This window comes from Ranitomeya variabilis, chromosome 8 (genome assembly GCF_051348905.1).
Source record: "Ranitomeya variabilis isolate aRanVar5 chromosome 8, aRanVar5.hap1, whole genome shotgun sequence".
In the NCBI taxonomy this organism is placed as follows: domain Eukaryota; kingdom Metazoa; phylum Chordata; class Amphibia; order Anura; family Dendrobatidae; genus Ranitomeya; species Ranitomeya variabilis.
In genome coordinates this window covers 166,644,006-166,716,094 of record NC_135239.1, presented here as the reverse complement: position 1 = coordinate 166,716,094, position 72,089 = coordinate 166,644,006, and the positions used below count along the sequence as shown (strand labels likewise).

The following is a 72,089-nucleotide window of genomic DNA, read 5'->3' as shown; positions in this document are numbered from 1 at the left end:
GGACATCCATTCTGTGATCTGTATCCTTCCTCCTGGCTGCTGCTCGCTGTCCTCCTGCCTTAATTGACGTGGATAATGCCTACTGCTTCATTTACATTGCCATGCAAAATCTTGCGCCTGAGAAATCAAGGCGCTTACCTGCGCACTATGCTTTGCCCTACTGTGGACAGATCAAAAACAAAAGTACACATGAGTGCAGTAGGGCAAAAAATAGTGTGCAAGTTGACTTTTTATTTCAGCAGTGTTTAAACTGTATTAGTGTATACTTTAAAACACAATTTAGTGTGATACTGCCTCCTAATCAGTGTCACCATTTTTTAAGGAAATATCTTTCTTATGCCTTAAGAAGCCATTCTTAAATAATCATTTTAGTCAGGCCGAGTAGTGACATATAGCTCCGTAGCTTTGGGACAACAAAGCATTTGCCCCAGGTGCTGAGTGCAAGGGATGGTGCTAACAAAGCTACTTTGCCTGAGCCATGGTATTGTTATACAGCGTAAAAACAGCCGATTGAACCTTTTGCCCTTGATGAAGGAACGCCTTGCTGTATAGCTCCATGTCTTTTTACAAGGATATGCTGTTATTTACTGATCTGTTCAGGCCTCATCTTTTAGACCCCATACCACCACTGATTGCTAGAATGAAAGAATTATTGCGCTTCGCGCACCAACACTTCTTCAAAACTTTTCCCTTCTCTTTTGGGCACTATAACTCAATGTGAGCTAAAATGCAAAAAAAAAGTGCTGGAGGGACCACAGTCTGGCCCTACTGTTCTTGCTAGCATTAGGGGACTCCAAATTTGGATCCCCAAATGCTCTTACTGAAATATCCCTTTGTTAATTCTAGATTGTCTAATCACATTCAGAATCATTCTTGCAGTTTAAGGTTTTTCATCTTGATCGTGAAAGTTTCAGGTCATTGAAAGTATCTAGTGCTTCTAAGGTTTCTCCTTTTGACCTTGAATGTTCTGGATCATTGAAAGTATCTAGTGCTTCTAAGGTTTCTCCTTTTGACCCTGAATGTTCTGGATCATTGAAAGTATCTAGTGCTTCTAAGGTTTCTCCTTTTCACCCTGAATGTTCTGGATCATTGAAAGTATCTAGTGCTTCTAAGGTTTCTCCTTTTCACCCTGAATGTTCTGGATCATTGAAAGTATCTAGTGCTCCTAAGGTTTCTCTTTTTGACCCTGAATGTTCTGGATCATTGAAAGTATCTAGTGCTTCTAAGGTTTCTCCTTTTCACCCTGAATGTTCTGGATCATTGAAAGTATCTAGTGCTCCTAAGGTTTCTCTTTTTGACCCTGGATGTTGTGGATCATTGAAAGTATCTTGTGCTTTTAAGGTTTTGCTCTTGACCCTGAATGTTATGGGTTATTGAAAGTGTCAAGATGAAATTATTTCTGAGGGTGTTTTTATGGATGTAAGATGATGAGAAGGTATTCTAGGCCATGTCCTGAATTTTACTTATCATATGGTCCATTATGATAAACATATTGCTTAGGATTTCTAATGTGTCCATACATTTCTATCTCTCATTGTGAAAATGAATGATTTTGACTTGACTTGAGTTCTGCTGTTGATGTAGATCATTAGCCACAAGTACTAAAACCAAGTTAGAATTGGAATCAGTTTGTACATTAAAAAAATCCAATTTTGTGCCTTCCTAAAAATGTATTTATTGTTTATGACCCCCATCTCTGTCCACTCCCCAAACTGACGACACAGCGAATCGGAAGTGGAAACATCTTACTAAATGAACCTGATGATAATATCATGTTACTGATGCACTCATTCCATGTGTATGTGTATTGTGTAACACTGTGTTAATAAGATGTTAACAGCTTCACAGCCCATCGGAGAGACAAAGAGGTGTCAAATGTTCTGCAAAAGTAGGCTCCTGCCAGTTTGTGGTCATTGCTCTTTTTATATTTGCAGCTGATCTTATTATGTGCAATTGTTTTAATTCATCTGAATGGCTACAGCAACGACTCAAAATCTATATTTCTAAAAATCAAATCCAGATATGCACAAAAAGAAGACATATTTACTGACGTTAGAAAATATATTGACTTTCTTTCGAGCAAAAAAAGCGGCTGTGGTTTGCAGTGGTTGAGTGGTTTCTTTTAAACCAATGTCAATATTAATAGATGAATACTGGCAGAGTCAATATTATTTGCTCAGGAGTAAAATATATTCTCTATGTTGAGTTTCTTTGCCTAAAACCTATGGAACTTGCCAGAAATTAATAATTTGTATTCATTTAATTCAATATATAAAATAAGTATTAGCATTTTAATTAATTTATGTCTAGATCTATATTATTATTATTATTAATAATAATAATAATAATAATAATAATATATCTGTCTGTATATCCATCTATTTATTTATCATCTACATATCTATATATACATTATTATTAATATTCTATTAGCAGTAGTAGTGTTCTGTACTAACATTTTTTACTATACGATTGGATGGAGGAGTACCCATTGGCTTACCTGTATCTATGTCCCTCTAGAACCCATCAATCTACTCTAACCTTCCCCCTGGATTTCTAATTCTTGCTGTCTGCAGGAATTCCCATCTCACATCTGCCTGTTTATTGTCCTCTTCATCTGAATATCTCACAATCTCCTCTCTTAAACCTAAATTTGTGTTCATGTAAAGGCCATCACCAATGAATCCTGATTACGTAGACATCAGAAGAGGCACGTCAACGACGGTCTCTTTGTTTTGCTATGAATTCCCACCATCTGCTTCTACAGACATTTGTTGGTTACACAGACACAAGAGAAAAAAATGGGAGGAGATACCTGGGACACGTCTCTTCATATGGCATCACAAACTTGTCACATTTAATAAGATTAATTACCGGGATTATATTGAATTCCAGAGAACCAAAGGAAAACAAATTATAGGAGTCTGAAAGTGGATTTGAGGTTCACTTCGTCATCCATGTGCTGTATTAGAGCATCTCACAATAACTTTATTTAACTCAGTCATAAACCTTTGTGGTTGAACCATATTTCATATTGACGTCTTTCTTTTTATATACATTATGTATGAATCTTTCTTTAATGTCCAATATATGGCCAATTTGTGGACTCCCATCCTACATTTGGAAAGGCCTTTTTACCCTTTAGGAAAGTCAACTACATTTGTTACGTATAATGTTTATATTGTTAACTCTCTTTTTATCGATTTTAATTGCGGCTAGGAGCAAGGTGAACAAGAAGGTATCGGCAGCCAGCAAGCACATTCAGTTTGCTCATTAGACTCTTGCTTGGTTGCTTTTAATTGCCACAAATTGGCAAATTTTCAGTCTTTTTTTTTTCTACAGGGAACTTACATTATTGGTTAGAAGCACTGCAGCACCAAATAGGTCAAAACAATCCATGCAGGCAATTATACACTGCAACATGTTAATGTTAACCCCTTAGAATGCAAGTGTATTCTAAGAGTTGAAAATCTTAGATGGGCAGAAGAGGGCTAATGTGTTCTGTTTGACCTTGACTAGTGAAGAACATGCAACAAATGGAAAAACTCAAGAATACGGAACTGAATTCCGTAAAAATAAAATTGGCAAAAATGTGCATAGTGTATATACAGTGCGAGAAAATAAATTCCAGGTTCTCTTGATATAGCATTAGACAACTTATACCTTGTTAACTCAATCCATGTCAATGGAATTAAGATAATGCAAATCTCAGTTAAGCAGCAATGTACAGCTGACCCTTAATTTCCCATCACAAACGCATTATCAGCCAAATCTTCCTAGATTCTCATTAGTAGGATAAAACCAGTGATATTATGTTCTCTTTGGTCTCATTTAGAGATGTATCCTTCAAGCAGCTTTACCCCTTTAACAGGCTTCTTTCATAATGCAACATGTGCTTTAACCCTTTGTTTCCTTCTCCCTGCACCTGTTCCCTTTAAAGCCCTTATATTTTGGTACAAAAGTGATACGAAAGTGACGAGCGTGCTCCTGTGCACCGACTGTTTCATATCCTATCATCATAAAGCGGTCATTTCTTCTCGGTAGACATTAATCCAAGTATTAGACTCATGACGATGCTCCATTTCAGAAAAACACCATCGATTGTTGCTACAGTAAAACTTATTCAGCACCATGTCCAGCACCGAGTGTCAAGACAAACTGTTCTACACAAGAACATTAATCTTCACTTTTATGTCTAAGCCCCATGTCAAAGGGTTCTTGGAGTGAGGTTAGTTTTGCCAGTAAACAGATTGTTCAAAGGTAGAAGACTTCTTCTTCGGTTGATTCATATCTATGACTGATCAAAGCCTGTGTAAGCCCAGCTGTGTCGTATGCTGTCCACATCAAAGGCAACAGAATCCTAAGAAGATTATCTACCACTGTATATCAATGACAACAGAACCATGTGTCTGTTGCAGGTCAAGTGGATCAATTTAGTACAAAACCCACTGTGGCGGCCACGTCTCGTAGAAAATAAATAGTTTATGTATACGTCGGACACTTCTGCTAGACGATGAGTTAACAGAAGCAATGTCAACCGGTGATTGTAAATTAAAAGGAATGAACTTGATGGACATATGTCTTTTTTCAACCCAACTTCTAATCAAACCTGTAGACAGAATATTGCCCTGAAAGTGGTGACGCAGGAAAGTAACGCTCTGGGGTTTACCAACAGTCACTACAACACCACAAATCCTCAGGTGATGGTAAAAGTGGATACATGAAAGTTTGATCTTTACGCACAAGCTAGGGAAACAGACAATTTTTCACTTACCTTTGCATGGACGAGAATCCTTGCAGTAAATTTTTTCCCGAAGGGTGATATATGCTTTATATAGATGGTGAATATCAACCAGACAATTCAATTGTAGCAAAACACCCCATCCTTGATCATTCTTTCTCTGTTTTTGGTTAGATACACAGATTGTCCTCCTGGGAATAAGGAATTAAGATGTCTTAATCTGCACACACTGATATCTCTCAGTGTTTTCTTACAAAGCTCTTCAGTGGCAGAATAATGAAATAGAAATTTCTTTCTGCTCCAAATCAATGAGCGGTATCCAATGAGGGAATAAAACAGAGGTGAGATGTGTTGCTTCTTCCCTGGGTATCTCTCCCTCTGCCTCTCACATGCGATCTCAGGCTTTTTTCGGTGTGGAGGACAGAGAGAATGAGAAAGCGGAGGATGAGAGAGGGAGAAGGACAGATGAATAGCCAGAGACAACAGTGACACCAGATGTCTGCAGGGAAGTGCTACATTTTCAGGAATACAAGCGAGAGCACTAAGGATCATTGCATGTGTTTATCTGGAGTAAATATGTGCTGCTTAGTTTCTGCAGGATCACAGTACATGGAGATTGGGCAGCAAGTTAAATTAGACATCTGCTCATAACACTCCTTGCTGCAGTGTCTTCTTGATGCTCAATGGATAACTTACGCCATCCTGGGTGGTCTTCTTCCGTACCAGTGCTCTCCTACTTACACTAGTGGTACCGGTTCTGCATGTGCATTCCTATATCTTTAAGGGTGAGTGGAAGGAGATTCTGCAGAAAGCTTGCCTTCGCAAAGAAGAGTTAATCTGATTCCTCACTGGTCTATTAGCATGCATGCAGAGGAGGAGGGGAGACACCGCGTTTTATCGTATTTGAATAATAATTGGTTCATCTCAACTTCTGCATTTGCTGAGCTACAAAGTTAGTTTATTGACATCTAAATACACAAGTACATATCGGCATGCCTGTTCCATTTTCCTTGTACACCATTATCCCCCAAAAAAGAAAAAAACCTAATGTTTCTGATATCCTAAGATGTTTGTAGATACTCAAGATGGGAAAATAGATTATGAGCCCTACTGGGGACATGCGTCTTTGTGCGGAATATGTGATTATTACTATTAGTGTATATAGAATCAACAGTGTTCTATATATTACAGATTACTATATAGACGTACCTTGAAGTTGGATACATCCAAACTCTTATCAGTCTGCATCATTTGAACATTGTGATAACTCTGAATACTGCAGTAGGTTTATTTGCAAATCCTATTTAGAACCACAGAAAATACAAGATTTTACAATATCACCTGTGCTACATCTAAAAATGTCCAATCTATTTTGTTGCAGTCTAGTTTCACACAATTGAGAAAATCACCAGTAGAGAAATTAAAATAGTAATAAAAAATGATAGTTTTTATGTCATACAAAGCATAGACGAGGATATGGTGTATGTATGGGGAGAAAGGGGGGATGGTCAATATCTGCAAGTGCCGGTAAGTATAGACGAGCTGCTGCAGAGGTTTGCAGAAATCGTCTGCGTCCTGTATATATCATGGTAATATGAATTAACTGTTTGCTGTGCTGTTTGTGCGCTACCTCGAAACCTGACGTTAATGTAGTATATTATTTCCCTGCTACCCCCTCACCGTATTGATTGATTCCCGGAACAGTGTCTGGCAGTAGTTTAACACATTACTCATTCTGGAAAAAAAAACTAAAAACTTCAAGGGCTTTTATTTTACCTTCTATTATAATTAGGCAGGAGCGCAGACATGTGAAAGCTCGGGATACGCTGAAATGATCATATAATAATGGTTATTTCTAGACAGCTCATATAATATATCATGCTTTATTTTAGCCACAGTTCAAGTGAAGGAAATAGTCAGAATATGACATTTGTGCAGTGAATAGAATCAGGCGCGTAAGAAGGTCAAGTACAAAAGAGCTTTTTTTAACAGTTTAATCATAAAGCAATAGCAATAGTTCCTCATTAAAATTCTATGCAAAGGAGACATATTTGCAAAAGGCGCCTTTACGTGATGCATAAAAAACACAAAAAGTTCATCAACATAAAATAAAAAAGGCTTCTATACGGATTATGAATTGGGATTTATATAAGGGGTAGCCAAAGAATATACCCTCTTCTATACTACCTCCTCTTTGGCAATCTTCACAGTTCTGAAATTGTGTTCATAACTTGGAAAGATCAGGATTAGAGATGCAGATATCATTTTGTGACACTCCAGTCCAGCATCCAGGTCAATGTACCTGGTGGCTAGACGGAAGGCCTGCGAATCTCTTTCCTTCCTGCATCCCTGTTGTACCATTTGACTTGACAGGGCTGGCAGGCCGACATCTGTGCTTCATTTCCCACGGAAGATGCTTCACCAGCCCTGGCTAATCAAAAGCTGTGCTGGGGACACTCAAAGGTAGGAGATTTGCAGACCTACTATCTAGCCACCAGGAACCACTGACCTGGACGCTGAACCAGAGCTCATCTGTAGGTCAAAATTAATTTTTGAGACTCCAACCAGTGAATTAGCTATAAAGCATGCAGACCTAGCAGTTCTGTCCATGGCCTCCAGTATGAAGAGACCCAAGGACACCTGACCACATAAGAAAACACTAAATACAACATAGTACGTGGGTGTCTTGTTTCTGGTTTTACAATGGGCACAAATCTTACCCTCACAACTGGGTATGTATTTTAGGATGGGGGCATATCATTACATTTATAAAACTAATACACAGTGATTTTGCTGCCAACGATGTCTGAATGGTTTTAAATTAAGTTTATAATGCTGATTAAGAATATCACTTCGGTTTTACCATATTGGCTCTAGTTTCTGAGAAATTTAATAGTTAATTAATAAAATTCTGGCTCCAAATTGTCAATTTTATAGCATTGTAAACCTACAAATTGAAATACAAAACAATTATATGGGATATTTAATTACCTAAGACACTGTTAAAGAGTAGAGATGAGCTTACCTTTTAATGTTCAGTTCGGTTCGGCGAATGTCACGCACCACTAAAGTGACATCAATTTCAACAGAGTAGAAACAGTATAATAGGTCTCTGACACCCCTTTCACAACTGGCAACCCACGAGACGGAGACCCAACTTGGAGTCTCCACATTTCAAAAAATTGTTCATAACATTAGCAGCAGTAGCAACAGCAGACAAAGAAGCTACGACAAAGGTGTCACAGACTACAAGATCAATGCATGACACTTAAAGTGACACCTAAATGTCAATAGTAAATGGCTGACAGCACAGCAGACATATAGATGCAAGTCCTAGTTCCACTGGACCACATGGAAATTGTACATACCAAAAACAGCAATGAAGGACAGCATCCAATCCAGGTGAAGTATACAAAAACGATTCCTTTATTTGCCAAAATGCAACGTTTCAACCACAAGGGTCTTTTTCAAGCATAAAATACATTGGTAATGGCGGCCTTATATAGGAAGTGGATTACCATCCACCAATCCCCATACAGCGACGACCATCTAGTATATACAATTTAAAATAATACATAAACACACATAAACAAATTACATAGTATGTACATTACAGAAGATAAGGTACAATCAAACAATTCCATACAAATACATAAATAACCCATTTAGTTCCTGTACAGGGAAACCACTTACAAGCATATCCAGGTATCCATAGCAACCATGCACCAATCACCGTATACAACACATTCAGCATGATCTCTCATAGCAAATCAAGCGTGCCCTTCTTTACTCATACCCCACATGTGTATATTCAACCAATGCGCTGCCTTCATAGGTCCACCAATCACTCAACAGATCCCCAATGTCTTCTGCCTATCCCTATATAACGCACACTCTATGTTTACAAAATAAAGGCACCCAGCCAATAGATGGGCCACTTCACTTCGGCGCTCAGGGGGAGCACATGTACCTGCTCCAATAAGAAGAGCCGTCATACTCACTCCCCTTACAGCTCAGTCTCCAATGCTCCACACTCGTGTGCCAGCGTCCAGGCGTCCATGGCTCCACCCACCGCAGCGTCATCATCACATGACGTAGATAAGTGAAGGAAAACACAGAACGCCCATCGCCGCAGCCCCGAGCATGCGCAAAGGACCCACAGTCACACACCGATCATGTGACGCCACTCAGCTATGCCACATCAATGAGGGAACACCCCCTACATAATGCGATAGGGAAAATAACAACCCACAATCAAACAGGGTATACAACAGCACGCACCAAGAAGCAAAGGGAACATCTCACCACATTTTGGCATACCCACATAAACAAGAAACAAAAACAACCAGGAACTAGATCATATCCGCAAAGATGGTTACAAAATAAGGGAAAATGACAAATATTACATATCCCACATTATATATATACTCGTACAGGCACCGAATGCGCCATCTTCTTGCACCAAGAACATCTATGTGCATAACCTAAAAATACAAAAGAAAAAAGAGAACAAACAAAATTCCATTTAAAACCAATTAAAACCATACTTATACTGAAGAAAGACCACAGAATAACTACAGGCCCCCTCAAGACACACATATCTGCAAATTATATTCAATATTGAGACCCCCAGGTTGTAGTGTACCCAATCTGGAGATCCATTTTAATTCCTTTTGTTTCAATAACTTGATCCTATCCCCACCTCTCCGCAGTGGTGGTACTCCATAACCCTAACTTGATCCTATCCCCACCTCTCCGCAGTGGTGGTACTCCATAACCCTAAATCTCAACTGGCTAACAGTATGTTTATTCTCATGAAAATGTTTGGGGACTGGTAACTCTAGCATCTTAGTCCTTATTGTACTCTTATGTTTTCCTATGCGTGCCTTAATCTCCATGGTCGTCTCACCAATGTAAACCAATCCACATGGGCACACTATCATGTATATGACAAAATTAGATGTGCAAGTGTACCTATCTCTTATAGCTATTTTCCTCCCTGTATGTGGGTGATAGAAAAAGTCCCCTTTTAGTAAATTACTGCAACACGCACATCCAAGACAGGGGAAATTCCCCTGTCTTGGAGGGCCCAATGTTCTCTGTATGGAGACCCTACCAGGGCCTACATCTGAGTGGACCAATCTGTCTGTTAGATTTCTTCCTCGCTTATAAGAGAAAATGGGTGTCTGCATGAATTCAGCTACATTAGGAAAACCTTTACTAAGTACATGCCAGTGCTTCTTCACAATCCCACTAATTTGACTGCTGGCCGTACTAAATGTGGAAACGAAGGGGATACGCCTGACAACATCCCCAGTTCGTTTACTCCTAACATCAAATCGTGTTGTCTCTTTCACTTTATTCTTATAGACTGACACATCTTTTCCAGGGTAACCCCTACTTAAAGTGACACCATCGCCTAGTCTGCCCAGTCTGCGACAAAAGTCATTGGAGATTCATGACTTGTTCATTTTGATGAAATTTAGGCGGTATACAATTACAGGGGACAGCCGGATGCATTTATCCGTCCTTGCTGCCCCTGCGAACTGCAAACTCATGACTGGTGCTGGCCAAAGCCATAGTTGTGACTGAGGATGAAGTGCTTATCGTGGTTGCACCACTCTGTATCTGTGCGGAAAGACGCAATGTAACCTCATCCCCCTTCACCTCCTCTGCTGAGCTACTCAGCTGCATGTCTGTGGGTTCACACCAAGTGGAATCTACAACTTCATCATTATCCTCTCTGTCATCCCAATCCTCATCCTGAGAGTCACTCTCCTCTTCCTACCCTGACACCACTTGTACAGTCCGCGTGCGCCTGCCTCTAGTATGAGTCTCAAAAGTATCACATCCACCCCAGGGAGTTAACATCTGATCATGAGGGTCTGGATTCTGCTAGTACCCTACTTCTTCCGGCCCCGGATCCAATAGAAAAAAATGCTGGGCATCTGTGCAGATGCTTTCCTCCTCTATATACTCCTTTGGAGCAAACCTCTTATGCCCATGGAATAGAATGTGTGAACAGCCCTGCAGACTGGTCCATCTGTGGTTCCCCAAGGTCAGTTTGGCAGTTGGAAATTTGTGACACTGGGGGAAACAAGAGTGATTGGTGTGCCATCTCTGAGGATTGTATTGTGTGTAATGTTAAGGTGGAGGAAGAAGAGGAGAGGCCACTTGATGCAGTGTTTGCCATTCATTAGAGCACATGCTCTTTCTGGCCCTCATCTGCAAGGATAGGGAGTCAAGTAGCCGGTCCAGTAACAGATGTTGTCAGTTGTCTTTGCATAGGATGAGATGGTGTTCAGTAGAGCGTTCAGTAACATGAACACCTAACCCACGTACACGTCGAACACAAGACTATTCCCCTTCTAGCAAGACCTTGCTTTTTCCCAATCATGTTGTATGTACCATCCCATCTTTTAATCAGCTGTTTCACAAACTTAGGCCCCAACCTGTCAGTAACCTGTAATTAAATGAACCATCAGCATTTGTTTTCTGACATAGTGTGCCTGCACAACACTATTAGACCTAATGATTTTGATTAGCAAATGTGGCCTACTGGCAGAACCCCAATATTAGGCTTAATGATTTTGATCAGTAAATGGGGCCTCCTGATTCTTGACTGCAACAAAGTTTTACTCCAAACGATTTAGATTAGCAAATGGGGCCTCCTGGCTGAACCCCAATATTAGGTCTAATGATTTTGATTAGCAAATGGGGCCTCCTGAGTCATGACTGCAACATAGTTTTACCCCAAATGATTTGGATTGGCAAATGGGGCCTCCTGGCTGAATCCCAATATTAAGCCTAACAATTTTGATTAGCAAATGGGGCCTCCTGAGTCATGACTGCAACACAGTTTCAGCCCAAACAAATTTTGAGTAAGAAATGTGGACTCCTGCATGCGCAACACTATTAGCAAAAACTAGTTAGATGCTGGAAGGTTGATTTAACACAGAACAGAATCCTATCTAACTAAATGGAAAGTTCACTTGCAACAGCATCAGGAATGGCCTCTCTGCACTGCTACACTGAGAAAATGGCACCAGCAAAACAACATGTCTTGCTTTTTATATGGAGAGGGACATGTGACTTCAGCAACTAATCACATAAGCCCTTATGTAATTGGAGCGCCCCCACACCGCCGCAGGGCCGAGGGGTACCCGGAGCCGGGCCTCTGGGTCTCAGTCCTGGGGTTGTCATGGTGGCTAGACCCGGTCCGTGGCCCTGTCTGTCAGTGGGGGACGTCCGGTGCAATAAGTGGTGTTGTAACGGTGCAGTTGTGGGGTGCAGGTCGCGGTAAATAATGAGGACACCAGGTTGCAGTCTCTTTACCTCTTTACTGAAGATCTCTGAGTCCTCAGTCCAGAATACGGTTCACCAGGCTGCGCAAGTCCGGCCGGTCCAATGGCACTTCCAGAGTTCTCTTCACAGGAGGAAATCTGTGCCTTCCCCCTAGCGCTATGTGTTGTAGTCCTTCCCTGCTGTGCTTACGGAAAGTACCCCACAACTGTTGTGTCTGTTTCTGATGTTCCCTCACAACTCGACTAGATGATGTTCTGCTAATCTTCCGTCCCTCCCTGAGGTTCGGGTAGGAACGGCACCCGTTTGACGGGTAGGCCTGGAGTTCTACCGGGACCCTAGAGACGCCCCTCTCCCACAATTGCCTCCCAAGACTTCATAGGTGATTTGAGTTAGACAGCCCGCCTGAGACTGACTGCCCTGCCGCTGTTTGGAGTATTGCTTGAAGCTGAATATTATTCTACTCCCTCGGCGTTCCGGCCACCGGTAGTGCGCCTCAGTAGGATGTTGCTTCGGTCTTACAGCACAACTCCTACTGGTATTTCTCCTTTGCGTGATCCCGTTTCTCACTCAGCACAATCTATCTCTCTTCTAATCCTTTCTTGGGCACCGCCGCTACCCGGAGCAGGCACGGTCCCTTTACGTTCGTTCTCGTTGCCAAGCCTCTGTCAGGATCCCACCCCTGACAGAGACCCTACTGTATCTTCCCCTACAACACCCTCTGGCACAAGGTGTTGCCTGGTTCCAACCCAGTCAGCTTCTGACTAACTTCCTGCCTGACCCCCAGTTTACCCACTATGGTGGGGAGTGGCCTAATGAATAGCACCCTTAGCTCCCCCCGGAGGCCCGGCTGTGAAATGTATTGGTGTCTGTGATACCTGATCAGATGAACTCCTTCAGTGCCATCGGACGCACCATAGCTCCCCATAGTGGCGGAGCCACAGTACTGCAACGACCAAGACTCTGGGGCGCTGCACTCCCCCCTGGTTAAACACAGTACTCCGGGACTGGGAAGAAAAACAACAATACAAGTTAGCAAAAAGACATACAGTTTTGTTTGAGTGCAATAACAGTAAGTATACTTGAACAGGCTTCCCTTTATGGGAGGTGAGGACACTTAAACGTTACAAACATGGTTCAATAACATAGCAACATGCTATAAATAATTCTTCTTACCCAACCGGGTATTCTACTAAGTGCAAAAATTGTTTAACAGTACTTTAACGTTGCCTTTAAGGACATACACTCTGTATCCACTAAAGGCCTTCCTATAATCACATTGTAAGGTAAATTAACTTTTTCATTCTCCTTCTTTAAATCTGCAGGACCGCCTGTCCTATCGGCACCAGACCTACTGCCTCTCCTTTCCGTTACAGGACCGCCCCGTTCAGCCAGGGCCTACTGCCTTTTCAACTTCTATACACAGTATAGATCATAACATTACTTTCAGTTTTAGAAGCACTGAGCCATCTACGTATAGCTCCTAGGAGGACTCACTACCTAACCCCTACGGGTTCACTTTCTGTCTTCTGTAACACATTATTAACTCTTTCTTTACAACAACTGACTTACTATGGAGGACTCAGGGTTTACCTTCTATCCCCATTTTCTTATCAACATTATCAACTATTTCCTTATATCATCAACCTTCATTACTACTTTCTTACTTCCGACTATGCAGGACACTCTGTCTACCCCTACGGGCCCACTGCATCTTTCTTCTAGCTCTCGCACTTTCTTCTAAGGAACATTATCAACACTTCTTTTTACAGTTAACCATTTCAATACACATAACTTTTACATGTAAACATTATCATTTTTACTTTTACATTACTGTTCTAGAACAGTATCACTCATAAGTACACTTTTGGCATCCCCTTTAAGAGGGGATCAAGTCTTTCTGAGGTAGCATGTCTTCTCAGACTACCAGTCCATACTCAGCAAGGCTCCGGTGCGGTATCTTCGCAAAGAGTCTTTAAGTAAAACCAGTAGGAAGCGCCTTTAAGAAGGTGCAACTATTTACAATAAGTTTGTATCATGCACTGTTCATGATTGCGGCAGTTCTTGATAACAGGAAACAAAAAGTGGAAAAACAAACCAAACAATTGGGATCCCGGGTCAACAAAGGGATCCCTTTAAAAGTTAACCCTAGACGGGTTCAGCAGCAAAACAGGAACAAACAGTTAAAGGGAAGAACTATTTACATTATCATGGTTTCGAGGTTTATTCTTGTTCTGGCGGTCTTGGTCCCTGACCTCTGACCGCTGCGGCATCTGCGCCGGTAGCAGGTCCCGCAGGGGCCATCAGACCACCCGGTGTCTGGATCTGAAGGCTGACCTTGCTTGCGAGTTCAGTAGCCGCTACTACGCGTACGGTGGTGATGGTCACAAGATCTGGCAAATCTGGATCTGTCATGATCGGGGCAGCAGGTGACGCCCCCTCAGGCTCACATCGCCGGACATCCCGAGCACACCATCCTTGTGCGCTCCTATGACGGGTGTACGTCACCTGGTCCCCCCTTCGTAGTGGATCGCCATTCCGGTCGCAGCAGGGAGTTTTCACGTTATAACTTGTAACAAAGACGTCAGTGGGTAGCCCCGGCTCCTGTATGGAACCCCATCCCCTCTTCGGGTGGAAGGCCAACACAGTCCCCCGCTTTACCACGCCTTTCCTGCCCTGCACAGACTTTCTGCGTTGCGTATCAGGTTGTTCAACCTCGTCTCGATCCTTCCAGTGGTGGATTAGACATTGCTTATATTGCTCCCAAGTGAGCACGGCAAGGGTGAGGCCGTCCTCCCGGGCTCCATCCGGCCCGGTCCAGGGGGTGTCCCACCGGAGGACCACCCCGTCTGGGCCCACATCTATGGGTTCTCCCATCTGGGTTGGTAGCGGAGGCACTAGCTTCCCCATCGTGTTAGAGGTGAGGATCACCCGCTCCACCGAGAAGAAACGATTATTGCTGGGGTGAGGAGCGCTCACAGGAGCGGGATCGGTCGGGGGAACCGGACCGGTCAGGGGAGCAGAATCGGCCGGGGGAGTAGGGGCGCTTTCCATACCTGCGCCTGATGTGATTCCACCGGTGTCGATCCATTCCGCTGACAGGGACACTGGAATCGGCTGCAGCCCGGACCACAGCTCCTCCGAGATGGTCTCTTGTGGTGGCTCCGCCCTCCATGGCTCCGTGGTCGGGATAGGTAGGCTCGGCTCCTCCATCGGCGGCTCTAAGGAGTTCAGATCCTTCACCGGTGGTGGACGCGAGTCCGTCTCTGATGGGTAAGGGCAGGCCGGGATCACCCCGCTGCTGCTCGGGCACTCGCTGCTCATCGTCGCTGTCGGGCATTCGGCGGCAACGCATGCACCTGGCTCCGCCATTTCTCCAAGGTCGGGCTCCATCTTCTGCTTCCCGCCATTGCAAATCAGGGGGTCGTCCTCTGCTTGAAGGCAGGTCCTCACTTTGCAGCCAGAAGCGCAGGGGGCGGTAGCCATTTCTCGCGCCACTCTGGTAGTCTCCTCCCATGGCACGCCCTCCTTCTTCTCTGGCGTAGCAATGGCGGCGGCTTTTGGCGGGAACTTCTCTGGGTCAATGGCAATACACAGTCTCTCAATAAAGTACAGTCCAAGCACAACAAATCACAGTTCCAAGGCACACATGACCTGATTCTTCAGGCTTAAGTAGATCCTGTTCGTGACGCCAAGTTTGGAGCGCCCCCACACCGCCGCAGGGCCGAGGGGTACCCGGAGCCGGGCCTCTGGGTCTCAGTCCTGGGGTTGTCACGGTGGCTAGACCCGGTCCGTGGCCCTGTCTGTCAGTGGGGGACGTCCGGTGCAATAAGTGGTGTTGTAACGGTGCAGTTGTGGGGTGCAGGTCGCGGTAAATAATGAGGACACCAGGTTGCAGTCTCTTTACCTCTTTACTGAAGATCTCTGAGTCCTCAGTCCAGAATACGGTTCACCAGGCTGCGCAAGTCCGGCCGGTCCAATGGCACTTCCAGAGTTCTCTTCACAGGAGGAAATCTGTGCCTTCCCCCTAGCGCTATGTGTTGTAGTCCTTCCCTGCTGTGCTTACGGAAAGTACCCCACAACTGTTGTGTCTGTTTCTGATGTTCCCTCACAACTCGACTAGATGATGTTCTGCTAATCTTCCGTCCCTCCCTGAGGTTCGGGTAGGAACGGCACCCGTTTGACGGGTAGGCCTGGAGTTCTTCCGGGACCCTAGAGACGCCCCTCTCCCACAATTGCCTCCCAAGACTTCATAGGTGATTTGAGTTAGACAGCCCGCCTGAGACTGACTGCCCTGCCGCTGTTTGGAGTATTGCTTGAAACTGAATATTATTCTACTCCCTCGGCGTTCCGGCCACCGGTAGTGCGCCTCAGTAGGATGTTGCTTCGATCTTACAGCACGACTCCTACTGGTATTTCTCCTTTGCGTGATCCCGTTTCTCACTCAGCACAATCTATCTCTCTTCCCCTACAACACCCTCTGGCACAAGGTGTTGCCTGGTTCCAACCCAGTCAGCTTCTGACTAACTTCCTGCCTGACCCCCAGTTTACCCACTATGGTGGGGAGTGGCCTAATGAATAGCACCCTTAGCTCCCCCCGGAGGCCCGGCTGTGAAATGTATTGGTGTCTGTGATACCTGATCAGATGAACTCCTTCAGTGCCATCGGACGCACCATAGCTCCCCATAGTGGCGGAGCCACAGTACTGCAACGACCAGGACTCTGGGGCGCTGCATAATGACGTTGTGGATGGTTTCTGCACCCTGATAGACTACTGGAATGTACACATTAAAAAAAATTACACTATGCCATTCCTCTGACCTATACACACCCCTTCCCCTCATAAAACATGTCCCCCAGCACATCACATGGCACCACTATCCTAGACAAATTCAAAACAAAAGCGTTAATGGAAACGTGATCATTTACTGATCTGTAACTGAATTTTGGCAACTTTGGGGAAAATTGCTCAGAAATTCAACACGAATCTGAATGTAGAGTCTCTACAGCCTATGGGAGTTTTTTTTCCATTACAAGCAAGTACTAGGCACTGTTTCCCATACAGGAAGCAGTGCACTCCAGGTTCCATACCAGGATCCTGTTATGTCATGTACTATTTCTTTCATTACTTGTCGGTATATCCCTGTATCTGTAGCATTATTTTTGGTCAGCCTTATTTGGCTAGATAGAAGCCTGTTCTTATCTCCTTTTAGAAGGCAGCAATTTTTCATCACAGTAGCACTTTATTGATCGGTCCAATCTTTTCTATCCTCTGTGATGATCACTATATGTATATGCTGTGTGCGGCTGTATCTATATCATTGTACTAGGTTTATGTGATTTATTATTTCTGCAGTGATTTTGGTGTGATTTTGACGAGGGTTCGGGTGCAGCCCTATTGTGGGCTTATACAGTTTGTTTGCTTTTATTGTTTTTTAGTTTTTGTCAGTGTTGTATTTGGAATAAAGATATTTTTTTAACTTACTTTTTGTGATCCCTGTATTATACATGTCTCTTCTCTCTTTTTCTGCAAGTATTCCAATTTTGGCATGTAATAGGTGATCCTATTACCTTTGTAGTGCTCTCCGTTTTCTTGTTTGTTACGAACCTGAATGTGTTATGTTTGTGCCGAGTTTGAGATTAGCAAACGTTTTCCGAACAAGTTCGCCCCTTAACTATTAAAGAGTCAAAAGACCAAAAGACCAAAAGCTATTGCATTTGTTATCACAGACAAGTCACATTGGGGAAATGCATTATTTTCATGGATGAATTATCTCAAAAACTAGAACTAATTCAGCAAAAGTAATGGGATTTTTTTAATTTTGCACCCTCAAAATACTGTATAATCAATACTGTATAATTGATTATCATAAACACATCCTTTTTCAGATTAAAGCTACTGCGAGGATAAGTTGGTTGCTGCAGGCTTTTCACACCCCTTTCAAACAGCTGATTCCAAGGAGTGTGTCATTCCTCATACAGCTATCACAGCAGCAAAATGTAATTTTACATATGGTAATTCAATGAGTGACCAAGCACGTTATTCATGCTTGAGATACTTTTCTTCTTCACTCTGGCTTATAAACGGATTGGCAATGCAAGGCAACTCCCATATTACTAATTAGGGCATATAGACATTGGTTTTCCATGAAAGACAACCACATTAGTGTCTTACAGGGAGTTTATTTCTTCCATGGTCATATAAGTGTCTGAGTTTTCAGTTTGGAAGGCATACAATGGTGCACTTAAAGTTAGAGATAAGCGAATATGTTTGGAATATGATAGACAAACATAAATATGGCACATTCGGGTTAGTGATCGAAAACATGAGCATTTTTCTTAAAATCGGAAAAAGTCAGCAAAATTTGGTAAAAGTGTGGGAAAATAACTGCCCTGCGACTAAAGTAAAGTAAAGTAGAATGATGCAGACTCCTTTAATAAATCTTAATGAAACCTTACATACTGCATCACCCATTCCAGTGACACCGTTGTTGCCTGCAAAAGAATTAAAATAAAAAATAGCAATATTCCTTACCTGTCTGCAGAGAAGATAATAATCCATTTGTTCTGCGAAGGGTCTAGCTCTACTACATCTAGATAGCAGGCTGCATGGTTGCTTGATGCTACTGTCACACTGTAGCACTGCAGGTAAATGCAAGCTCCACTAGATGGCAGCAAAGTTTAGACAGGGCTGAAATCCTGCTCAGAGCAGATGAGCAGAATTGCAGCGAGGCTACCACCAGGTGGCAGCAGAAAATTCACACAAGCCGGGCTGATACCAGAGAGTAGCATAGTACCAAGGGGAAATCCAAACACAGAGTCAAAGGAGCGCCAAAAGGTCAGTACCGGTCTGTAGCAGAAGTTCAAGAAGGAGGGGACAAAATCAGGTCAGAGCCAAAGCAGAATCAAGTACCGGGGAATCCAAACCACACAGGGAAATACAGTCGGGGCAGGAAGAGAGGAGTGTACAGATACGGGCACAGACAGCTAAATGCAGCAGGACAAACCAGGGTCTCACCAGAGCCAGCTACACACGTAAAAGGTAGGAAATATAAATGGCACTGCCTGCAGGACACAGCGCAGAGAAATAGCAAACCCGACACCGGAACGAGGCAGAGAAAATTAACCCCTGACATGACCAGACCAGGAAAGGAGAGACAAGACCCAAAACCCGGTCTGGATCATGACAGCGACTATACAGCCTGACATCCAGCAGAGACACTGAGCAGCATCTGCTACTGCTGTCCAGTATCTCGTGGTGAACTTCTATAACCTGTATGATGTCACTGCAAGCGTGAGAAAGTACTCATGCTCACAGTGACATCAGAAAGGTTCTGGGAGATCACAGCCAATTAACTCACTTCATCTATTTGACGTCAGGACGAGTGCCATTAGAAATTTTCCCTCAGCACTCGCGCTAACGTCAAAAAGTCAGTGTCCTTGTATGTAATACATGTAGCACAAACATGAACTCCCCTTACCACCTCTACAGAGCAAATGGGAAGGGCCGGGCAAAATGCCAGAATTGACACATCTAATAGATCTGCCATTTCTGGGTGGCTGGGGGCTGCTATTTTTAGGCTATGGTGGGTCAATATCCATGGCTCCTTACCAGCTCCAAACTGTCAGCTTTAGTTAGGCTGGTTGTCAAAAATGGGGGGACCCCATGCCATTTTTTTAAATTATTTATAAAAAAATTTAAAAAACAGTGTGGGGGACCACTCTATTCTTGATAATCAGCCCCAAGCTGTCAGTTTTGCCTGGCTGGTTATTAAAAATACAGGGGAACCCACAATGGTTTTTTTTTTTATTTATAGCGCAGGTGGCGGGTGAGCCGCTCCTGCTCTCACTGTTATTAGTGGCAGCAGGCATAGGCTGATGGGAATAATAGCCCTAAAAGCCATCACCTACTGTCATTGTTCTCACTTGAATACAACTCTCATCATTCTCCCCTGCTCGTACTGCTCGCCCGTAGAGCAGGGGAGTATGATGAGAGTCGTCTTCACCACCCAGCTCTGGGGAACAGCACTTACTGTAACGCTACTTCCCTGCAGTTTACCATGTGGTACTGATGTGGCACAAGAGCTATACACGGCGGGACACAGGTGGCACACGGTTGCCACACGTGTGCCACACGCATTACACGCACAGACACGGACACTGACATCTTCGGTACCTTTTTTTCCGGTACCGGAAATAGCAGGATGTGTGAAATTGGCCTTAGAATGTAAATCAGATGCTAGGTGTTAAAAATCGGATTGTACTCGCATGCAAAACGCATGACACTTGCATTACACTCATCCGACATTGCAGGAACAAAATTGGACCAATTTTAAAATCACTAGTGTGACTCCAGCCTTAGGGTATGTTCATATGTCGAGTATTTGTTTGCAGAAATATCTGCAATGTTTCTGCATTTCTTGCAGCAAAAAACGCGTGTTTTGTATGCATTTTGTACAGCAATGAAGGCATTTTTTAGCTAAATAAAGATATTTAAAATAAGTTTTGTGATTTATAATTTCTTGGTTTAACACCTACTTTTTCATTCTGGTGCAGTAGCTTCAGGGTAATGGTATTAGGGCTTGGTGTCAGCAGCTGTCATTGACGCCAAGCCCTAGGTATAGGAATGAAAAGGTGTCAGTCAGACACCCTCATGAAGATGGTAAATAAACACACAAATGCACGCACATGTACTCATGCGCACGCACACACACTGTAACCAGCCTATGTAGGAGAGTTAACAGAATGAACCTACAAACGCTGTAACAAAATAGCAACTGTCAATTTTTTACAAAAAAATAAATTACGAGGGCTCCCACGTAGTTTTCATAACAAGCAGAGGGAAAGCCGATGGCTGACGGCTGATGTTAATATTCTTCGAATGAGCCAATAGTCATAAAGGTTCCCAGGCTATTAATATTGGCTCACAGTTGTTTGCTTAGCCTTTTCTGGCTAGTTTACAGAGGGACCCCAGAAAAAATTGACATACGGTCCCACAATAAAATCTAACTAGCAAAGACTAGGCAGAAAGCTGCGGGCTGATATTACTAGCCTTGGAAGGGGCCATGAATATTGGCCCCCTCCCAGTCTAAAAACATCAGCTCTCAGTCACCCCAGAAAAGGCGCATGGATAAGATGCGCCAAATCTGGCACTTAGCCTCACTCTTCCCACTTGCCCTTTATTGAATCTGAATTAACCCCTTCCCGACATTTGACGTACTATCCCGTCGAGGTGGGGTGGGCCCGTATGACCGCCGACGGGATAGTACGTCATCACTGATCAGCGGCGCTCACGGGGGGAGCGCGGCCGATCGCGGCCGGGTGTCAGCTGCATATCGCAGCTGACATCCGGCACTATGTGCCAGGAGCGGTCACGGACCGCCCCCGGCACATTAACCCCCGGCACACCGCGATCAAACATAATCGCGGTGTACCGGCGGTATAGGGAAGCATCGCGCAGGGAGGGGGCTCCCTGCGGGCTTCCCTGAGACCCCCGGAGCAACGCGATAGACTGATAAGACTGATATAAATAACCATGGTACCGCTGAAAACGTCATCTTGTCCCGCAAAAAACGAGCCGCCATACAGCATCATCAGCAAAAAAATAAAAAAGTTATAGTCCTGAGAATAAAGCAATACCAAAATAATTATTTTTTCTATAAAATAGTTTTTATCGTATAAAAGCGCCAAAACATAAAAAAAATGATATAAATGAGATATCGCTGTAATCGTACTGGCCCGACGAATAAAACTGCTTTATCAATTTTACCAAACGCGGAACGGTATAAACGCCTCCCCCAAAAGAAATTCATGAATAGCTGGTTTTTGATCACTCTGCCTCACAAAAATCGGAATAAAAAGCGATCAAAAAATGTCACGTGTCCGAAAATGTTACCAATAAAAACGTCAACGCATCCCGCAAAAAACAAGATCTCACATGACTCTGTGGACTCAAATATGGAAAAATTACAGCTCTCAAAATGTGGTAACGCAAAAAATATTTTTTGCAATGAAAAGCGTCTTTCAGTGTGTGACGGCTGCCAATCATAAAAATCCGCTAAAAAACCCGCTATAAAAGTAAATCAAACCCCCCTTTATCACCCCCTTAGTTAGGGAAAAATAAAAAAATTAAAAAATGTATTTATTTCCATTTTCCCATTAGGGTTAGGGTTAGGGCTAGAGTTAGGACTAGAGTTAGGGCTAGGGTTATTGCTAGGGTTAGGGCTAGGGTTGGGGCTAGGGTTGGGGCTACAGTTAGGGTTGGGGCTAAAGATAGGGTTAGGGTTTGGATTACATTTACGGTTGGGAATAGGGTTGGGTGTGTCTGGGTTAGAGGAGTGGTTAGGGTTACTGTTGGGATTAGGGTAAGGGGTGTGTTTGGATTAGGGTTTCAGTTATAATTGGGGGGTTTCCACTGTTTAGGCACATCAGGGGCTCTCCAAACGGGACATGGCATCCGATCTGAATTCCAGCCAATTCTGCGTTGAAAAAGGAAAACAGTGCTCCTTCCTTTCAGAGCTCTCCCGTGTGCCCAAACAGGGGTTTACCCCAACATATGGGGTATCAGCGTACTCAGGACAAATTGGACATCATCTTTTGGGGTCCAATTTATCCTGCTACCCTTGGGAAAATACAAAACTGGGGGCCAAAAAATAAGTTTTGTGGGAAAAAAAAGATTTTTTATTTTCACGGCTCTGCGTTGTAAACTGTAGTGAAACACTTGGGGGTTCAAAGTTCTCACAACACATCTAGATAAGTTCCTTGGGGGGTCTAGTTTCCAATATGAGGTCACTTGTGGGGGGTTTGTACTGTTTGGGTACATCAGGGGCTCTGCAAATGCAACGTGACGCCTGCAGACCAATCCATTTAAGTCTGCATTCCAAATGGCGCTCCTTCCCTTCCGAGCTCTGTCATGCGCCCAAACAGTGATTCCCCCCCACATATGGGGTATCAGCGTACTCAGGACAAATTGAGCAACAACTTTTGGGGTCCAATTTATCCTGATACCCTTGTGAAAATACAAAACTGGGGGCTAAAAAATCATTTTTGTGAAGAAAAAAAAAAGAATTTTTATTTTCACGGCTCTGCGTTATAAACTGCAGTGAAACACTTGGGGGTTCAAAGTTCTCACAACACATCTAGATAAGTTCCTCGGGGGGTCTAGTTTCCAATATGGGGTCACTTGTGGGGGGTTTGTACTGTTTGGGTACATCAGGGGCTCTGCAAATGCAACGTGACGCCTGCAGACCAATCCATTTAAGTCTGCATTCCAAATGGCGCTCCTTCCCTTCCGAGCTCTGTCATGCGCCCAAACAGTGGTTCCCCCCCACATATGGGGTATCAGCGTACTCAGAACAAATTGGACAACAACGTTTGGGGTCCAATTTATCCTGATACCCTTGTTAAAATACAAAACTGGGGGCTAAAAATCATTTTTGTGAAAAAAAAAAGAAATTTTATCCTGATACCCTTGTGAAAATACAAAACTGGGGGCTAAAAAATCATTTTTGTGAAGAAAAAAAAAAGAAATTTTATTTTCACGGCTCTGCGTTATAAACTGTAGTGAAACACTTGGGGGTTCAAAGCTATCAAAACACATCTAGATAAGTTCCTTAGGGGGTCTACTTTCCAAAATGGTGTCACTTGTGGGGGGTTCAATGTTTAGGCACATCAGGGGCTCTCCAAATGCAACATGGTGTCCCATCTCAATTCCAGTCAATTTTGCATTGAAAAGTCAAATGGCGCTCCTTCCCTTCCAAGCTCTGCCCTGCGCCCAAACAATGGTTTACACCCACATATGGGGTATAAGTGTACTCAGGACAAATTGCACAACAATTTTTGGGGTCCAATTTCTTCTCTTACCCTTGGAAAAATAAAAAATTGGGGGCAAAAAATCATTTTTGTGAAAAAATATGATTTTTTATTTTTACGGCTCTGCATTATAAACTTCTGTGAAGCACTTGTTGGGTCAAAGTGCTCACCACACATCTAGATAAGATCCTTAGGGGGTCTACTTTCCAAAATGGTGTCACTTGTGGGGGGTTTCAATGTTTAGGCACATCAGGGGCTCTCCAAATGCAACATGGCGTCCCATCTCAATTCCAGTCAATTTTGCATTGAAAAGTCAAATGGCGCTCCTTTCCTTCCGAGCTCTGCCATGCGCCCAAACAGTGGTTTACCCCCACATTTGGGGTATCAGCGTACTCAGGACAAATTGTACAACAAATTTTGGGGTCTATTTTCTCCTGTTACCCTTGGTAAAATAAAACAAATTGGAGCTGAAATAAATTTTGTGTGAAAAAAAGTTAAATGTTTATTTTTATTTAAACATTCCAAAAATTCCTGTGAAACACCTGAAGGGTTAATAAACTTCTTGAAAGTGGTTTTGAGTACCTTGAGGGGTGCAGTTTTAGAATGGTGTCACACTTGGGTATTTTCTATCATATAGACCCCTCAAAATGACTTCAAATGAGATGTGGTCCCTAAAAAAAAATGGTGTTGTAAAAATGAGAAATTGCTGGTCAACTTTTAACCCTTATAACTCCGTCACAAAAAAAAATTTTGGTTCCAAAATTGTGCTGATGTAAAGTAGACATGTGGGAAATGTTACTTATTAAGTATTTTGCGTGACATATGTCTGTGATTTAAGGGCATAAAAATTCAAAGTTGGAAAATTGCGAAATTTTCAAAATTTTCGCCAAATATTCGTTTTTTTCACAAATAAATGCAAGTTATATCGAAGAAATTTTACCACTATCATAAAGTACAATATGTCTCGAGAAAACAATGTCAGAATCGCCAAGATCCGTTGAAGCGTTCCAGAGTTATAACCTCATAAAGGGACAGTGGTCGGAATTGTAAAAATTGGCCCGGTCATTAACGTGCAAACCACCCTTGGGGGTGAAGGGGTTAAACCATATTTACTGAACACCTAATACACTGAAGATTACGTCTTCTGTAATAAAAATAAAATAATAAACCACAATATTCCTCACTTGCCCAAGGAGAACATAATCCATAATATCCCACCACGATTTTGATGACTTTGAGAGCAGTCACTGATCATGCAGGAGCTGCTGATGGGACAAGTACTGCACTGCTCCTGAATAGCCAGATTCCTACTCCACACTGATGAGGGGCAAACACCCCGAAACAGCTGTCTGTGGATGGATACCATGCTTGGCATAGGTGGTTTTCCTGTATTGGATGTTTTCCTTTATTGGATGCTGCCCTTCCCGTGGTTGTTCCCTCCCGGGGAAAGGTCTGGCTATTCACTGCTTGCGTCGAGAAACATGTGATGGTGTCTCCGCAGCTATCCTACATGCATTTGCATATTTCCCATAAGGGATGGGGGCAGTGTTCTGGATCACTGCGTTGAGAAACACGTGATGGTGTCTCCGCGGTGTTGGATGTTTTGGTCTCCCCGAGGCCAATCATCTGTTCCTTCACAGCCTTTTACTAGGCACTGCTCCTAATAGCCAGATTCCTACTCCACACTGATGAGGGGCAAACACCCCGAAACAGCTGTCTGTGGATGGATACCATGCTTGGCATAGGTGGTTTTCCTGTATTGGATGTTTTCCTTTATTGGATGCTGCCCTTCCCGTGGTTGTTCCCTCCCGGGGAAAGGTCTGGCTATTCACTGCTTGCGTCGAGAAACATGTGATGGTGTCTCCGCAGCTATCCTACATGCATTTGCATATTTCCCATAAGGGATGGGGGCAGTGTTCTGGATCACTGCGTTGAGAAACACGTGATGGTGTCTCCGCGGTGTTGGATGTTTTGGTCTCCCCGAGGCCAATCATCTGTTCCTTCACAGCCTTTTACTAGGCACTGCTCCTAATAGCCAGATTCCTACTCCACACTGATGAGCGGCAAACACCCCGAAACAGCTGTCTGTGGATGGATACCATGCTTGGCATAGGTGGTTTTCCTGTATTGGATGTTTTCCTTTATTGGATGCTGCCCTTCCCGTGGTTGTTCCCTCCCGGGGAAAGGTCTGGCTATTCACTGCTTGCATCGAGAAACATGTGATGGTGTCTCCGCAGCTATCCTACATGCATTTGCATATTTCCCATAAGGGATGGGGGCAGTGTTCTGGATCACTGCATTGAGAAACACGTGATGGTGTCTCCGCGGTGTTGGATGTTTTGGTCTCCCCGAGGCCAATCATCTGTTCCTTCACAGCCTTTTACTAGGCACTGCTCCTAATAGCCAGATTCCTACTCCACACTGATGAGGGGCAAACACCCCGAAACAGCTGTCTGTGGATGGATACCATGCTTGGCATAGGTGGTTTTCCTTTATTGGATGCTGCCCTTCCCGTGGTTGTTCCCTCCCGGGGAAAGGTCTGGCTATTCACTGCTTGCGTCGAGAAACATGTGATGGTGTCTCCGCAGCTATCCTACATGCATTTGCATATTTCCCATAAGGGATGGGGGCAGTGTTCTGGATCACTGCGTTGAGAAACACGTGATGGTGTCTCCGCGGTGTTGGATGTTTTGGTCTCCCCGAGGCCAATCATCTGTTCCTTCACTATCTCCTCCTAAGCTGGTGGAATTGTGCATGATGATAAGCTATTGGACTGCAAAGGGGCCTATACACTGGCTTTGCACAAGGGCCCTTTCCTGACTGTGTCCGTAGTGTTTGAATGAAAAGTGTATTTCGCTTAGACAATTTTGATCAATCCGTCCCAGTGTTTTGTTACCATAATTGTCTTGATCTTTAATTTGAGTTCGCTTACAGTTTAACAATAAAGGAGAAACTAGATGCATCAAGCATTATATTGCATGATATATTTTTAAAGACCTTTCATCAAACTTTCATGCCCATCTCCATCATTCCTGGATTTAGGATCCTTTAAAAATAACAGCTGCAGTAATAACATATTTATAACAATTGCAGCCACGATGCCTTCATAAGTGTGCCAATCTCAAATTCACATAGCAGTGAAGGAACCACTGTCCTTATAACACTGACCATAGCTATCAGATACACAGTGTCATTATTTGCCTCCATAAGACAGTTAATCACATTGTCCAACAACTTTGACATACACAGGGATTTAAAACTCACAGTTCAACAGTGCTCCCTTATGGTAACAGTGTCATCATAATAGTGATTCTAGCCAAAAGGGAGGGTATCTGTACCCATAACACAGTCAAATTCTGTAGATGGCAGTTTGCAAATTTTTGTGGCTCTGTTCTTGGGTACTTCCAAGGACACTGTTAGACTCTTGGACAATCTGAGTCCCAGAGTTTGTGCTAACCCCCCATACACACAAAAAAAGTTAATATACAGTACAGACCAAAAGTTTGGACACACCTACTCATTTAAAGATTTTTCTGTATTTTCATGACTATGAAAAGGCATCAAAACTATGAATTAACACATGTGGAATATATACTAAAAAAGTAACAGTAACAAAAAGTAACAAACAAAAGTAATAAAAAAGTTTGAAACAGCTGAAATTATGTCTTATATTCTAGGTTCTTCAAAGTAGCCACCATTTGCTTTGATGACTGCTTTTCACACTCTTGGCATTCTCTTGATGAGCTTCAAGAGGTAGTCACCAGGAATGCTCTTCCAACAATCATGAAGGAGTTCCCAGAGATGCTTAGCACTTGTTGGCCCTTTTGCCTTCACTCTGCGGTCCAGATCACCCCAAACCATCTCGATTGAGTTCATGTCTGGTGACTGTGGAGGCCAGGTCATCTGGCGTAGCACCCCATCACTCTCCTTCTTGGTCATATAGCCCTTACACAGCCTGGAGGTGTGTTTGGGGTCATTGTCCTGTTGAAAAATAAATGATGGTCCAACTAAACGCAAACCGGATGGAATAGCATGCCGCTGCAAGATGCTGTGGTAGCCATGCTGGTTCAGTATGCCTTCAATTTTGAATAAATCCCCAACTGTGTCAACAGCAAAGCACCCCCACACCATAACTCCTCCTCCTTGCTTCACAGTGGGAACCAGGCATGTAGAGTCCGTCTGTTCACCTTTTCTGCATCGCACAAAGACACGGTATTTGGAACCAAAGATCTCAAATTTGGACTCATCAGACCAAAGCAGAGGTTTCCACTGGTCTAATGTCCATTTCTTGTGTTCTTTAGCCCAAAGAAGTCTCTTCTGCTTGTTGCCTGTCCTTAGCAGTGGTTTCCTAGCACCTATTTAACCATGAAGACCTGCTGCACAAAGTCTCCTCTTAGCAGATGTTGTAGAGATGTGTCTGCTGCTAGAACTCTGTGTGGCATTGACCTGGTCTCTAATCTGAGCTGCTGTTAACCTGTGATTTCTGAGGCTGGTGACTTGGATAAACTTATCCTCAGAAGCAGAGGTGACTCTTGGTCTTCCTTTCCTGGGGCGGTCCTCATGTGAGCCACTTTCTTTGTAGCACTTGATGGTTTTTGTCACTGCACTTGGGGACACTTTCAAAGTTTGCCCAATTTTTCAGACTGACTGACCTTTGTTTCTTAAAGTAATGATGGCCACTCGTTTTTCTTTACTTAGCTGCTTTTTTCATGCCATAATACAAATTCTAACAGTCTATTCAGTAGGACTATCAGCTGTGTATCCACTAGACTCCTGCACAACACAACTGATGGTCCCAACCCCATTTATAAGGCAAGAAATCCCACTTATTAAACCTGACAAGGGCACACCTGTGAAGTGAAAACCATTTCCGGTGACTACCTCTTGAAGCTCATCAAAAGAATGCCAAAAGTGTGCAAAGCAGTCATCAAAGCAAAAGATGGCTACTTTGAAGAACCTAGAATATAAGACATAATTTCAGTTGTTTCACACTTTTTTGTTAAGTATATAATTCCACATGTGTTAATTCATAGTTTTGATGCCTTCAGTGTGAATGTACAATTTTCATAGTCATGAAAATACAGAAAAATCTTTAAATGAGAAGGTGTGTCCAAACTTTTGGTCTGTACTGTACCTACTGTATATGGTTATCAAATAACACCATTGTAATGGGACCAGATATTACTATTCAACAAGGGTCAAATATAACCTACAAACTGGTACTGAATTTAAAGGGGGTATTCTCAAATTATCTCTTGAGCAGCTCATAGCTCTGCAGTCTCCTTACAACTTATTGGTTGTTTGTGAGGGTGGGTGTTTTTCCTTGAGAGACAGTTTTGGTTGGTAGCTTCATTGTGCACATACTACTCGCTTCTAATGCTCTCCGATCTATTCTAAACTCTGCTGCCAGACTAATCCACCTGTCCCCCAGCTATTCCCCGGCCTCTCCCCTCTGTCAATCCCTTCACTGGCTCCCCATTACTCAGAGACTCCAGTTCAAAATCCTAACCATGGCATACAAAGCCATCCACAACCTGTCTCCTCCATACATCTCTGACCTAGTTTCCCAGAGCTTACCTGTATGCAACCTTCGATCCTCACAATATCTCCTTCTCTACTCCCCTCTTATCTCCTCTTCCCACAACCGCACACAAGATTTCTCCCACATGTCCCCCCCTACTCTGGAACTCTCTACCCCTACATCTCGCCTATAGTGGAAATTTCAAAAGGAACCAAAAGACCTACGTCTTCTGACAAGCCTACAACCTGCAGTAACCATCAAACCACTGCATGACCAGCTCTGCCCTCACCTATTGTATCCTCACCCATCCCTTGTAGACTGTGAGCCCTTGTTGGCAGGGTCCGCTCTCCTCCTGCACCAGTCGTGACTTTCATTCTTTAAGATTACTGTACTCGTTTTCATTATGTATACCTCTTTTCACATGTAAAGCGCCATGGAATAAATGGTGCTATAATAATAAATAATAATAATACTACACATTAACAGTCTGTCCATGTTTGCTCTGAAACTACACTGCTATCACTATATTAAATGGTATCTCTCAGCAGGTTTCTACTTTTTAACTTCTTTCCATGTTGGACATCTTTCCCAGCACGTCAGCTGTTTTGAACAGCTGACCTGTGCCTCTAACAGCCGCGAGTGGAATCGCGATCCACCCGCGTCTGTTAACTCAATAAATGCCACTGTCAATCTCTGACAGCGGCATTAAATTCATGCTCCCTGGAAGCACGCCGGAAATCCCGCCCATCGGTGACCCTGTCACGTGATTCCGGGTCACCGATGGGTTGGCTTGACAACCAAAGGTCTCCAGCAGAGCTCTATGGTTGTCATAGCCAGATTGCCTTTGGAGACTATTTAAGCATGCCAAAAGTTAAAAAAAAGTTTTTAAAAATATTTAAAAAAATACGAAAGTACAAATCATCCCCCTTTTGCCCCATTCAAAAATAATAATAAAAAAAACAAACATACACAAATTTGGTATTGCCATGTTCAGAATCACTGATCTATCAATATAACGGCACAAGGAGAAAAAAAGTAAAAACAGAATTACGTTTTTATGGTCGCCGCTACATTGCAATAAAATCCAATAACAGGCAATAAAAAGATCATATGTAAACCAAAATGGCAACAATAAAAATGTCAGCTTGGTGCGCAAAAAATAAGCCCTCACCCAGCCTCAATCCCAAAAAATGGAGACTCTACAGGTCTCAGGAAATGGCGCCTTTTTTAAAAAAAAAAAAATTTAATCAAAGTTTGGATTTTCTTTTCACCACTTAAAATTAAAAAGAACCTATAGATGTTTAGTGCCTATGAACTTGTAATGACCTGGAGAATCATAATTGCAGGTCAGTTTTACAATTTAGTGAAAATGGAAAAAATAAATAAATAACAATTGGGGAATTGCCCTTTTTTGTGCAATTTTGTTGTGATGCCATTATCCTGGTGATTTTTGTAAACCGGAAGCAAATAGCTGTCAGTTATAATGAGGAAAATTGTGCTTGATTGTTTCATCCCTTAATGTGTTAGTTTTCAACATTTGCTGGGCCAATTGTTTTGCATATTTTGGCATGGGTAGTCAGACTTTTTTTTTCATTTGTGTGTTTTTAGGTTAAAACATGGCAAGACAAATCCAAAGTTATCACCAGATGTCAGGAAGCTTTTTATTCTGGGAGTAAAGTCAGGCAAAAGCCAAAAAGAGGTAGCTATGTAATTCAACTGTTCTCAGAGTCAAGTGTCACATATAATAAAGAAAGAAACAGGAGGTTATGGAACAGCTGAAAAACCAAGAAGTGGTGACCACGGTAAACTTCCTCCAAACTTGCTCACATTATTAAGAAAAGTCAGTATCTGATGTCCATAAAAGTTCTGTACAGATTTCACACAAAATGAACGAAGAATATGGGGCAGTAGGGTTGACTGCACGAGTTTAAGTCAAGAAGACTTTAATCTCTACAAAGAATCGGAAGGTCTGACTTGAGTTTGCCAAAGAACACAGCCAATGGAAAGAGACAGACTGGTCTAAGGTGTTGTGATCAGATGAATCCAAGTTCAATCTGTTTGGTAGTGATGACAAGCACTATACTGTATATACCATTCAATTGGTAAACGTAATTATGCAAGGTACCAAACACTTATAGTGAAACATGGTGGTGGCAGTGTCATGGTTTGGGACTGCTTTTCTGCTTCTGCCTTTGGCCTTCTGCATAGAATTAATGGAAATATAAATGCTACCATGTGCAAGGATATACTGGAAACTGTAATGTTGACACATGGTTAAAAAACAAAATAAGCAGTAGCTGGAAATTCCAAGACAATGATCCTAAGCACACATCCAATTTAGTAAAAAAATTGGTCAGCAAAGAAAATTGTTCACCTGTTGCAATGGCCAAGCCAATAAACTGACTTAAACCCTATAGAGCAGCTTTGGAATGAGTTAGGCTGGGTTCACATTGCGCTAGGGCAGTCCGTCTAACGGACACGTTTTTAAGTAGGCAAAATGCAATGTAATGGACGTTATAATGCACCCATAGACTTGCATTTGTATGATGCATCGTAACGAATGTCAAAATTGGCATGCATTAGCAACATTCCGTTTTTTATGATGCACCTTCCAACGCGGCCTGCAGCGTTTTCGGGTCCGGTCAAGCTAACACAAGAGTAACGGAAGCGTTAATTCTGCCATTGAAGTCTATTGCTAATGCAGCCAGACGCAAATCAAGCAAAATGTCCAAATGAAACCATGCGTTGGATTGCGTTAATGAGGCTAGTCCATGCGGTCATGTGACAGGAAATATTATTTAGGGTGACGAGTTGGGGCTCGTACCCATAGCAATAAAGATGAATTGTTTGCAGATATGCAAATGAAATTGAGCAAGATCCCTCAGGATGTCCTTAATACCCTAGTGGCTTCAATGCCCCATCGGTATGGTGCAGTAATTATCCCTTTCATATCCGGAGGTATTTTCGTTTTTGCGTTTTTGTTTTTTGCTCCCCTTCTTCCCAGAGCCATACCTTTTTTTATTTTTCAGTCACTATGGCCATGTGAGGGCTTTTTTTTGCGGTATGAGTTGTACTTTTGAATGCCATCATTGGTTTTAACATATCATGTAATGGGAAATGGGAAAAAAATTCTTAGTACGGTGGAATTGCAAAAAAAGTGCAATCCCACAATTGTTATTTGTTTTGCTTTTTTACTACAGGTCATTATGAGTTCATAGACACCAAACATGTCTAGGTTCTTTTTTATCTAAGTGGTGAAAAAAATTGCAAACTTTGTTAAAAAAATGATTCATTTTCTGAAACCTGTAGCTTCTCCATTTTTCGTGATCTCTGGTTGGGTGAGGGCTTATTTTTTGTGCACTGAGGTCTATTTTTAATGGTCCAATTTTGGTGCAGATACTATCTTTTGATCGCCCGTTATTGGATTTTAATGCAATGTCGCGGCGACCAAAAAAACGTAATTCTGACGTTTTGACTTTTTTAGCTCGTTAAGCATCAATTCTTTTTTTATATTGATAGATCGGGCGATTCTGAATGAGGTGATACCAAATATGTGTATGCTTGATTTTTTGAATTCTTTTATTTTAAATGGGGCAAAAGGGGGTGATTTGAACTTTTATTTTTTTTGCTTTAATATTTTTAAAAACATTTTTTTTTACTTTTGGCATGCTTCAATAGCTTCCATGGGAGACTAGGCACTGCCATAACCCGATCGGCACTGCTAAATACAGGCGATGATCAGATCACCTGTATATAGCAGAATTGTTCACTTGCTATGTGCGCCGACCACCGGGCGTCGCTCATAGCAATCCGGCAGTGACAACCATAGAGGTCTCCAGGAGACCTCTGGGTGTCATGCCAACCAATAGGCGACCTGCAGTCATGTGACACGGGCATCGATGGGCGGGATTTCCGGTGCTCTTGTTGGAAGCAAGTGTTAAATACCGCTGTCAGAGTTTGACGGGTTAACAGCCGCGGATGGATTTCAATTTTCCCCGCGCTTGTTAATGGCACATGTCTGCTGTTCAAAACAGCTGACATGTGACAGAAAAGATGTGGGCTCACCGCCGAAGTCTAAATCAAAGAGATGTGTCCGACATCGGCGTACTATTATGCCCGATGTTGGAAAGGGGTTAAACTTAAATTAAAAGCTGTAACTGCTGGCCCAGACCCTGATACCTAATGCACAGACCATGACTGCCTGCTGCTGTGCCATTATCAAATTTCTACTGTGGGTCAATTGACACTTTTCCTGGTGTCTGCTTCTAATTTTGGGAAATGTTTAGGCTCCAAGTTGAGTCTTCTTCATGTGTGTTGCCCGAATTTGGCAGCCTTCTCAGAGCACCACACCTACACCTGTCACTCATCCACCTGTTACTGATCAATGTTTAAGCTAGAAATACTGGTCCAAACCCTGTCCTAGGCCCTATCCCATGCTGCGCAATTATACTATTTGTTCTCTGGGTCAATTGATGCCACTTTAGCTTATTTCTGGCCCTAATTTGAGCTGCTTGGGAAGCATTACTCCCACTAACCCGAAGGTGTTGTCCATGCATTTGGTTTTGCTTCACATTGAATTTAATGGTGTTCAGGTATGTTCGTCAAACTGTCCGGCGTACGTTGTGACGTTCGGCAAACCGAACCGAACCTTGAAAGATTTGCTCATCTCTAATAGGCATATATAAAGCTGTTAAGTTTTGGGTCAGAAGACCCATAATGGATAGGTGATTTCAGTCCACAAACAGAAGCATGGGCAGATAAATTTAACCTTGGTATAAAGAATTGGCTGGTGTTTTTACAAGGTGCATTATGTCTAATTTCACATATTGTATGGATGCAGGAAATAATATATGAGGTATATAATTTATTTTATTTTTAATTCAGATTTTATATGTGGAGGGGAAATTGTGGAAATTCTTGCTGCAGTGAAATGGTATGAATTCAATATAAATATTACAGGTTTAACTAAAAATCTAAAGTTCAATAGTTCATGGCGGTTCAAATATATTCTCATGAAATATAATCCAGACTAATCCAGACAATGGCTGTCCATACTGTGTATGGGCATCAGATACACTGCAGAAACCATGCCAAAACCATTCTCCAAAGTGTCTTTCTAATGTATTATGCTTTTCTTGCCCTGAAATATTTTGTGAATATTTTGTGTGATGGATTACAGACATTCACATTTTCAAATATCTTTGAATTGCAGTAAGTTCCCTTCAGGGTAAAAGACACAATTCAATTTACCCATGCATGAATCAGGAGCTGAAGTTAGAGAGACCCTGCAGGTCTAAGAAAAAGAAGACTGAAGGAGTGAAAAATAGGATTGGCATAAGGAAGAAAATTAGCCGAATATAATTTAGCAACTGACTATAGCTACTTGATATATACAATGGATATAAAAAAAAGTCTACACACCCCTGTTTTAATGTCAGGTTTTTGTCATGTAAAAAAATCATCCCAAGAAGAATCATTTCAGAACTTCTTCCACCTTTAATATCACCCATTATCTGTAAAATTCAATTAAAAAGTAAACGGAAATCTTTTCATGTGGAAAAAGAAATAAAAAAGGACTAAGATAACGTAGTTATATAAATATGTACACTCTTAAACTAAAATTTTGTTGAAGTAACCTTGAAATGAATGATAGCATTCAATCAGCTTGATACATCTAGAGTTAGCAATCTTTGTCCATTCTTTCTTGCAGTACCGTTCTAATTCTGTTTGCGAGGGCAACTCCTGTCTACAGCGCCCACTTCAGGCTACCCACAGATTTACATTGATATTCTGATCTGGGGTCTGGCTGGGGCAATCCAAAACCTTGACCTTCTTTTGGCAAAGCCATTCATTATTGATTTGAAGGCATGCATAGGGTCATGGTTGTGCCAAAAAATTAAAGTCATCTTCATCTTCAGAATTTTAGCACCATGATTTTGATGCAATATCGACTGATATTTGGAATTGTTCATTTTTCTTGCCACCTTGACTAAAGTCCTAGAGCCAGCTGCTGAAAACAAGCCCCCCCCAAAAAAAATGCTGCTTCCACCATGCTTTACTGTGGGTAAGGTGCTCTTTTGGTGATGCGCAGTGTTAGCTTGATCGCCTAACATACCTTTTGAAATTATGATCAAAAAGTTCAGTTTTGGTCCCATTAGACTATAATACATTTTACCACTGGCTTTTGGTAGACTTGATTTAGGTTTTGACAAAACATAGGGTTGGATGTTTTTCTTCGTAATAACATGCTTTCTTCTTGCCACCCTACCCCAGTGTACTGGAGTACAATTCTGATTAAGTTTTACAACATTTCGTGAAGCTGCAAATGATAAATTAGACCAAAACATCTGAATAAGGAAAACTAGACCCACATAGTCAAACAAAAAAAAGGCAAAACCAAGTAATGTTAACTTAGTAAAAGATGAAAATGAAATTAGGAATAAGGCGTAAATTTAAGAAAGTCACTTTAAGAACCACAATTTCTCCCCCCAAAAATATAAAGACTATAATGAATTGGGGTTTTTATGCTATAAAGTCTCAAAATTGTATCAAATTCTCTGCTTTAAAAGTAGAGGTCTATTTATCTTTCCTATTCCTCCAACAGAAGCGTCCGATGTTTATAATGTACATTTGTATGCTATGTATCTAGTAGCACCTTGTACATAAAGGGGTTGTTTCAACATCATTAATGTAATAGAAAAACAAGCAACTTTGCAGTTTACGTCTTATTAAAAATCCTCTCCGCTCTCAAGAATGGAAGGATTTTTAATTCATTTGTGTACAGTATTGCCTAGATTACTGGCCAGCCTGTAGTCTCAGGGTGGTCGGTTACCTAGGCAATAGGCGCTCGACACTTGCAGACTCTATGCTTTAGAGCAGTGTTCCCCAGGTTCGGTCCTCAAGAGCCACCAACAGGTTGTGTTTTCCGGATTTCCTTAGTATGGCCCAGGTGATGGAATTATTGCCTGTCTAGATGATGGAATTCTCACCTGGGCAATACTAAGGCAATCCTGAAAACATGACCCGTTGGTGGCTCTTGAGGACCGAACTTGGGGAACACTGCTTTAGAGCCTGCAACGCCACTCTGAAGTTTGCTGGATTGCTTGCCAGCTTCAGTGAACCAGCATTATGCCGAAGCAAAGCTGCCTCTGCTTGTAACAAGGGAGAAGACGCTCAGTCGAAACAAAGGCCCCACCATGCTGTTGGTTAGAACTGTCAATGTTTAAGAGCGCATAGCCCTCTGGTAAGTAGGAAGTCAGGAGCAAGGTAAGCAGTGAGCTCCTAAAGAACGAAAATAAGATAAATACTTGAAGACTTCTTGTAAATAGTCCCACAGTGCATTAGAGATCCTGTGGTATTTGTCATTTCAGTCCTCCTTATTATCTGTCCCTGTATGCACATACTAAATCACCTATTTAAGGCATCAAGCGAAAACATTTGCTTTCGGGCCACCAAGCATTTATGTGGAATTTTATACAACGTGCTTATAAATAAGCTAAGCATTAGATACTTCCGGAGAATCTGCATGCATCCTTTCCTTCCAAATTACTTTCATCCAACACTGTCAGTGTAAAGAATTGAGTTTGTTTTGCTGACAAAGAGAAAGATTTTAGATGCAAAGCATTTGTGTCATGCAGAAGGATCAGCACTAGTCACATACATAATATATAGGTGTTTTAAATAAGTCAAGACAGCAAGTCAAAATCAAACAAACTGCTCGGGCAACTCAAGGGAACTGCCAGGAAACAGATATAGAAATTGAGAACAAATATAGAAAGAAAATATTATACATGGTAATACCGTGCTGCAGCTTTCCTTATTACACTTGTGTATTGTTGAAGGTTCTAATGAGGTTTCTACCTAATAATCTATAAATAAAACAGTCTTATCTCATATACAGTCATGGCCAAAAGTGTTGGCAATTGTTCCAGAAAATGAAGTATTTCTCCCAGGAAAAAAAAATTCAATTGCACGTGTTTTGTTATACACATGTTTATTTCCTTTGTGTATATTGGAATAACACAACAAAACAGAGAAAAATTCAAATTAGATATCATTTCACACAAAACTCCAAAAATGGGCATGACAAAAACTTAATATTTGGTTGCACAGCCCTTGGAATAAATAACTACAATCATTTGCTTCCTATAACCATCAACAAGCTTCTTACGCCTTTCAACTGGAATTTTGGACCACTCTTCTTTTGCAAACTGCTCCAGGTCTCTTATATTTGAAGGCGCCTTCTCCCAACAGCAATTTTAACCCCTTTCTGAACTAGTACATCCGAGGTCAGAACCCCCGTTTTGATGTGGGCTCCGGCGGTGAGCCCGCTTCAAAGCCGGGACATGTCAGCTGTTTTGAACAGCTGACATGTGCCCGCAATAGCGGCGGGTGGAATAGCGATTCACACACTGCTATTAACTAGTTAAATGCCACTGTCAAACGCTGACAGCAGCATTTATCTAGCGCTTCCGTCCATCGGGCCAGCAATGCACGCATTGCTGACCCTCGTCACGTGATCGGGGGTCAACGATGCATCAGCATGACAACCAGAGGTCTCCTTGAGACCTCTATGGTTGTTGATGCGGGATTGCTGTGAGCGACACCCTGTGGTGGGTGCTCATAGCAATGCTGTAATTCTCCTACATAGAGGCGATCTGAGCATCACCTTTATGTAGCAGAGGCAATCGAGTTGTGCCAGCTTCTAACCTTCTATGGAGGCTATTGAAGCATGGCAAAAGTAATAAAAAATGTTTTAAAACATATGAAATAAATAAAAAAAATATAAAAGTTTAAATCACTCCCTTTTGCCCCATTCAAAATAAAATAATAAAAAAATATCAAATATACACATATTTGGCATTGCCGAGTTCAGAATTGCCCAATCTATCTATAAAAAAAACATTAACCTGATCGCTAAACAGCGTAATGAGAAAAAAATTAAAATCGCTAGAATTACGTTTTTGTGGTTAACGCGACATTGCATTAAAGAAGTTGTCCACTACTATAACTTTTTTTTGTTATAAATCTTGCTATTATGTGCCACTGAAAACATCTACTGTGTTTATTTTAGCAATATTACCTTTTATCATGCTGTAGCAGCACATCTTTAGTGCTGGATCCAGCTCTCATTGGGTGAATCGACATCTTCCTTTCTCCTGACTTACTGTGCTCTAATACTACAAGTTCCATGATGCATTGCACTCGCCTGTAACTCTGCACCTGGCACACCCACTCCAAAACACCCCCCCTCCCTCCTCTCCCCCCTCTATCTTCAAAAAGATTTGTGATGTCATTTCTGTCCAACCTCCTCTTTTACATTTGTCCAACCCACACTCCATTACACACGGATAGATGGATAGATAGATGGATACTTCGATAAATAGATAGGTAGATGAATACATACAGATATCTATATATCTATATATATTTCCATAGATATGTCCACCATATCAATGTTTCTAAACCCCTTCACCCCTGGAGCTTTTTTCGTTTATCGCTCCCCTTCTTTCCAGAGACATAATGTTTCCGTCAATATGGCAATGTGGGGGCTTATTTTTTGCGGGACAAGTTCTACTTTTGAACGACACCATTGGTTTTACCATGTCGTGTAACAGAAAATGTGAAAAAAATTCAAAGTGCAATGAAATTGCAAAAAAAGTGCAATCCCACACTTGTTTTTTGCTTGGCTTTTTTGCGAGGTTCACTAAATGCTAAGGCTGTGTGCGCACGTTGCGGATTTGATTGCAGATCCGCAGCGTTTTTGCTGCACTGAATTGCATCAAATCCGCAGTGTAATGCACAACCAATGTAAGTCTATGAGAGCCGCAGACTTGTTGTGCACATGCTGCAGATAAAGCCGCACCGAAACGCAGCTTTTTTTTCTCGCAGCATGTCACTTCTTTTGTGCGGAACTGCAGCGTTTCTGCACCCTTAGACTTTCATTGAGTCGGGCACATCTGCAAGCAAAACCGCAGATGTAAAAAAGATCTGCAGTTTTGCTGTGGATGTGGGTCCGAGAAACGCTGCAGTTCGGGAGTATGTATGTAGCATGTATGTAGTATTTTTTTTACATTCAACGCATTAGCTGGATGATGGGATTACTACTGTCCCATCATTTGCTAATGTGTCAATCACTGTCATTGTAGCAGGCATTGTCCGATGGGACTTGCAGTCTCATCGGACGATGCCTGCACAGACACAAAGACCGGCAGGCCCACACAGACCCCCCCCCCAGCAGCCCGCACAGACCCCCCGGCAGGCCGCACAGAGCTCCGGCAGGACGCACAGACCCCCGAGAGGCCGCACAGACTCCCCGCAGGCCGCACAGACCCCCGAGAGGCCACACAGACCCCCGGCAGGCCGCACAGACCCCCCGGCAGCCCGCACAGGCCCCCGGCAGGCTGCACAGACCCCCCCATGGCCCCACACAGATCCCGCCCACACAGAGACACACAGTCTCTGCCCACGCACCGCCCACACTCAATTATAGTGCATTATTGCACTATGGGAACTTCCGATTCCAGTATCCGATATCGCAAAAATATCGGAACTCAGTATCGGAATTCCACTACAGCGAATATCGTCCGATACCCGATATTAGCAACATCGGAATGCTCAAAACTACTTGTGACTATCCATCATCCTCTTGATTACATTCCAGACATTTTCAATGGGTTTCAGGTCTGGAGATTGGGCTGCCCATGATGGTGGTTTTGATGTGGTGGCCTCTTAATTTTTGCCAGAGCTGTATGGTTGCATACGGATGTGCGAGGATCCAGAGAGGCTGATCAGGTGACGGGTACTTCCGGCGCGGCTCTCTGGCTGCACATGCTGGCACACTGGAGATCAATCATCCCATACACTTAAAAGCAGCCATGACATGCCAAATGTTATACCCCTATGAGAAAGCATACTCGAAACCTGCGTCGGGGTGGACCCTGGGGATCACTAGTCTGCACTTGCACCTTTACTATGGGTAAGCTATGTCCTCAGAGGAATATGCATTGATGCAATATGCACTTTAGATATATCCATATGAGCTACCATTACACATTACCTTTATTAGGATAAGTATGCGTAGAGAAGCTATGGATGTACTTGAGTTATACTGATAATTTTTTGTCTGCTGTGGTTATTTTCCCCTCTTTTGAGGTGATGTATGTTTATCTGCTGGATTTTTAATATCCTTTATACACTTTCAATTATTCCTGTGTATAACAGTAGTCCCGTACTACGACAGCCCAAGCACTGTAAGTGCTCACTAGGTGGCATGTGTTGTTTCCTTCTTGATGTACACCCTGTATATATTTTCTTTATTATTGATTTTAATTAAATAATAAAATATATTTTATATTTATGAAGTCAGCACTCCATATTTTCTTCAGTTTAATTTATTATACCCTCGGGCCCTGTGAAAAAGCAGAAGTGTTTTTGCTCACCGGGTCCCTCACTACAGTGAGGGCAGTAATGCTCTGATGGCGGTCCTGTCCACACATAAAAGTATCAAATAAACACTCAGACACATCATGGAAAGTTTAAATAGTGTGAAGTTTATTATATGCTTTATATGTGCTGGTTACCTTCCATCACTCACAAAGAGCGTATAGCAACACTCAGGACAGGAAAACCCCCAGTGGTGGAAACCTGTAGGGAAACCATGGCTGCTGTACTGCCCTTCCTCCGGGCATACTAAGGGAGGTTACCACTATAAAGTACAAGTGTGAAAACATAACATAGTAACATAGTTATTAAGGTTGAAGGAAGACTTTAAGTCCATCTAGTTCAACCCATAGCCTAACCTAACATGCCCTAACATGTTGATCCAGAGGAAGGCAAAAAAACCCCATGTGGCAAAGAGTAAGCTCCACATTGGGGAAAAAAATTCCTTCCTGACTCCACATACGGCAATCAGACTAGTTCCCTGGATCAACACCCTATCAAGGAATCTAATATATATAACCTGTAACATTATACTTTACAAGAAAGGCATCCAGTCCCCTCTTAAATTTAAGAAATGAATCACTCATTACAACATCATAGTGTGTCTATGTGTACAGTATATGAAGTGTCTGTATGTTGTCTGTGTACAGTGAGATGTGAATTTTCAGTGTGTGACTGTTAAGCATACTTCTCTACTTTCTCCAGTTTTTCATCCCTCATGTCTTCTAGCTGTTCTTCTTGTAGGACCGGCAGCTATATTCCCCTTCCAGCCATGTTCTTCTTCTTGTAGGTCCAGCAGCTTTGTTCCTCTTCCAGCCATGTTCTTCTTCTTGTAGGTCCAGCAGCTCTGTTTCCATTAGATATTCACATCTTCCTCCTTCTTGCCTGGAACGATGTTACAGAGAGAGCAGGAAAGGGCTTTACTCTTCCTGAACCAACGGATTGCCCAGCTGTGATGGATATTCCTCTCTCTCTTCCATGCCCAGTGGTCAGGGTCTTGTGCCATGATCTAGAATTGAAAAATTGATTACAATCAGAGTTTAAAGGGAATATGTCGCCATTAATCATAATCCAATTTGCATATATTTTAGACCTGATGATACTGGTGTGATTACTGAAAATCTATGGCAGAATGACTTTATAATCACTTATTAAAGTTTTCTTGATTTTGATATTAAAACAAGCATTTCATGAGTCCAGCTATGGCTGCACTCATAAAAGGCTCTGCCTAATATCAGTATTACACGACCATTTTGACGTGGCTTTGCAAAGTAAGTACAAGCTCTCCATCAGGTCTAAGGGATTCATTTAAGCATACTGTTTATATTGTGACATATATTTACAGATCAGTTTATATGATTATTGTTTATATTGCTAACCAGATCACAGGTGGCCCGATCCACCCAAGCCCGAAATTCCATCCTGGTGAGCAGAACATTGCGGAATTGTAGTAGTCGGTCCTTCTTCATGCTCCACGTCCATCCAAGGGCCCAGCGGTAGATCTCCCGTTGACACGGCTCGTCTTCTTCAAACTGGTTGGCTAAAAACCTGGAGGGAGAGAAATGAAACCAAACAAATTATAATACACGTCAGAAGAAAATACAGACTAACAGCAACAACAAATGCAATTATCATGTATTTAGCCAAGTGGTAGAAAAGATATCTTGGTTTTACAATAAAACAAAGTTACTTATAGACATGAATGTGTAATAATAAAAGAGACCCACAGAGCTGGAAAAAAGAAGGTTTTATATTCTGAAGATCGCAGTCCTGCTCTCCTGAAGTAAGCGGCGACCATGGCGAGGAGATACTAGAGGGAAGAGTAGAGTTAGAAGGTATATATAATACAGAACATATATATCAGTATATTCCTATGTATGGTAATATCTGGCCACTGTTACATAAGAAGAAGCCCTTTATTTCCCTATGATGGATCTTCTCAGATCTGGATGATTTCTTATCCTTCACTACAATAATACCTTGTCCGAAATCTTAAGACAGCTGTCCCTGGCTAGAAAACATCTGATGTATTCTTCTTCTACAAAAATGAAAAAAATAGATTTATTTCACTATGAACTTTGTATTGAAAACATTTTTATTGCTATTAATCTTAAATTAATGGGGTTGTAGAGTTCTTCATTAATGATGGATTATCCTCAGGACAGCTCATCAATATCAGATTGATGGAGATTTGGCACCCAACACCCACTGATCAGATACTGAAGAATTGTCCTAAAGATATGTCATCACTATTGAGGTGAAACCAAAGCCACGACACTGCTCACCACGTATCATACTAGGTATAAGTATAAGAGGCTGAGGGAGATCACTTCTCTACATGTTTCTCTACCATAATACACATGAAATAGATTAATACATGTCATATAATCTAATACTTTGTATCTGGAAACCTTGGAAGGTACAATGAGTCTTACCAAGGAGTGTGGTGAAAGCTGCCCGCTCTTCTGGCTGGGGGATGTCATCTTCTGTCTTCCTCCTCTTGGCCTCTTCCTGGGTGGCAGATCGTGAACTGTAATAGAAGAGGTAGTATTAGGCCTCATGCACATGGTCGTACTATGGCCACACATAATTCACTTACATCCTGATGGGTGTTCTCCTCACGGGGATCTGACATGAGTTTTGAGCTGTAAATGGCATAAATATGTGTAGTGGTGATGTGTAATGGTCACTATGGATTTGCCGGTGTAAGGCCATGTGCACATGTTCAGGTTTTTTCGCGTTTTTTCGTGCTAAAAACGCTATAAAAACTCATTAAAAACGCATGCATTTTGCATTCTATCATTTAGAATGCATTCTGCATGTTTTGTGCACATGGATGCATCGCGGTAAAAAATGAGCATGTTCATTAATTTTGTGGATTTTCTGCTTTTTTCCCGCAATTCAATGCATCAGGAAAAAAACGCACAAAAAACGCATCAAAAACGCATCAAAAACGTGTCAAAAACGCGTCGAAAAACACGCATGCGGATTTCTGGCAGAAATTTCCGTTTTTTTGTCAGGAAAATTTCTGCAAGAAATCCTGACATGTGCACATACCCTAAGTGTATAGATTGTGATGACTGCAGTGATGTAACCTCAGCTACTTACCACTCCTCTTCATACTGGGCGATCAGTTCTCTCTTCCGCTTCCTCATGGCCATTTTTACTCTTCTTCTTGGAAACTAACATACAGAAAAATGAAAGCTTGAATATGCAGAGCATGGCTCTTTCTATAGGATCTCTAGTAGAGTAATGCTATCAACCTAATGTGTAACCCAAAACGTAACTACCACGGCCCGCATTACATGTTTTGCAGTATTGCAGCTTTATTGACTTGATTGGTATTTAATAGTAATACCCAACATGACCCACTGACAGAAGTGGCACTGTAGCTAGTAAACAAAACAAACCCTATTTTCTACTTAAAGCACCACTCCAGTGATTTGTTTTGTTTGTTCTGTTGAAGTGGTGCTTTAAATGTAAGCTGCCTGATCACATTCTTTTACCGACGGCGCTTCAGTCCCATGGCGCCATCTTGTGCCCATAACTTCTGACTGGCTGCAAGTCAGAAGTTAGATTACAAGAGCTCAATGCAAGTTTATGAGAACCAGAACTAGGCTCTCATAGGGATGTATTGAAAAGTGACCTCTGCGCCGCTCCATGAAACACTGGAGCTAATGGCAGGTCACCTTTCGCCAGAGACTGATAGGAGCAACACTGGAAAAGGATTAAGGGGGTGGCAGACGCATATGAGACAGGGGCCAGGAGAATTACATATAAAGAACTCCCACTCCCACGGTGCATTAAAGATAACCACTGGAGTGGTGCTTAAATATATATACATATATATGTATATATGTGTATGTATATTTTTATATCTATCTATATCTATCTATCTATCTATCTATCTATCTATCTATATATATATATATATATATATATATATATTTATAGCTCTGGCAAAAATTAAGAGACCACCACATCAAAACCCTGTCATGGGCAGCCCAATCTCCAGACCTGAACCGCATGGACAACCTCTGAAATGTAATCAAAAGGAAGATGGATAGTCACAAGCCATCAAACAAAGAAGAACTGCTTACATTTTTGCACCAGAAGCAGTGTGAAAGACTGGTGTACAGCATGCCAAGACACATGAAAGCTGTGATTATCAATCATGGTTATTCCACAAAATATTAATTTCTGAACTCTTCCTGAGTTAAAACATTAGTATTGTTGTTTCTAAATGATTATGAACTTGTTTTCTTTGCATTATTTGAGGTCTGCAAGCAATGCATTTTAAAAAAAAAAATTTGGACCATTTCTCCTTTTCAGAAAAAAAAATAAAAATTATTTCTTGGAATTTCGGAGAGATGTCAGAAGTTTGTAGACTAAAACAACAATTTACATTTTACTCAAAAATATACCTATACAGAGAAAAATCAGATAAACTGAAAATTTTGCAGTGGTCTCTTAGATTTTGCCATAACTGTATGTAATCGGTCATCTATGTATTATTTAACTATTATATAGGCTAATAATGGCACTTCTAAGTATTGGATCTGGGAATTGCTAGAAGAAATATGTGGCCCCGTGTGTTTCAGATTAATATTTACACCTCATTATCCACATTTTAAATATTTATTCAGATCACCATATTTTATCCCATTTATGCATAATCACCCCATTATCTATATTTGGGTTTTTATGGTGAAATCTTTTGCTTTCAGTATAGATCCCAACTGTCAGTATCCGGGATGACATAAATCAGCAGTTTATTCCTGACACAATGGTTCTCACCTCTGTAGGGCGGTCGGTGGCGGCTGTCTTCCAATCAGCAGGTAACAATCCAGGTATAAATCCCAAAAAACTGTCACTTCTAGTAATCAGTAAGGAGCCGGTCTTTTCTCTATTAGAGCAATCGCAGACTGGCACCAACTGACGTTTTGTTTCTTTCTTTGAGTTCAAATCCTGCGATGCTATTGGTTGATGGTTGAGGCACATGATGCATGCGGCGCTAAATTTAAAGGGAAAGCGCATTCTATTAATGCTATAAGGAGATGCAGTGTATTACTTTTATAGCTATCTTTGTAGTTTTCCTATTTATTCCAATTAGTGTTATGTGGGGAAGTTGTCATGTTGTTCCATTTATTAACTGATGTTTGGAAAATGGCAGCAGTGAAAGCCCTATGTAATAATGATGATACTAAAGTCATGTGATGAGAGAAGTCTGATGTGTAACATGTTCACGAGATCGTCCAATGTGTATGGAGAGAGTAAGAGAATAATTGTCATCTGCTTTCTTCCTCCCTGTAAAGTCATTATTTAACCCCCTTAATGACAAGGTCAAGTTTCATTTTTGCGCCTTTGTTTCTTCCAATTTTTCCAAACTCACAACTTTTTTATTTTTCTGTCCACATAGCCATATGAGGGCTTGTTTTTTGGGGGACAAGTTGTACTTTTGAATGACGTCATTCATTTCACCACATAGTGTACAGGAAAACATACAAAAATTCCAAGCGAGGAGAAATTGTAAAAACAAAAAAGTATTTATGACATTGCCTTTAGTTTGTATTATACTGTATGGAGTATAGGGTGCATTATACCATACAGAGTACCATGGGGTGGATTATACTGTATGGTCTATGGGATGCATTATGCTGTATGAACTGTAGGGTGCATATACTGTGTGGATGACTGTGGTGAATTATACTATCCAAAAGACAATAGGCTGCATTATTCTGTATAGATTATTGGGTGCATTTTGATGCATGGACTATCTGGTGCATTATGCTGTATGGATTATGGGGAGCATTGTACTGTATGGATGACTATGAGGTGCGCTATACTATGCAGAGGACAATGGGGTGCATTATACTGTATGGACTATTGGGTGCATTATGCTGTATAGACTATAGGTTGCATTATACTTTATGGACTATGGGGTACATTATACTACACAGAAGACTATGGGTGCATTATACTGTATAGAGGACTATGGGGTGCATTATGCTGTATGGACCATGTATTGCATTATGTTGTGTGGATTATGTAGTGTATTATACTGTATAGAGGACTATGGGGTGCATTATGCTGTATGGAGTATGGCGTGCATTATACTACACAGAGGACTATGGGGTGCATTATACTGTATGGAGTATGGGGTGCATTATACTATACAGAAAACTATGGTTGCATTATACTGTATAGAGGACTGTAGGGGGAATTATGCTGTATGGACCATGTATTGCATTATGTTGTATGGTTTATGGAGTGCATTATACTGTATAAAGGACTATGGGGTGCATTATACTGTATGGAGTATGGGGTGTATTATACTACACAGAGGACTATGGGGTGCATTATAGTGCAGGGAGTGTGGGTGCATTATACTATGCAAAGGACTATGGGTTGCATTATAGTGTATAGAGCATGCGGTGCATTATACTTTTGCAGAGACCTGTGCAATGCATTATATTGTATGGATGGTTGTGTGAAGGTCACAGTTGAGGGACCATACAATGTAGGTGTCCTCATACTTTTCTGGGGACTTGTGGAGTGGGATATAGTAGGGTCTTCATACTGTGCGTGTGGAGGGTACTGTGGAGTAATTCACTTTGGTGGTAACTTACAGTGTCTGTGGGGCACTTTTGTTGACATCATACTTTGAGTGCAATGATAGGGCTCCAGTAGGAGGAATATTAGAGGACACACGGTAACAAACAGGGGCAGAAATAGCTACATACACTGCAGCAGTGGCTCAACAATGGGGTATCAGCAGGATAAGGAATTTGGGCAGGTCGGGGTAAGATGTGGATGGTGCCTGAAATGAGAGAAATCATATGTAGGGTTGGGCAAAACGGATCGGACAATTTCAAAAATCGCTGACTTTCGGCAAAGTCGGGTTTCGTGAAACCCAACCCGATCCCAGTGTGGGATCGGCCATGCTGTCGGCGATCTTGGCACCAAAGTTGTGTTTCTTATGACGCTTTCAGCGCCATTTCTCAGCCAATGAAGGAGGACACAGAGTGTGGGCAGCGTGATGACATAGGTCTCGGTCCCCACCATCTTAGAGAAGGGCATGACAGTGATTGGCTTGCTGTCTGCGGCGTCACAGGGGCTATAAAGGGGCGTGCACACCGACCGCCATCTTACTTCTGCCGATCTGAGTATAGGGAGAGGTTGCTGCAGCTTCGTCAGAAGCAGGGATATACTTAGGGAGGGAAGATTAACCCCCAAACCGCTTGTGCTGTAGCGATTTCCACTGTCCAACACCACCTTTTCTTTGTAGGGACAGTGGAAGCTAGATTTTTGTGCATCAGCTCTGTAGCTTATAAGGCTCCCTGATAGCTGCATTGCTGTTTGTACGCCGCTGTGCAAACCAACTGCTTTTTTAAAAGCAAAAATCCTGTTGTTCCTTTCTGCACAGTTCTATTGTTTATTTGTCCACACTTTTGTGTGCAGCAGTCCTTTTTATTGCTGGCTGCCATACTTTTCCTGAGATCATTGTATCATTGTAGGGAGATTGTTATTGTAGTACAGTCCCTTTTTTTTATATATATATTCCACCCCCTTTCTGCCACGTACACTGTGTAGTGTAATACACTGGGCCTGATTTTTGCAGTAGTTTCCCACCCATAAAAAGGGAGATTTAAATTGCCCCTAAGTGAATCTGCGTCAGTTCTGTTTGTCGTATATCTGCCAGCCACTTTCTGCCACGTACACTGGGTAGTGTAATACAGTGGGCCTGATTTTTGCAGTAGTCTCCCACACATAAAAAGGGAGATTTAAATTCTCAACAAGTTTACATACACCTTCTACCTTGTTTTACAGTACCATATAATGGTTGTTAGTTTGGTTACATTTTCCCAAGAATGAGGTAGTCTGGTGGAAGAGGCCGTGGGCGGTCATTGCCAGCTGTCGCTGTTAATGATGGTGGTGGTGGCTGTGGAGCATCTGGTGGTAGTGGGAAAAGAAAAATAGCACCTAAGGCTCGAGTTGTTGAGCCAGCGTCATCGTCTGGCTACACAAGGCCTCGAAGGCTCCCTTTTCTGGGAGTAGGAAAACCGCTTTTAAGGCCGGAGCAGCAGGGAAAAGTTTTGGCTTTCCTTGCTGACTGAGCTTCTAGCTCTTTCGCCTCCTCTTCCGAAAGTTCCAAATTTAAAAGCAGCGAGTCGTCAGTGGATGCTCACGGTCAGGAACAAGTCGCTTCCTTGGGTCTTTCACCCAAAGCAAAAGTGAAGGATGTGGCAGGCGACACTACAGTTTACTCCATGGAGCTCTTTACACATACCGTGCTAGGGTTAGAAAGGGAAATAGTTCACAGCCCTTTACAAGATGAATCGGACATGGAGTGCACAGATGCACAGCCACAGCTAGATTATTATGCTGCTCCATTGACTCAGATCACAACATTGCCCTCACAGTGTACTGAGCCAGAACCTGACCCTGATGAGACTATGGTGCCCCGTCCCGAATGCTATAGCACCTTACAGGTGACACAGAGGAAGGTGCACAGGACATTGAAGAGGAGGTGATAGATGACCCAGTTGTTGACCCAGATTGGCAGCCATTGGGGGAACAGGGTGCCTCTGGCAGTAGCTCAGAAGCGGAGGAGAATGAGCCGCAGCAGGCATCAACATCGCAACAGCTTTCATCTGGCAGGTCCGTATCAGGCCAAAAACGTGTGTCAAAAACAAAAACAGTTTTAGGACAGCGTGGCCATCCAGTGAAAGTAGCACAGCGTGCAATGCCTGAAAAGGTATTCAATAGTAGGAAGAGTGCAGTGTGGCAATTTTTTAACCAAGATCCGAATGATCAGTGCAAAGTTATCTGTAAGAAATGCTCAAAGACCTTTAGCAGAGGGCAGAATGTAAAAAATTTAAATACAACGTGCATGCGTAGACATTTAACCAGCATGCACTTGCAAGCCTGGACTAACTACCAAACGTCCCATACCATTGGTGCACCTGCTCAGAATGAAGGTAGTCAGCAAAGCTACATTGCTTCCCTCACTGTAAGTCCACCGGTTAGGACACCACCAGCAGCAAATGTGGAGGTATCGTCGTAGAAATTTTAACCCCTTTCTGACCTCGGACGGAATAGTACGTCCGAGGTCAGATCCCCTGCTTTGATGTGGGCTCTGGCGGTGAGCCCGCATCAAAGCCGGGACATGTCAGCTGTTTTGAACAGCTGACATGTGCCCGCAATAGCGGCGGGTGGAATAGCGATTCACACACCACTATTAACTAGTTAAATGCCGCTGTCAAACGCTGACAGCAGCATTTATCTAGTGCTTCCGTCCATCGGGCCAGCAATGCACGCATCGCTGACCCTCGAAACGTGATCGGGGGTCAACGATGCATCAGCATGACAACCAGAGGTCTCCTTGAGACCTCTATGGTTGTTGATGCCGGATTGCTGTGAGCGACACCCTGTGGTCGGTGCTCATAGCAATGCTGTAATTCTCCTACATAGAGGCGATCTGAGCATCACCTTTATGTAGCAGAGGCAATCGAGTTGTGCCAGCTTCTAACCTTCTATGGAGGCTATTGAAGCATGGCAAAAGTAATAAAAAATGTTTTAAAACATATGAAAAAAATAAAAAATATATAAAAGTTTAAATCACTCCCTTTTGCCCCATTCAAAATAAAATAATAAAAAAATATCAAATATACACATATTTGGCATTGCCGAGTTCAGAATTGCCCAATCTATCTATAAAAAAAAGATTAACCTGATCGCTAAACAGCGTAATGAGAAAAAAATTAAAATCGCTAGAATTACGTTTTTGTGGTTAATGCGACATTGCATTAAAGAAGTTGTCCACTACTATAACTTTTTTTTTTATAAATCTTGCTATTATGTGCCACTGAAAACATCTACTGTGTTTATTTTAGCAATATTACCTTTTATCATGCTGTAGCAGCACATCTTTAGTGCTGGATCCAGCTCTCATTGGGTGAATCGACATCTTCCTTTCTCCTGACTTACTGTGCTCTAATGCTACAAGTTCCATGATGCATTGCACTCGCCTGTAACTCTGCACCTGGCACACCCACTCCAAAACACCCCCCCCCCTTCCTCCTCTCCCCCCTCTATCTTCAAAAAGATTTGTGATGTCATTTCTGTCCAACCTCCTCTTTTACATTTGTCCAACCCACACTCCATTACACACGGATAGATGGATAGATAGATGGATAGATAGATGGATACTTCGATAAATAGATAGGTAGATGAATACATACAGATATCTATATATCTATATATATTTCCATAGATATGTCCACCATATCAATGTTTCTAAACCCCTTCACCCCTGGAGCTTTTTTCGTTTATCGCTCCCCTTCTTTCCAGAGACATAATGTTTCCGTCAATATGGCAATGTGGGGGCTTATTTTTTGCAGGACAAGTTCTACTTTTGAACGACACCATTGGTTTTACCATGTCGTGTAACAGAGAATGTGAAAAAAATTCAAAGTGCAATGAAATTGCAAAAAAAGTGCAATCCCACACTTGTTTTTTGCTTGGCTTTTTTGCGAGGTTCACTAAATGCTAAGGCTGTGTGCGCACGTTGCGGATTTGATTGCAGATCCGCAGCGTTTTTGCTGCACTGAATTGCATCAAATCCGCAGTGTAGTGCACAACCAATGTAAGTCTATGAGAGCCGCAGACTTGTTGTGCACATGCTGCAGATAAAGCCGCACCGAAACGCAGCTTTTTTTTCTCGCAGCATGTCACTTCTTTTGTGCGGAACTGCAGCGTTTCTGCACCCTTAGACTTTCATTGAGTCGGGCACATCTGCAAGCAAAACCGCAGGTGTAAAAAAGGTCTGCAGTTTTGCTGTGGATGTGGGTCCGAGAAACGCTGCAGTTCGGGAGTATGTATGTAGCATGTATGTAGTATTTTTTTTACATTCAGCGCATTAGCTGGATGATGGGATTACTACTGTCCCATCATTTGCTAATGTGTCAATCACTGTCATTGTAGCAGGCATTGTCCGATGGGACTTGCCGTCTCATCGGACGATGCCTGCACAGACACAAAGACCGGAAGGCCCACACAGACCCCCCCCAGCAGCCCGCACAGACCCCCCGGCAGGCCGCACAGAGCTCCGGCAGGACGCACAGACCCCCGAGAGGCCGCACAGACCCCCCGCAGGCCGCACAGACCCCCGAGAGGCCACACAGACCCCCGGCAGGCCGCACAGACCCCCCGGCAGCCCGCACAGGCCCCCGGCAGGCTGCACAGACCCCCCATGGCCCCACACAGACCCCGCCCACACAGAGACACACAGTCTCTGCCCACGCACCGCCCACACTCAATTATAGTGCATTATTGCACTATGGGAACTTCCGATTCCAGTATCCGATATCGCAAAAATATCGGAACTCAGTATCGGAATTCCAATACAGCGAATATCGTCCGATACCCGATATTAGCAACATCGGAATGCTCAAAACTACTTGTGACTATCCATCATCCTCTTGATTACATTCCAGACATTTTCAATGGGTTTCAGGTCTGGAGATTGGGCTGCCCATGATGGTGGTTTTGATGTGGTGGCCTCTTAATTTTTGCCAGAGCTGTATGGTTGCATACGGATGTGCGAGGATCCAGAGAGGCTGATCAGGTGACGGGTACCCCCGGCGCGGCTCTCTGGCCGCACATGCTGGCACACTGGAGATCAATCATCCCATACACTTAAAAGCAGGCATGACATGCCAAATGTTATACCCCTATGAGAAAACGTACTCGAAACCTGCGTCGGGGCGGACCCTGGGGATCACTAGTCTGCACTTACACCTTTAATACGGGTAAGCTATGTCCTCAGAGGAATATGCATTGATGCAATATGCACTTTAGATATATCCATATGAGCTACCATTACACATTACCTTTATTAGGATAAGTATACGTAGAGAAGCTATGGATGTACTTGAGTTATACTGATAATTTTTTGTCTGCTGTGGTTATTTTCCCCTCTTTTGAGGTGATGTATGTTTATCTGCTGGATTTTTAATATCCTTTATACACTTTCAATTATTCCTGTGTATAACAGTAGTCCCGTACTACGACAGCCCAAGCACTGTAAGTGCTCACTAGGTGGCATGTGTTGTTTCCTTCTTGATGTACACCCTGTATATATTTTCTTTATTATTGATTTTAATTAAATAATAAAATATATTTTATATTTATGAAGTCAGCACTCCATATTTTCTTCAGTTTAATTTATTATACCCTCGGGCCCTGTGAAAAAGCAGAAGTGCTTTTGCTCACCGGGTCCCTCACTACAGTGAGGGCAGTAATGCTCTGATGGCGGTCCTGTCCACACATAAAAGTATCAAATAAACACTCAGACACATCATGGAAAGTTTAAATAGTGTGAAGTTTATTATATGCTTTATATGTGCTGGTTACCTTCCATCACTCACAAAGAGCATACAGCAACACTCAGGACAGGAAAACCCCCAGTGGTGGAAACCTGTAGGGAAACCATGGCTGCTGTACTGCCCTTCCTCCGGGCATACTAAGGGAGGTTACCACTATAAAGTACAAGTGTGAAAACATAACATAGTAACATAGTTATTAAGGTTGAAGGAAGACTTTAAGTCCATCTAGTTCAACCCATAGCCTAACCTAACATGCCCTAACATGTTGATCCAGAGGAAGGCAAAAAAACCCCATGTGGCAAAGAGTAAGCTCCACATTGGGGAAAAAAATTCCTTCCTGACTCCACATACGGCAATCAGACTAGTTCCCTGGATCAACGCCCTATCAAGGAATCTAATATATATAACCTGTAACATTATACTTTACAAGAAAGGCATCCAGTCCCCTCTTAAATTTAAGAAATTAATCACTCATTACAACATCATAGTGTGTCTATGTGTACAGTATATGAAGTGTCTGTATGTTGTCTGTGTACAGTGAGATGTGAATTTTCAGTGTGTGACTGTTAAGCATACTTCTCTACTTTCTCCAGTTTTTCATCCCTCATGTCTTCTAGCTGTTCTTCTTGTAGGACCGGCAGCTATATTCCCCTTCCAGCCATGTTCTTCTTCTTGTAGGTCCAGCAGCTTTGTTCCTCTTCCAGCCATGTTCTTCTTCTTGTAGGTCCAGCAGCTCTGTTTCCATTAGATATTCACATCTTCCTCCTTCTTGCCTGGAACGATGTTACAGAGAGAGCAGGAAAGGGCTTTACTCTTCCTGAACCAACGGATTGCCCAGCTGTGATGGATATTCCTCTCTCTCTTCCATGCCCAGTGGTCAGGGTCTTGTGCCATGATCTAGAATTGAAAAATTGATTACAATCAGAGTTTAAAGGGAATATGTCGCCATTAATCATAATCCAATTTGCATATATTTTAGACCTGATGATACTGGTGTGATTACTGAAAATCTATGGCAGAATGACTTTATAATCACTTATTAAAGTTTTCTTGATTTTGATATTAAAACAAGCATTTCATGAGTCCAGCTATGGCTGCACTCATAAAAGGCTCTGCCTAATATCAGTATTACACGACCATTTTGACGTGGCTTTGCAAAGTAAGTACAAGCTCTCCATCAGGTCTAAGGGATTCATTTAAGCATACTGTTTATATTGTGACATATATTTACAGATCAGTTTATATGATTATTGTTTATATTGCTAACCAGATCACAGGTGGCCCGATCCACCCAAGCCCGAAATTCCATCCTGGTGAGCAGAACATTGCGGAATTGTAGTAGTCGGTCCTTCTTCATGCTCCACGTCCATCCAAGGGCCCAGCGGTAGATCTCCCGTTGACACGGCTCGTCTTCTTCAAACTGGTTGGCTAAAAACCTGGAGGGAGAGAAATGAAACCAAACAAATTATAATACACGTCAGAAGAAAATACAGACTAACAGCAACAACAAATGCAATTATCATGTATTTAGCCAAGTGGTAGAAAAGATATCTTGGTTTTACAATAAAACAAAGTTACTTATAGACATGAATGTGTAATAATAAAAGAGACTCACAGAGCTGGAAAAAAGAAGGTTTTATATTCTGAAGATCGCAGTCCTGCTCTCCTGAAGTAAGCGGCGACCATGGCGAGGAGATACTAGAGGGAAGAGTAGAGTTAGAAGGTATATATAATACAGAACATATATATCAGTATATTCCTATGTATGGTAATATCTGGCCACTGTTACATAAGAAGAAGCCCTTTATTTCCCTATGATGGATCTTCTCAGATCTGGATGATTTCTTATCCTTCACTACAATAATACCTTGTCCGAAATCTTAAGACAGCTGTCCCTGGCTAGAAAACATCTGATGTATTCTTCTTCTACAAAAATGAGAAAAATAGATTTATTTCACTATGAACTTTGTATTGAAAACATTTTTATTGCTATTAATCTTAAATTAGTGGGGTTGTAGAGTTCTTCATTAATGATGGATTATCCTCAGGACAGCTCATCAATATCAGATTGATGGAGATTTGGCACCCAACACCCACTGATCAGATACTGAAGAATTGTCCTAAAGATATGGCATCACTATTGAGGTGAAACCAAAGCCACGACACTGCTCACCACGTATCATACTAGGTATAAGTATAAGAGGCTGAGGGAGATCACTTCTCTACATGTTTCTCTACCATAATACACATGAAATAGATTAATACATGTCATATAATCTAATACTTTGTATCTGGAAACCTTGGAAGGTACAATGAGTCTTACCAAGGAGTGTGGTGAAAGCTGCCCGCTCTTCTGGCTGGGGGATGTCATCTTCTGTCTTCCTCCTCTTGGCCTCTTCCTGGGTGGCAGATCGTGAACTGTAATAGAAGAGGTAGTGTTAGGCATCATGCACATGGTCGTACTATGGCCACACATAATTCACTTACATCCTGATGGGTGTTCTCCTCACGGGGATCTGACATGAGTTTTGAGCTGTAAATGGCATAAATATGTGTAGTGGTGATGTGTAATGGTCACTATGGATTTGCCGGTGTAAGGCCATGTGCACATGTTCAGGTTTTTTCGCGTTTTTTCGTGCTAAAAACGCTATAAAAACTCATTAAAAATGCATGCATTATGCATTCTATCATTTAGAATGCATTCTGCATGTTTTGTGCACATGGATGCATCGCGGTAAAAAATGAGCATGTTCATTAATTTTGTGGATTTTCTGCTTTTTTCCCGCAATTCAATGCATCAGGGAAAAAACGCACAAAAATTGCATCAAAAACGCATCAAAAACGTGTCAAAAACGCGTCGAAAAACACGCATGCGGATTTCTGGCAGAAATTTCCGTTTTTTTGTCAGGAAAATTTCTGCAAGAAATCCTGACATGTGCACATACCCTAAGTGTATAGATTGTGATGAGTGCAGTGATGTAACCTCATCTACTTACCACTCCTCTTCATACTGGGCGATCAGTTCTCTCTTCCGCTTCCTCATGGCCATTTTTACTCTTCTTCTTGGAAACTAACATACAGAAAAATGAAAACTTGAATATGCAGAGCATGGCTCTTTCTATAGGATCTCTAGTAGAGTAATGCTATCAACTTAATGTGTAACCCAAAACGTAACTACCACGGCCCGCATTACATGTTTTGCAGTATTGCAGCTTTATTGACTTGATTGGTATTTAATAGTAATACCCAACATGACCCACTGACAGAAGTGGCGCTGTAGCTAGTAAACAAAACAGACCCTATTTTCTACTTAAAGCACCACTCCAGTGATTTGTTTTGTTTGTTCTGTTGAAGTGGTGCTTTAAATGTAAGCCGCCTGATCACATTCTTTTACCGACGGCGCTTCAGTTCCATGGCGCCATCTTGTGCCCATAACTTCTGACTGGCTGCAAGTCAGAAGTTAGATTACAAGAGCTCAATGCAAGTTTATGAGAACCAGAACTAGGCTCTCATAGGGATGTATTGAAAAGTGACCTCTGCGCCGCTCCATGAAACACTGGAGCTAATGGCAGGTCACCTTTCGCCAGAGACTGATAGGAGCAACACTCGAAAAGGATTAAGGGGGTGGCAGACGAATATGAGACAGGAGCCAGGAGAATTACATATAAAGAACTCCCACTCCCACGGTGCACTAAAGATAACCACTGGAGTGGTGCTTAAATATATATATATATGTATATATGTGTATGTATATTTTTATATGTATATATATATATATATATATATATATATATATATATATATATATATATATTTATAGCTCTGGCAAAAATTAAGAGACCACCACATCAAAACCCTGTCATGGGCAGCCCAATCTCCAGACCTGAACCGCATGGACAACCTCTGAAATGTAATCAAAAGGAAGATGGATAGTCACAAGCCATCAAACAAAGAAGAACTGCTTACATTTTTGCCCCAGGAGCAGTGTGAAAGACTGGTGTACAGCATGCCAAGACACATGAAAGCTGTGATTATCAATCATGGTTATTCCACAAAATATTAATTTCTGAGCTCTTCCTGAGTTAAAACATTAGTATTGTTGTTTCTAAATGATTATGAACTTGTTTTCTTTGCATTATTTGAGGTCTGCAAGCAATGCATTTTTTAAAAAAAAATTTGGACCATTTCTCCTTTTCAGAAAAAAGTAATAAAATTATTTCTTGGAATTTCGGAGACACGTCAGAAGTTTGTAGAGTAAAACAACAATTTACATTTTACTCAAAAATATACCTATACAGAGAAAAATCAGATAAACTGAAAATTTTGCAGTGGTCTCTTAGATTTTGCCATAACTGTATATAATCGGTCATCTATGTATTATTTAACTATTATATAGGCTAATAATGGCACTTCTAAGTATTGGATCTGGGAATTGCTAGAAGAAATATGTGGCCCCATGTGTTTCAGATTAATATTTACACCTCATTATCCACATTTTAAATATTTATTCAAAATCACCATATTTTATCCCATTTATGCATAATCACCCCATTATCTATATTTGGGTTTTTATGGTGAAATCTTTTGCTTTCAGTATAGATCCCAACTGTCAGTATCCGGGATGACATAAATCAGCAGTTTATTCATGACACAATGGTTCTCACCTCTGTAGGGCGGTCGGTGGCGGCTGTCTTCCAATCAGCAGGTAACGATCCGGGTATAAATCCAAAAAACTGTCACTTCTAGTAATCAGTAAGGAGCCTGTCTTTTCTCTATTAGAGCAATCGCAGACTGGCACCAACTGACGTTTTGTTTCTTTCTTTGAGTTCAAATCCTGCGATGCTATTGGTTGATGGTTGAGGCACATGATGCATGCGGCGCTAAATTTAAAGGGAAAGCGCATTCTATTAATGCTATAAGGAGACGCAGTGTATTATTTTTATATCTATCTTTGTAGTTTTCCTATTTATTCCAATTAGTGTTATTTGGGGAAGTTGTCATGTTGTTCCATTTCTTAACTGATGTTTGGAAAATGGCAGCAGTGAAAGCCCTATGTAATAATGATGATACTAAAGTCATGTGATGAGAGAAGTGTGATGTGTAACATGTTCACGAGATCGTCCAATGTGTATGGAGAGAGTAAGAGAATAATTGTCATCTGCTTTCTTCCTCCCTGTTAAGTCATTATTTAACCCCCTTAATGACAAGGTCAAGTTTCATTTTTGCGCCTTTGTTTCTTCCAATTTTTCCAAACTCACAACTTTTTTATTTTTCTGTCCACATAGCCATATGAGGGCTTGTTTTTTGGGGGACAAGTTGTACTTTTGAATGACGTCATTCATTTCACCACATAGTGTACAGGAAAACATACAGAAATTCCAAGCGAGGAGAAATTGTAAAAACAAAAAAGTATTTATGACATTGCCTTTAGTTTGTATTATACTGTATGGAGTATGGGGTGCATTATACCATACAGAGGACCATGGGGTGGATTATACTGTATGGTCTATGGGATGCATTATGCTGTATGAACTGTAGGGTGCATATACTGTGTGGATGACTGTGGTGAATTATACTATCCAAAAGACAATAGGCTGCATTATTCTGTATAGATTATTGGGTGCATTTTGTTGCATGGACTATCTGGTGCATTATGCTGTATGGATTATGGGGAGCATTGTACTGTATGGATGACTATGAGGTGCGCTATACTATGCAGAGGACAATGGGGTGCATTATACTGTATGGACTATTGGGTGCATTATGCTGTATAGACTATAGGTTGCATTATAATTTATGGACTATGGGGTACATTATACTACACAGAAGACTATGGGTGCATTATACTGTATAGAGGACTATGGGGTGCATTATGCTGTATGGACCATGTATTGCATTATGTTGTGTGGATTATGTAGTGTATTATACTGTATAGAGGACTATGGGGTGCATTATGCTGTATGGAGTATGGCGTGCATTATACTACACAGAGGACTATGGGGTGCATTATACTGTATGGAGTATGGGGTGCATTATACTATACAGAAGACTATGGTTGCATTATACTGTATAGAGGACTGTAGGGTGAATTATGCTGTATGGACCATGTATTGCATTATGTTGTATGGTTTATGGAGTGCATTATACTGTATAAAGGACTATGGGGTGCATTATACTGTATGGAGTATGGGGTGTATTATACTACACAGAGGACTATGGGGTGCATTATAGTGCAGGGAGTGTGGGTGCATTATACTATGCAAAGGACTATGGGTTGCATTATAGTGTATAGAGCATGCGGTGCATTATACTTTTGCAGAGAGCTGTGCAATGCATTATATTGTATGGATGGTTGTGTGAAGGTCACAGTTGAGGGACCATACAATGTAGGTGTCCTCATACTTTTCTGGGGACTTGTGGAGTGGGATATAGTAGGGTCTTCATACTGTGCGTGTGGAGGGTACTGTGGAGTAATTCACTTTGGTGGTAATTTACAGTGTCTGTGGGGCACTTTTGTTGACATCATACTTTGAGTGCAATGATAGGGCTCCAGTAGGAGGAATATTAGAGGACACACGGTAACAAACAGGGGCAGAAATAGCTACATACACTGCAGCAGTGGCTCAACAATGGGGTATCAGCAGGATAAGGAATTTGTGCAGGTCGGGGTAAGATGTGGATGGTGCCTGAAATGAGAGAAATCATATGTATAGTTGGGCAAAACGGATCTGACAATTTCAAAAATCGCTGACTTTCGGCAAAGTCGGGTTTCGTGAAACCCGACCCGATCCCAGTGTGGGATCGGCCATGCTGTCGGCGATCTTGGCACCAAAGTTATGTTTCTTATGATGCTTTCAGCGCCATTTCTCAGCCAATGAAGGAGGACGCAGAGTGTGGGCAGCGTGATGACATAGGTCTCGGTCCCCACCATCTTAGAGAAGGGTATGACAGTGATTGGCTTGCTGTCTGCGGCGTCACAGGGGCTATAAAGGGGCGTGCACACCGACCGCCATCTTACTTCTGCCGATCTGAGTATAGGGAGAGGTCGCTGCAGCTTCGTCAGAAGCAGGGATATACTTAGGGAGGGAAGATTAACCCCCAAACCGCTTGTGCTGTAGCGATTTCCACTGTCCAACACCACCTTTTCTTTGTAGGGACAGTGGAAGCTAGATTTTTGTGCATCAGCTCTGTAGCTTATAAGGCTCCCTGATAGCTGCATTGCTGTTTGTACGCCGCTGTGCAAACCAACTGCTTTTTTAAAAGCAAAAATCCTGTTGTTCCTTTCTGCACAGTTCTATTGTTTATTTGTCCACACTTTTGTGTGCAGCAGTCCTTTTTATTGCTGGCTGCCATACTTTTCCTGAGATCATTGTATCATTGTAGGGAGATTGTTATTGTAGTACAGTCCCTTTTTTTTATATATATATTCCACCCCCTTTCTGCCACGTACACTGTGTAGTGTAATACACTGGGCCTGATTTTTGCAGTAGTTTCCCACCCATAAAAAGGGAGATTTAAATTGCCCCTAAGTGAATCTGCGTCAGTTCTGTTTGTCGTATATCTGCCAGCCACTTTCTGCCACGTACACTGGGTAGTGTAATACAGTGGGCCTGATTTTTCCAGTAGTCTCCCACACATAAAAAGGGAGATTAAAATTCTCAACAAGTTTACATACACCTTCTACCTTGTTTTACAGTACCATATAATGGTTGTTAGTTTGGTTACATTTTCCCAAGAATGAGGTAGTCTGGTGGAAGAGGCCGTGGGCGGTCATTGCCAGCTGTAGCTGTTAATGATGGTGGTGGTGGCTGTGGAGCATCTGGTGGTAGTGGGAAAAGAAAAATAGCACCTAAGGCTCGAGTTGTTGAGCCAGCGTCATCGTCTGGCTACACAAGGCCTCGAAGGCTCCCTTTTCTGGGAGTAGGAAAACCGCTTTTAAGGCCGGAGCAGCAGGGAAAAGTTTTGGCTTTCCTTGCTGACTGAGCTTCTAGCTCTTTCGCCTCCTCTTCCGAAAGTTCCAAATTTAAAAGCAGCGAGTCGTCAGTGGATGCTCACGGTCAGGAACAAGTCGCTTCCTTGGGTCTTTCACCCAAAGCAAAAGTGAAGGATGTGGCAGGCGACACTACAGTTTACTCCATGGAGCTCTTTACACATACCGTGCTAGGGTTAGAAAGGGAAATAGTTCACAGCCCTTTACAAGATGAATCGGACATGGAGTGCACAGATGCACAGCCACAGCTAGATTATTATGCTGCTCCATTGACTCAGATCACAACATTGCCCTCACAGTGTACTGAGCCAGAACCTGACCCTGATGAGACTATGGTGCCCCGTCCCGAATGCTATAGCACCTTACAGGTGACACAGAGGAAGGTGCACAGGACATTGAAGAGGAGGTGATAGATGACCCAGTTGTTGACCCAGATTGGCAGCCATTGGGGGAACAGGGTGCCTCTGGCAGTAGCTCAGAAGCGGAGGAGAATGAGCCGCAGCAGGCATCAACATCGCAACAGCTTTCATCTGGCAGGTCCGTATCAGGCCAAAAACGTGTGTCAAAAACAAAAACAGTTTTAGGACAGCGTGGCCATCCAGTGAAAGTAGCACAGCGTGCAATGCCTGAAAAGGTATTCAATAGTAGGAAGAGTGCAGTGTGGCAATTTTTTAACCAAGATCCGAATGATCAGTGCAAAGTTATCTGTAAGAAATGCTCAAAGACCTTTAGCAGAGGGCAGAATGTAAAAAATTTGAATACAACGTGCATGCGTAGACATTTAACCAGCATGCACTTGCAAGCCTGGACTAACTACCAAACGTCCCATACCATTGGTGCACCTGCTCAGAATGAAGGTAGTCAGCAACGCTACATTGCTTCCCTCACTGTAAGCCCACCGGTTAGGACACCACCAGCAGCAAATGTGGAGGTATCGTCGCAAAAATTTTAACCCCTTTCTGACCTCGGACGGAATAGTACGTCCGAGGTCAGATCCCCTGCTTTGATGTGGGCTCTGGCGGTGAGCCCGCATCAAAGCCGGGACATGTCAGCTGTTTTGAACAGCTGACATGTGCCCGCAATAGCGGCGGGTGGAATAGCGATTCACACACCACTATTAACTAGTTAAATGCCGCTGTCAAACGCTGACAGCAGCATTTATCTAGTGCTTCCGTCCATCGGGCCAGCAATGCACGCATCGCTGACCCTCGAAACGTGATCGGGGGTCAACGATGCATCAGCATGACAACCAGAGGTCTCCTTGAGACCTCTATGGTTGTTGATGCCGGATTGCTGTGAGCGACACCCTGTGGTCGGTGCTCATAGCAATGCTGTAATTCTCCTACATAGAAGCGATCTGAGCATCACCTTTATGTAGCAGAGGCAATCGAGTTGTGCCAGCTTCTAACCTTCTATGGAGGCTATTGAAGCATGGCAAAAGTAATAAAAAATGTTTTAAAACATATGAAAAAAATAAAAAAAATATAAAAGTTTAAATCACTCCCTTTTGCCCCATTCAAAATAAAATAATAAAAAAATATCAAATATACACATATTTGGCATTGCCGAGTTCAGAATTGCCCAATCTATCTATAAAAAAAGATTAACCTGATCGCTAAACAGCGTAATGAGAAAAAAATTAAAATCGCTAGAATTACGTTTTTGTGGTTAACGCGACATTGCATTAAAGAAGTTGTCCACTACTATAACTTTTTTTTTATAAATCTTACTATTATGTGCCACTGAAAACATCTACTGTGTTTATTTTAGCAATATTACCTTTTATCATGCTGTAGCAGCACATCTTTAGTGCTGGATCCAGCTCTCATTGGGTGAATCGACATCTTCCTTTCTCCTGACTTACTGTGCTCTAATACTACAAGTTCCATGATGCATTGCACTCGCCTGTAACTCTTTCACCTGGCACACCCACTCCAAAACACCCCCCCCCTTCCTCCTCTCCCTCCTCTATCTTCAAAAAGATTTGTGATGTCATTTCTGTCCAACCTCCTCTTTTACATTGGTCCAACCCACACTCCATTACACACGGATAGATGGATAGATAGATGGATACTTCGATAAATAGATAGGTAGATGAATACATACAGATATCTATATATCTATATATATTTCCATAGATATGTCCACCATATCAATGTTTCTAAACCCCTTCACCCCTGGAGCTTTTTTCGTTTATCGCTCCCCTTCTTTCCAGAGACATAATGTTTCCGTCAATATGGCCATGTGGGGGCTTATTTTTTGCGGGACAAGTTCTACTTTTGAACGACACCATTGGTTTTACCATGTCGTGTAACAGAAAATGTGAAAAAAATTCAAAGTGCAATGAAATTGCAAAAAAAGTGCAATCCCACACTTGTTTTTTGCTTGGCTTTTTTGCGAGGTTCACTAAATGCTAAGGCTGTGTGCGCACGTTGCGGATTTGATTGCAGATCCGCAGCGTTTTTGCTGCACTGAATTGCATCAAATCCGCAGTGTAGTGCACAACCAATGTAAGTCTATGAGAGCCGCAGACTTGTTGTGCACATGCTGCAGATAAAGCCGCACCGAAACGCAGCTTTTTTTTCTCGCAGCATGTCACTTCTTTTGTGCGGAACTGCAGCGTTTCTGCACCCTTAGACTTTCATTGAGTCGGGCACATCTGCAAGCAAAACCACAGATGTAAAAAAGATCTGCAGTTTTGCTGTGGATGTGGGTCCGAGAAACGCTGCAGTTTGGGAGTATGTATGTAGCATGTATGTAGTATTTTTTTTACATTCAACGCATTAGCTGGATGATGGGATTACTACTGTCCCATCATTTGCTAATGTGTCAATCACTGTCATTGTAGCAGGCATTGTCCGATGGGACTTGCAGTCTCATCGGACGATGCCTGCACAGACACAAAGATCGACAGGCCCACACAGACCCCCCCCCAGCAGCCCGCACAGACCCCCCGGCAGGCCGCACAGAGCTCCGGCAGGACGCACAGACCCCCGAGAGGCCGCACAGACTCCCCGCAGGCCGCACAGACCCCCGAGAGGCCACACAGACCCCCGGCAGGCCGCACAGACCCCCCGGCAGCCCGCACAGGCCCCCGGCAGGCTGCACAGACCCCCCCATGGCCCCACACAGATCCCGCCCACACAGAGACACACAGTCTCTGCCCACGCACCGCCCACACTCAATTATAGTGCATTATTGCACTATGGGAACTTCCGATTCCAGTATCCGATATCGCAAAAATATCGGAACTCAGTATCGGAATTCCAATACAGCGAATATCGTCCGATACCCGATATTAGCAACATCGGAATGCTCAAAACTACTTGTGACTATCCATCATCCTCTTGATTACATTCCAGACATTTTCAATGGGGTTCAGGTTAGGAGATTGGGCTGCCCATGATGGTGGTTTTGATGTGGTGGCCTCTTAATTTTTGCCAGAGCTGTATGGTTGCATACGGATGTGCAAGGATCCAGAGAGGCTGATCAGGTGACGGGTACTTCCGGCGCGGCTCTCTGGCTGCACATGCTGGCACACTGGAGATCAATCATCCCATACACTTAAAAGCAGGCATGACATGCCAAATGTTCTACCCCTGTGAGAAAGCGTACTCGAAACCTGCGTCGGGGCGGACCCTGGGGATCACTAGTCTGCACTTGCACCTTTACTATGGGTAAGCTATGTCCTCAGAGGAATATGCATTGATGCAATATGCACTTTAGATATATCCATATGAGCTACCATTACACATTACCTTTATTAGGATAAGTATACGTAGAGAAGCTATGGATGTACTTGAGTTATACTGATAATTTTTTGTCTGCTGTGGTTATTTTCCCCTCTTTTGAGGTGATGTATGTTTATCTGCTGGATTTTTAATATCCTTTATACACTTTCAATTATTCCTGTGTATAACAGTAGTCCCGTACTACGACAGCCCAAGCACTGTAAGTGCTCACTAGGTGGCATGTGTTGTTTCCTTCTTGATGTACACCCTGTATATATTTTCTTTATTATTGATTTTAATTAAATAATAAAATATATTTTATATTTATGAAGTCAGCGCTCCATATTTTCTTCAGTTTAATTTATTATACCCTCGGGCCCTGTGAAAAAGCAGAAGTGCTTTTGCTCACCGGGTCCCTCACTACAGTGAGGGCAGTAATGCTCTGATGGCGGTCCTGTCCACACATAAAAGTATCAAATAAACACTCAGACACATCATGGAAAGTTTAAATAGTGTGAAGTTTATTATATGCTTTATATGTGCTGGTTACCTTCCATCACTCACAAAGAGCGTATAGCAACACTCAGGACAGGAAAACCCCCAGTGGTGGAAACCTGTAGGGAAACCATGGCTGCTGTACTGCCCTTCCTCCGGGCATACTAAGGGAGGTTACCACTATAAAGTACAAGTGTGAAAACATAACATAGTAACATAGTTATTAAGGTTGAAGGAAGACTTTAAGTCCATCTAGTTCAACCCATAGCCTAACCTAACATGCCCTAACATGTTGATCCAGAGGAAGGCAAAAAAAACCCATGTGGCAAAGAGTAAGCTCCACATTGGGGAAAAAAATTCCTTCCTGACTCCACATACGGCAATCAGACTAGTTCCCTGGATCAACGCCCTATCAAGGAATCTAATATATATAACCTGTAACATTATACTTTACAAGAAAGGCATCCAGTCCCCTCTTAAATTTAAGAAATGAATCACTCATTACAACATCATAGTGTGTCTATGTGTACAGTATATGAAGTGTCTGTATGTTGTCTGTGTACAGTGAGATGTGAATTTTCAGTGTGTGACTGTTAAGCATACTTCTCTACTTTCTCCAGTTTTTCATCCCTCATGTCTTCTAGCTGTTCTTCTTGTAGGACCGGCAGCTATATTCCCCTTCCAGCCATGTTCTTCTTCTTGTAGGTCCAGCAGCTTTGTTCCTCTTCCAGCCATGTTCTTCTTCTTGTAGGTCCAGCAGCTCTGTTTCATTAGATATTCACATCTTCCTCCTTCTTGCCTGGAACGATGTTACAGAGAGAGCAGGAAAGGGCTTTACTCTTCCTGAACCAACGGATTGCCCAGCTGTGATGGATATTCCTCTCTCTCTTCCATGCCCAGTGGTCAGGGTCTTGTGCCATGATCTAGAATTGAAAAATTGATTACAATCAGAGTTTAAAGGGAATATGTCGCCATTAATCATAATCCAATTTGCATATATTTTAGACCTGATGATACTGGTGTGATTACTGAAAATCTATGGCAGAATGACTTTATAATCACTTATTAAAGTTTTCTTGATTTTGATATTAAAACAAGCATTTCATGAGTCCAGCTATGGCTGCACTCATAAAAGGCTCTGCCTAATATCAGTATTACACGACCATTTTGACGTGGCTTTGCAAAGTAAGTACAAGCTCTCCATCAGGTCTAAGGGATTCATTTAAGCATACTGTTTATATTGTGACATATATTTACAGATCAGTTTATATGATTATTGTTTATATTGCTAACCAGATCACAGGTGGCCCGATCCACCCAAGCCCGAAATTCCATCCTGGTGAGCAGAACATTGCGGAATTGTAGTAGTCGGTCCTTCTTCATGCTCCACGTCCATCCAAGGGCCCAGCGGTAGATCTCCCGTTGACACGGCTCGTCTTCTTCAAACTGGTTGGCTAAAAACCTGGAGGGAGAGAAATGAAACCAAACAAATTATAATACACGTCAGAAGAAAATACAGACTAACAGCAACAACAAATGCAATTATCATGTATTTAGCCAAGTGGTAGAAAAGATATCTTGGTTTTACAATAAAACAAAGTTACTTATAGACATGAATGTGTAATAATAAAAGAGACTCACAGAGCTGGAAAAAAGAAGGTTTTATATTCTGAAGATCGCAGTCCTGCTCTCCTGAAGTAAGCGGCGACCATGGCGAGGAGATACTAGAGGGAAGAGTAGAGTTAGAAGGTATATATAATACAGAACATATATATCAGTATATTCCTATGTATGGTAATATCTGGCCACTGTTACATAAGAAGAAGCCCTTTATTTCCCTATGATGGATCTTCTCAGATCTGGATGATTTCTTATCCTTCACTACAATAATACCTTGTCCGAAATCTTAAGACAGCTGTCCCTGGCTAGAAAACATCTGATGTATTCTTCTTCTACAAAAATGAGAAAAATAGATTTATTTCACTATGAACTTTGTATTGAAAACATTTTTATTGCTATTAATCTTAAATTAATGGGGTTGTAGAGTTCTTCATTAATGATGGATTATCCTCAGGACAGCTCATCAATATCAGATTGATGGAGATTTGGCACCCAACACCCACTGATCAGATACTGAAGAATTGTCCTAAAGATATGGCATCACTATTGAGGTGAAACCAAAGCCACGACACTGCTCACCACGTATCATACTAGGTATAAGTATAAGAGGCTGAGGGAGATCACTTCTCTACATGTTTCTCTACCATAAAACACATGAAATAGATTAATACATGTCATATAATCTAATACTTTGTATCTGGAAACCTTGGAAGGTACAATGAGTCTTACCAAGGAGTGTGGTGAAAGCTGCCCGCTCTTCTGGCTGGGGGATGTCATCTTCTGTCTTCCTCCTCTTGGCCTCTTCCTGGGTGGCAGATCGTGAACTGTAATAGAAGAGGTAGTATTAGGCCTCATGCACATGGTCGTACTATGGCCACACATAATTCACTTACATCCTGATGGGTGTTCTCCTCACGGGGATCTGACATGAGTTTTGAGCTGTAAATGGCATAAATATGTGTAGTGGTGATGTGTAATGGTCACTATGGATTTGCCGGTGTAAGGCCATGTGCACATGTTCAGGTTTTTTCGCGTTTTTTCGTGCTAAAAACGCTATAAAAACTCATTAAAAATGCATGCATTATGCATTCTATCATTTAGAATGCATTCTGCATGTTTTGTGCACATGGATGCATCGCGGTAAAAAATGAGCATGTTCATTAATTTTGTGGATTTTCTGCTTTTTTCCCGCAATTCAATGCATCAGGGAAAAAACGCACAAAAATTGCATCAAAAACGCATCAAAAACGTGTCAAAAACGCGTCGAAAAACACGCATGCGGATTTCTGGCAGAAATTTCCGTTTTTTTGTCAGGAAAATTTCTGCAAGAAATCCTGACATGTGCACATACCCTAAGTGTATAGATTGTGATGAGTGCAGTGATGTAACCTCATCTACTTACCACTCCTCTTCATACTGGGCGATCAGTTCTCTCTTCCGCTTCCTCATGGCCATTTTTACTCTTCTTCTTGGAAACTAACATACAGAAAAATGAAAACTTGAATATGCAGAGCATGGCTCTTTCTATAGGATCTCTAGTAGAGTAATGCTATCAACTTAATGTGTAACCCAAAACGTAACTACCACGGCCCGCATTACATGTTTTGCAGTATTGCAGCTTTATTGACTTGATTGGTATTTAATAGTAATACCCAACATGACCCACTGACAGAAGTGGCGCTGTAGCTAGTAAACAAAACAGACCCTATTTTCTACTTAAAGCACCACTCCAGTGATTTGTTTTGTTTGTTCTGTTGAAGTGGTGCTTTAAATGTAAGCCGCCTGATCACATTCTTTTACCGACGGCGCTTCAGTTCCATGGCGCCATCTTGTGCCCATAACTTCTGACTGGCTGCAAGTCAGAAGTTAGATTACAAGAGCTCAATGCAAGTTTATGAGAACCAGAACTAGGCTCTCATAGGGATGTATTGAAAAGTGACCTCTGCGCCGCTCCATGAAACACTGGAGCTAATGGCAGGTCACCTTTCGCCAGAGACTGATAGGAGCAACACTCGAAAAGGATTAAGGGGGTGGCAGACGAATATGAGACAGGAGCCAGGAGAATTACATATAAAGAACTCCCACTCCCACGGTGCACTAAAGATAACCACTGGAGTGGTGCTTAAATATATATATATATGTATATATGTGTATGTATATTTTTATATGTATATATATATATATATATATATATATATATATATATATATATATATATATATATATATATATATATATATATATATTTATAGCTCTGGCAAAAATTAAGAGACCACCACATCAAAACCCTGTCATGGGCAGCCCAATCTCCAGACCTGAACCGCATGGACAACCTCTGAAATGTAATCAAAAGGAAGATGGATAGTCACAAGCCATCAAACAAAGAAGAACTGCTTACATTTTTGCCCCAGGAGCAGTGTGAAAGACTGGTGTACAGCATGCCAAGACACATGAAAGCTGTGATTATCAATCATGGTTATTCCACAAAATATTAATTTCTGAACTCTTCCTGAGTTAAAACATTAGTATTGTTGTTTCTAAATGATTATGAACTTGTTTTCTTTGCATTATTTGAGGTCTGCAAGCAATGCATTTTTAAAAAAAAAATTTGGACCATTTCTCCTTTTCAGAAAAAAAAATAAAAATTATTTCTTGGAATTTCGGAGACACGTCAGAAGTTTGTAGAGTAAAACAACAATTTACATTTTACTCAAAAATATACCTATACAGAGAAAAATCAGATAAACTGAAAATTTTGCAGTGGTCTCTTAGATTTTGCCATAACTGTATGTAATCGGTCATCTATGTATTATATAACTATTATATACAGGCTAATAATGGCACTTCTAAGTATTGGATCTGGGAATTGCTAGAAGAAATATGTGGCCCCGTGTGTTTCAGATTAATATTTACACCTCATTATCCACATTTTAAATATTTATTCAGATCACCATATTTTATCCCATTTATGCATAATCACCCCATTATCTATATTTGGGTTTTTATGGTGAAATCTTTTGCTTTCAGTATAGATCCCAACTGTCAGTATCCGGGATGACATAAATCAGCAGTTTATTCATGACACAATGGTTCTCACCTCTGTAGGGCGGTCGGTGGCGGCTGTCTTCCAATCAGCAGGTAACGATCCGGGTATAAATCCAAAAAACTGTCACTTCTAGTAATCAGTAAGGAGCCGGTCTTTTCTCTATTAGAGCAATCGCAGACTGGCACCAACTGACGTTTTGTTTCTTTCTTTGAGTTCAAATCCTGCGATGCTATTGGTTGATGGTTGAGGCACATGATGCATGCGGCGCTAAATTTAAAGGGAAAGCGCATTCTATTAATGCTATAAGGAGATGCAGTGTATTACTTTTATAGCTATCTTTGTAGTTTTCCTATTTATTCCAATTAGTGTTATGTGGGGAAGTTGTCATGTTGTTCCATTTATTAACTGATGTTTGGAAAATGGCAGCAGTGAAAGCCCTATGTAATAATGATGATACTAAAGTCATGTGATGAGAGAAGTCTGATGTGTAACATGTTCACGAGATCGTCCAATGTGTATGGAGAGAGTAAGAGAATAATTGTCATCTGCTTTCTTCCTCCCTGTAAAGTCATTATTTAACCCCCTTAATGACAAGGTCAAGTTTCATTTTTGCGCCTTTGTTTCTTCCAATTTTTCCAAACTCACAACTTTTTTATTTTTCTGTCCACATAGCCATATGAGGGCTTGTTTTTTGGGGGACAAGTTGTACTTTTGAATGACGTCATTCATTTCACCACATAGTGTACAGGAAAACATACAAAAATTCCAAGCGAGGAGAAATTGTAAAAACAAAAAAGTATTTATGACATTGCCTTTAGTTTGTATTATACTGTATGGAGTATAGGGTGCATTATACCATACAGAGTACCATGGGGTGGATTATACTGTATGGTCTATGGGATGCATTATGCTGTATGAACTGTAGGGTGCATATACTGTGTGGATGACTGTGGTGAATTATACTATCCAAAAGACAATAGGCTGCATTATTCTGTATAGATTATTGGGTGCATTTTGATGCATGGACTATCTGGTGCATTATGCTGTATGGATTATGGGGAGCATTGTACTGTATGGATGACTATGAGGTGCGCTATACTATGCAGAGGACAATGGGGTGCATTATACTGTATGGACTATTGGGTGCATTATGCTGTATAGACTATAGGTTGCATTATACTTTATGGACTATGGGGTACATTATACTACACAGAAGACTATGGGTGCATTATACTGTATAGAGGACTATGGGGTGCATTATGCTGTATGGACCATGTATTGCATTATGTTGTGTGGATTATGTAGTGTATTATACTGTATAGAGGACTATGGGGTGCATTATGCTGTATGGAGTATGGCGTGCATTATACTACACAGAGGACTATGGGGTGCATTATACTGTATGGAGTATGGGGTGCATTATACTATACAGAAAACTATGGTTGCATTATACTGTATAGAGGACTGTAGGGGGAATTATGCTGTATGGACCATGTATTGCATTATGTTGTATGGTTTATGGAGTGCATTATACTGTATAAAGGACTATGGGGTGCATTATACTGTATGGAGTATGGGGTGTATTATACTACACAGAGGACTATGGGGTGCATTATAGTGCAGGGAGTGTGGGTGCATTATACTATGCAAAGGACTATGGGTTGCATTATAGTGTATAGAGCATGCGGTGCATTATACTTTTGCAGAGAGCTGTGCAATGCATTATATTGTATGGATGGTTGTGTGAAGGTCACAGTTGAGGGACCATACAATGTAGGTGTCCTCATACTTTTCTGGGGACTTGTGGAGTGGGATATAGTAGGGTCTTCATACTGTGCGTGTGGAGGGTACTGTGGAGTAATTCACTTTGGTGGTAATTTACAGTGTCTGTGGGGCACTTTTGTTGACATCATACTTTGAGTGCAATGATAGGGCTCCAGTAGGAGGAATATTAGAGGACACACGGTAACAAACAGGGGCAGAAATAGCTACATACACTGC

At 42.0% G+C, this 72,089-nt stretch overlaps 3 protein-coding genes across 3 annotated transcripts; all 3 read right to left on the bottom strand.

Annotated features, from left to right (window-relative positions):
* Positions 1–42,507: 42,507 nt before the first annotated feature.
* LOC143788837 (speedy protein 1-A-like) lies at positions 42,508–45,702 on the bottom strand. Its single transcript, XM_077278748.1, has 5 exons — positions 45,615–45,702; positions 43,926–43,999; positions 43,253–43,347; positions 42,797–42,855; positions 42,508–42,627 (listed from the first exon to the last, which is right to left on the bottom strand). The coding sequence occupies exons 2-5, from the start codon at positions 43,976–43,978 to the stop codon at positions 42,508–42,510; spliced, it is 327 nt and encodes a 108-aa protein (XP_077134863.1). The 5' UTR covers positions 43,979–43,999; positions 45,615–45,702.
* A 9,115-nt stretch (positions 45,703–54,817) lies between these two features.
* LOC143788836 (speedy protein 1-A-like) lies at positions 54,818–57,998 on the bottom strand. Its single transcript, XM_077278747.1, has 5 exons — positions 57,871–57,998; positions 56,203–56,276; positions 55,530–55,624; positions 55,074–55,132; positions 54,818–54,904 (listed from the first exon to the last, which is right to left on the bottom strand). Exons 2-5 carry the CDS (start codon positions 56,253–56,255, stop codon positions 54,818–54,820), a joined length of 294 nt encoding a protein of 97 aa, XP_077134862.1. The 5' UTR covers positions 56,256–56,276; positions 57,871–57,998.
* Positions 57,999–67,059: 9,061 nt separating this feature from the next.
* LOC143788835 (speedy protein 1-A-like) lies at positions 67,060–70,272 on the bottom strand. Its single transcript, XM_077278746.1, has 5 exons — positions 70,140–70,272; positions 68,445–68,518; positions 67,772–67,866; positions 67,316–67,374; positions 67,060–67,146 (listed from the first exon to the last, which is right to left on the bottom strand). The coding sequence occupies exons 2-5, from the start codon at positions 68,495–68,497 to the stop codon at positions 67,060–67,062; spliced, it is 294 nt and encodes a 97-aa protein (XP_077134861.1). The 5' UTR covers positions 68,498–68,518; positions 70,140–70,272.
* Positions 70,273–72,089: the final 1,817 nt, after the last annotated feature.

Excerpts from the sequence above, each read along its gene's own strand:
- LOC143788835 (XM_077278746.1), bottom strand. The coding sequence starts at position 68,497 with ATGGCCATGAGGAAGCGGAAGAGAGAACTGATCGCCCAGTATGAAGAG. Across the intron at positions 67,375-67,771 it reads AGCTTTCACCACACTCCTTG|AAGAAGAATACATCAGATGT; the intron begins GTAAGACTCATT and ends TCATTTTTGTAG. Across the intron at positions 67,147-67,315 it reads GTCTTAAGATTTCGGACAAG|TATCTCCTCGCCATGGTCGC; the intron begins GTATTATTGTAG and ends TCTTCCCTCTAG.
- LOC143788836 (XM_077278747.1), bottom strand. The coding sequence starts at position 56,255 with ATGGCCATGAGGAAGCGGAAGAGAGAACTGATCGCCCAGTATGAAGAG. Across the intron at positions 55,133-55,529 it reads AGCTTTCACCACACTCCTTG|AAGAAGAATACATCAGATGT; the intron begins GTAAGACTCATT and ends TCATTTTTGTAG. Across the intron at positions 54,905-55,073 it reads GTCTTAAGATTTCGGACAAG|TATCTCCTCGCCATGGTCGC; the intron begins GTATTATTGTAG and ends TCTTCCCTCTAG.
- LOC143788837 (XM_077278748.1), bottom strand. The coding sequence starts at position 43,978 with ATGGCCATGAGGAAGCGGAAGAGAGAACTGATCGCCCAGTATGAAGAG. Across the intron at positions 42,856-43,252 it reads AGCTTTCACCACACTCCTTG|AAGAAGAATACATCAGATGT; the intron begins GTAAGACTCATT and ends TCATTTTTGTAG. Across the intron at positions 42,628-42,796 it reads GTCTTAAGATTTCGGACAAG|TATCTCCTCGCCATGGTCGC; the intron begins GTATTATTGTAG and ends TCTTCCCTCTAG.